Raw genomic sequence first — 72,089 nt, forward strand, 5'->3', positions numbered from 1 at the left:
CATTTGAAGGATGCACTCAGGTCTGCCTCTTCTCCCCCACCGAGGACCATTTGAAAGGTCAGTGTAGGGGGAAGAGGACAACTCCATGCACAACTAGTAGCATTTATTGAAAATGTATGGGTCAGATCCTATGCCAGATGTGGGGCTTTAGACAAAAATAAGACCCATCCCTTTGTCCCCAAGGAGTTTAAATCTGGCATGTGAGATGCACATAGACACAGGCAAAGGGGATTACAAATAGTTATGGAATAAAGACAAGTGGTATGATGGACCATTGTTTTCATCCTCCACACACCCCTTTGGGAAGCTGCCTTTCCCCTACTCCATCACTGGCAAGGTGCCAATCACAGTAGTCCCTGTTTCTGGCCCACCAAGTGGTGATGTGACCCTTGCCAGGCCAATCACTGCACCTTATTCTCCTGGTCTCAGTGACGGATCTGGGATGGCACATGGTCCAAACCTGACCAATCAGAATCATTCCTTAGGATTGTAGGCAGATGCTCTCATTCACGCAGGGCCACTAAATTGGGATGGCGGGAGCCTGCAACTGCCCATGACCATATTCTCTTTTTGCCCCCCACTGCATGGAGGTACTACATCTGTAGTAGGAAAGATTGAGGGCTGCCCTAGAGAAATGAAGCATTGAGTGATGAAAGGCATAAGAGTCCTGATATTCATTTCTGGGACTTTCTCCAAGCTTGGACTTGCCAGATACATGAGGCAATTAATTCCCCCTTAAGATGCTAGTAAGAGCTGAGTTTCTGCTGGGTTTTTTTTTTTTTTCTTTTTATCAAAGGTGTCATTGACTAATGCAAGAAACAAAGGAGCTCAAGGAGGGAGATGTCTCTTCCAGCTAGAATGGTCAGAGAAGGTATCTTGCAGGATGATAAGCTTGAACTTGACTTGGGAGGATGTAAACCCTCTAGGTAGGAGGTGATAGAGCATTGCAGACAAAGGGGATAGGGTGAGCAAAGACATAGGATTGGAAAAGTATAACAGTTGATAAGAGAACAGGGGAGTAACTGGGAAGACAGGTTTGGACCATTCTGTGGGATGGCCTTGAATACCAGGGTGAAAGGTTTAAATGTTATCTGGTTGGCAATGGGGAGCCACTGAAGGTGTTTGAACATACGTGGTGGAGATAGAGAAGGGATGATATGGTCCCTTTGGTGTTTGGGGAAGACCTCTGTGACAGCAGGTGACAGGTGGCGCGTGGGCAGGTAGAGGGAGGATGGACCACTGAATGACTTGGAGCACAGAGCTGCCACCAAGTGGAACAGAGAAATGAGCAGGAGACGCTGATGTGGGGGTAGGAGGGCAGATTGGATTAGGCCACACTGAGGTTGAAACTTGCTATGGACTGCCTTGTGACCCCCTCACCCTAATAATTCATATATATTGGAGACAACTTCCAGCCCGTGTGGCTGTATTTGTAGTAAGGAAGTAATTAAGGCTAAATGAGGTCATAATGGTGGAGCCCTGATCCGATAGGATTAGTGTCTTTACAGGAGGAGATACCAGAGAGTTATCACTCTCTCTCTCTCTCTCTCTCCCCCATGTGAAGATACAGTGAAAAGGTCTGCAAGCCAAAAAGACAGCTCTCATCAGGAATCAAACTGACCAGCCCCTTGATCTTGGACTTCTCAGCCTCCAGAACTGTGAGAAATATGCGTCTGTTGTTTAAGCCACCCAGGCTGTGGTGCTCTGTTATGGCAGCCTGAGCTGACTGAGACACATGGGACAACAGACTGGGGACATCCCGGGCGCAGGTGGAGACAGGTGAGTTTGAGTGAAGCTCCACCTGGAGGCACTCTTCTTGGGGATGCAGATCTGCCTGGACCTGCAGCCAGGTATCTAGAGGATCAGGTATAACCATCACCACTATCTGTTTCCAAATCTTTTTCACCATCTTGAACAAAAACTCTGGACCCATTAAATAATAAATCCCCCTTCTCACCTCTCGCCAGTCCCTGGTAACACCTAGTCTACTTTCTGTCTCTATAAGTTTGCCTATTCTTGGTACTTCATGTAAGTGGAATGATACAATATTTGCCCTTCTATATCTGGCTTATTTCACTTATTGTAATGTTTCTATGGTTCACCTATGTTGTAGCAAGTGTCATAGTTTCATTCCTTTTTATGGCTGAAAAATATTCCATTGTGTTTACATGCCACATTTTGTTTATCCATTCATCTATTTTTAACGGGCACTTGGCTTGTTTCCACCTTTCGGCTATTGTGAACAATGTTGCGATGAAGGTGTCTTTTTATTTCCTGAATCAGTAAAAAACACTTTTGTCTACAAAATAGATTAAAGGGGAGTCACTGTGTTTTAATGGAGATTTGATTCCACCCACAATCTCCCCACACCCTGCAGCAGCTCCATAGACCTGAGCCACCTTCCCAAACACCTCATGAAAACCTGAGTCCAGCCCAAACCCCTCGACGTCCAGCTTCCTGTGGAAGGTGGCACTCTCTTGACGCCTACCCCTACCCCATAACCTGTTCTTTCCCCCAGCAGCAAACGGACACTGTCACCCAGCCATCAGGTCAAGCGCCAACTCTTAATCCTCTACTTTCTATCACCGCTTATATCTATTGCATCAGCAGCTCCCATCAGCTCAACCTCCCAAAGTACTGTAGAGCCTCATTCTGTCCACTGCTCTCCCTCACTAGTCTGGGCCATCGTCCTCTCTGGCTGCAACTGAAACAGACCTGCTAGGTCTCCCTGCTTCCTTCCACTGCCCCTCTACAGTCCACTTTCCTCCCAGGGCTAGAGCGGGCTTTGACAACAGCCAGATCACGCCACACCTCTGTTTACAGCTCTCTACTGGCTTCCCATTTCCCTTAGAATTGAGTCCAGGTTCCCTCCTCTGACTTATAAGGCTCCGCATCTACACGCCCCAGTCACTGCTCTTCCACCAAGTCCATCTGTGCCACTTGCCCTGCTCACACTCCATTCCAGCCACTCTGCCCTTCCCTGCTTTCTCCTTCCCTGGATGGGGCTTCTGCAGTTTGATTTTTTTTCTGCTCGAAACCCTCCTCCCACGGATCTTTGCACAGTTAGCTGCTTCTCACCTCCAAGGGATCCACTCGGATGTCACCTCCTCCGAGAAGCCTCCCTGACCACCAGACTGAAGCAGCTCCTCGGTGCCCCCAGGCCTGGACATCTCCCTCTCCTAGCCACACCTAGGGTCTTTGCACCATTCATCGCTACCCGAAAGAATCGGCAGGCTTTATTTCCTGTTCACTGTCCCTCTTCTCTCTTGTAGACGTTAACTCCGCTAGAACAGGGGCTGGTCTTGTTTGCCATTCCACCCGTCCCCCACCTCCCTGTTCCTAGAACAAGGCCTGGCACAAAGGCACTCAACTGCTATTTAAAATTAACGCAATTAAACGCATAAGTGTTTGTGATCAGGGGTAGAGCTGAAGTCTGCACGGGCTTTCTGTGGTTCGTAGTGGGATCCAGGCTCTGCCAACACTTTCCATGGAGGGTCTCCCATAAACAATAAAAGTGTGGACCATCTTCTGCTGGGTGGTCGCAGGAGTGTCACTTTCTCATCAGGGACATCAGCGGCTGGGAGGATATCTTTCAGAACATGGACAAGCACAGATATGGACCCTTTCTGTGAGGGTGCCCACCCCATGCCCAGGACTCTGGGACTCCGCAAGGGAAACTGGTCCACTGGGGATCAGCCTCTGCTCCTAGCAGTTCCAGGAAACCTCGTGGCCTCCCAACATGTGGTCTTTTCTGCTCCAGGGAGGAAGGCGATGTTTCAGAGACAGCGCCTCCCTCTTTTGTGGTTGGCCTATTCTTGTGTCTCAGAATGCTCTTCTCGGTGCTGACATCTGCCACCTCTCCTTCTGGTGCCAGGCCTCTGGAGCCTCGCTCGCTGGGTGGCAAGGGCTTCCTCAGCCCGCACACCCACCTGGGCCCTGGCAGGCACTGTAGGAGGAGCTCAGAGCGTGTGGCATCCGGGAGCTCCTCTCCGGCGCCCCCTTGGCTCTTCCTCCCCCTGCCAGACAAAAGGTTCCTGCTCAGGCAGGGACAAGAGCCCGTCTGTAATTGTGCAACAATCAGCACACCAAGCCTTTTCCAGCAGGGAGAGCAGCAGGGCCGCCTGGGGCCTAGGCCTGATTTGCTTGCTTCTTCCCAGGCTCGGAGCAGTACAGGAGGCCGTGGTGGAAACATCCACCTTCTGGCAGAGTCAGAGGACTGTGCATCTGGTCTGGGGCTGGGCCCATTCTCTCTACCACCACTTTCTGCTGGCTGTGCTCCCTTGCAGCTGGCCTCCTCCCTCACTCCCTCCTCTCTGGTCTCTGGATTGATGGTCATTGCCTGTTGCTGCCATATGCTTTTCCTCTGACACCCAGTTCATCATGACTGGACCCTTCCAGAAGCTGATATTAGTCCCCTTTTCCTCCCGCATTGTTCCCTCAGTGAGCAAGCATGAAATCATCCTCACTATCATCACCATACTCATCTGTCATCACGCTTACCACTTACTACATTTAGCGTCATCCCCATAGTTAACCACCTACCATCATCTTCATGGTTGCTGTGTGTCTGGCACCAGGCTAAGCACCCTGCATATCTCATTTATTCCTGGTGAAATCGTTTTGTTTGTTTGTTTGTTTGTTTTGTGGTATGCGGGCCTCTCACTGCTGTGACCTCTCCCGTTGTGGAGCACAGGCTCTGGACGCGCAGGCTCAGCAGCCATGGCTCATGGGCCCAGCCGCTCCGCGGCATGTGGGATCTTCCCGGACCGGGGCACGAACCCGTGTCCCCTGCATCGGCAGGCGGACTCTCAACCACTGCGCCACCAGGGAAGCCCTGAAATCGTTTTTATTCTTCTCTTCATTTCACGGACCAGGAAACTGAACTCAGAGAGGTTGATTCATTTGTCTAGGGTCACACAGCTGGTGAGTGGCGAACTGGGATGCTAACCTGATGCCCGAGGTCTGCTCAGCCCCCAGGCCATGTGGCTTCCTGTGGCAGAGGGTGCAGGACGTGAATTCCGAAAGCAGACTGCTGGAGCTATTCAAATCCCAGTCCTAGTCCTGCCCTTTGCTAGCTTTGTGACTTTAGTCGTTATTTGACTTCTCTATGCCTCAGTATGCTCATCTGTGACACGCGGATAACGACAGTACCTGCCTCCAAGTCCTGTAAGGACTAAACGAGTTCATACATGGAAAATACGTACAGTGTACATGGTAAGTGCTCCCTGACCGTTGCAGAAGGTGCAATAAGACACAGCCTCTGCCCTCGTGAGCTTCTAGTTGAATGGGAAAGATCACCACATCTTGGGATGATCTAGGCCACAACAGGGAAAAGAACAGGGCACACAGGCATATGTGGCAGGGATACCAACTGGCCATGAGGGCTTCCACTCCTGGCCATGCCTGGGCCAAGTTAGTTGTTTCTTTTTTTTTTTTTTTTTTTAACAAACTTTTTATTTAGGGATAATTTTAGATTTGTAGAAAAGTTGCAAAGGTCCTACAGAGAGTTCCCATATATGCTTCCCACAGCTTCCCCTAATGTTAACATCTTATATAACCACGCTACATTTGTCAAAATGAAGAGATGAACATTGGTCCAATCCTATTAACTAAACTACAGTCTTTGTTGGGATTTCAGCAGTTTTTGCAATCCAGCATCCAATCCAGGATACCATGTGGCATTTAGTCAGCTTAGTTTTGAAGGATGAATAGGAGTTCACCGGGGCACAGTTCTAGGCGTTGGAGCTTCTGAGCATGACAGATAGGAGGACCACCTGGACTTTATAACATATGCCTGAAGACCATGCTATTTTCCTGGAAATAAGATAGAGGAAGTGAGACCACAAAAGACGTTCATCATGTCAGCCGTTCCCAGGCACACTCCCTTCAACCATGAGCCCATGAAAGGGATACAGGAAGAGGTAACTACGGATTCAGGCCAAGGCTGCCTCCTCAGGCCTGCCTCCTACGCGGAGGGCCTGAATGAGGGATTTTACAAGCAAGCTCAAACAGGAAACACAGCACAGCCTTTCAGGCTAGGATGGAGCCCTCTGGCTTCTGCGCTGTTGGAGTGAGGTGGATGTGGGACTGACCACCTGATGGAGGCCACTGGGGCTGATTTCTGGGCCTTGGGAGGCATAAGTGACCTTCAGGAAGAAGATGGCAGGATTTGCAAGGGCAGCAGTGAAGGAGGGTCTCCCTGGGGGAGGCCTCTTATAAGGGACAGACTCCTGCTCTTCTCTTTTGCTCACTTGTTCTATCTTGGCTGTTCCTCACCGTGGGAGTGGTAAGCCACTGAGGGCATGGATTTGGCAGCAAAGGGTAACGGGGCTGGCTCAATCAGCTCTGGGTCCAGGTCTGCCCCAACCTCCGTGTGTGTGACCCACTTGGGCTTCCGGGGCCTCCTCCTTGGTCTTGGGGCCAAGGCCACAGCTATGATCTCCTATGACTGGCCTCATCTCTCCCCAGGGCAGGGATCATGGTATCTGCGTTCATTTGTCCTTTTGTGTGACACAGATATACTGAACAGCCGCCCTGAGCCAGGCACTGAGATAGGCCCTGGGGGTACAATGGGGATGCTTCTCACAGAGCTCCATCCTGTCAATAGCCTATCTTCAACAAAAATTACAAATGGTGTAAACCTTTTTATAGCTCCGGGGAGTTTCCTACTGCTACCATAACAAATTACCACAAACTTAGTGTCTTAAAGCAACATAAATCTGTTATCTTACAGCTTTAGAGTTCAGAAGTCCCAGATCAGTCTCACCAGGCCAGAATCAAGGTGTTGGAAGGGCGGCTTCCTTCTGGGGAGGGATCTGTTGCCTCGGCTTTGCCAGTTTCCAGAGGCTACCTACATTCCCGAGCTCATGGCCCCTTCCTCAACCCTCAGACCAGCAGTGTAGCGGCGTCTCTCCTCTCTGACTTCCGCTCTGTCCTTACATCTTTCTCCCTTACAGGACTCTTGTAATTACAATAGGCCCACTCAGATAATCCAGGATAATCTCCTCATCTCAAGATCCTTAACCTAATTACAATCAACATCTTTTTTTTTTTTTAATGGTACACGGGCCTCTCACTGCTGTGGCCTCTCCCATTGCGGAGCACAGGCTCCGGACGTGCAGGCTCAACAGCCATGGCTCACGGGCCCAGCTGCTCCGCAGCATGTGGGATCTTCCCGGACCGGGACACGAACCCATGTCCTCTGCATCGGCAGGCGGACTCTCAGCCACTGCGCCACCAGGGAAGCCCCAACCAACATCTTTGTAGGCCATTGTTCAGCCTACCACAGGCTCTTTCTCGAAGTGTTTGACGGCCCAGGCTCTCGGACCTGGGTTTGAATCCATGTCCTGCCGTTTCCTACTGTGTGACCTTGTGTTAGTGAACCACTCCGTGCCTCAGTTTCCTCACCTGTAAAATGAGGTTAATCAGTGCATCTATCTCAAGGGTTGTTGTAAGAATTAAAGAAGCCACTACGTGAGTTCTAGCCAGAGAACCTTAATTAAAAACAACAGGAGTCGCCTTTGTGCTGCTTGAAGCAGAAAAGTCATCAGGAGGGCTGGAAATCTCGGGTCAGAAAATCCCAGAACTGGCAGCCAGAACCACAGCCCAAACCAGGCTACGCCCAGTGAAGCTTTCTGTGTACCACCCCCAGCTCTGTGCACCCGACGGCTGCTGCCTGTGGCCTCGCCACCCCAGGACACTGGCGGGTATGGGGTCAGACTCTCCCCTGCCCCTGGGCTGAATTAAGCGAGAGGCAGGAGCGTCGGATTGGCTGGCTCTGGTCACATGCCCACTTCCTGGTTGCAAGGGTCCCTGGGAAAGCGAGGATCTGGTTTTCTTGGGTTCTTGGTGGAAGGCTGGCTGTCCTCCCCCAACATGGCTCATGCGATGGGGAACTCCCCAAGCACAAAAAGAGATTCAGCCCCCAAATCAAGCACTCATCCGATGCCACTCGTGGTTAGCATCAGTCCAGGCTTTCTACTGATGGCTGTGGTAAAATTGCACCCATTCCCCAGAACTGGAGAGGGAGGCAGAGCTACTGGTCCCTGTCAAAACTCACTGGGACGTGGCCCGAGGTCACAGGCGCTCTCACCCAGGTGCCAGCCAAACACCAAGAATGTCAGCCGTTCCTGGGTGGCCATCCAGTCAACAAGACCCCGCTTGGGCTGGAGAGCCCGCATTGCTGGCTAACTTCATCAGCTTTTGTTGGATGGAGAAAAAGAGAAACCGGGAGAGTGAGAACGAGTGTGCAGCAAGGGGAAGGCGTCTGAAAGATGTTTTCAATGTGCATCAGATTATGCAGCCAAGCCAGGGGCCTCTGTCCAGCTTCCTGGCACGTTCCTGCCTGAAGACAGCTTGATAATGTGAAGGGAGTCGCGGTCAGATTGTATACCTGTCAACTGCCTCTCGGCGCTTGCTGGGGTGCGGGCTCTAATGAGGCCTGACACCTCAGGAATCCAGCAGGATGCGAAACAGCCGCAGAGGGCAGGAGGGGAGGCAGGCGGGGCCTGCTCCGGCCACTTGGGCCTGCCTGGAATGTGCCAGAGGAGTATGGGAGGGAGCCCAGTGGGCCCGGCTCCAAGTTCTTCCTTGGCCACTTGCTGGTGGAATAATGAAAGTCACATTCCCTCTTTGAACCTCAGTTTCCTCATCTATAAAATGGGTTTTAATATTCCCTCAAAGATTTATTGGGAGAATTCAAGATAGCTTATACAAAGTGTCTCGCACACAGCAACACCTGATAAATGATACCAATAAATCTTATCAACATTGTCTACACCCTCATCAACCTGGTTAATCTTGTCTGCTTCAAGTGTCTGTTGAGGTGCTTAGAATTCCACCACTGAGGCATTTATCTGCCATTATTTTTCTTGAGATATGATTGACATATAACATTGTATAAGTTCAAGGTGGACATTGTGTTGATTTGATACACTCACATATTGCAAAATGATGACCCCTATAGCCTTAGCCAACACCTCCATCCTATCACACAATTGCCATTTCTTTTCTGTAGTGAGACATTTACAGTCTAGTCTCTTAGCAACTTTCAAGTATATAACACAGTATTATTAATTATATATCTGTCATTATGCATTGGTTTCCCTCCATGAGAGACTGAGGGAGAATTGTTAGGTTGAGGGAGATGTTAAGGATGATTTTGGCCAAACTCCATCTTCCTGTGGAGGAAATCAATGCTCAGATGGGGGTCGTAACTTACCCAAGGTCTAACTACTTGGTGGCAGAGGAGTTTTGACACCAAGGAGGAGAAACAGAACATGAAGGCCCCTGGCTACCTGGAGCGGAGGGGTGGACTCGATCTTATGCTTATAGCTACTCCCAGGACACCATTCCCAGGCATGTTAGATACAGGCAGAGAATAGAAATAGCCAGAGTCCTGAGGCCATCAACCATCATTCTGGAAAACACACGTTGAGCATGTTGCAATCCCCAGGGAGGGCACAGAGGTATATGGACAAGGGCCAGGCATCCCAGTCTCTGTGGCCAGCAGAGAAAACTTAAACAACTCATCCCAGGCACATACTGAGAACAGCATATTGCAGGCCCAGAGTGGGAGAGATTAATCCTTCTTGGGGGAGGGATGTTTTCACAGGAGCTTGTATTGAAGCTGAAGTTCGCGAGATTCAGGGGGGAACGTGGAAAGAATCACGTCCAGTTCAGGGTAAAGAGGAACTTCAAGAAGGAGATGGGATTTGCCTGATGCTGTGAAGAAGGAATCGTATTTTAGAAGGTAGGTTGGGATCAGACCGTGGGTATCATCAAATGCCAGGTCAAAGAAATTATACTTAATTCCAAGGGAAGAGGGAGCCATTGAAGGTTGCAGAGCAGGAGTGTGGCACGCTTGGGGCTGAGGTGTTTGAGGAACTGGAGCAGGGAGAAGCAAGGCAGGGTAGGCTCTTGCCACCACAAAACTGACCACTGCACAGGCTGCTGATGCTACTAATAATTGACATTGAATAGCTCAAAACTCAGTGAGACCATCTTACTTCATTTAAGGTGCCATGTCTTGTGCCTTTTTGGTAAGCCTGGCTTTCCCAAGAGGAATTCTGCCTTGAATGCTTCTTGGTAAGTGGTGGGAAGGGGTGGGGAGCTACTTGCTACGTCCGCTGAAGCTGAGTACCAAGGAGTGATGTAAGCGTTTCTCTAGTTCAGTACTTTGCCTTAACAATACCTGAGGTGGTTCTTATAACTCAAGGGCTTTGCTTAAACCACAGCAAATAAGGGGAAAGGAGAGTGTCTGGGGAGTGCCTGGAATGTACCAGGCACATTGACATACCTTTGCTTCATTTAATTCACATTAGATCTGTGATCTCATTTAATCCCACAACAACCTCATGGGGGAGATGTTATTATTCCCATTTCATAAATTAAAACACTGAGGTTCAGAGGGCTTAAGTAACTTGCTCAAGGTCTCTGAGCTAGAAAGGGGCAGATCCAGGACTCAGACTCAAATCTGTGTTTGTCTCTAAACTCTGATTCTGCCTCCCATACCACACTCTGTCTGGGGAACGGAATTTTCCCGGCCAAATGACGTGAAGGATTCTCAACAGCCTCCTTGAGAGTAAAGAACTGCACAGCCGAGGTTAGTCCCAATCCCTCCTCACTGGGGGTATGGGAACAGTTAGCCATGGCAGCCAGAAACCCATGCGGTCCTGCTCAGGCCCTGCTGGCCCCCGTCCTGTATCTCACATCATTCATCGTTTCTGAGAACTGGAGTCCCACCTGCCAGGAGATCTCTGACTGCAGTTCCTCAGAACCCAAACTTAAGGGAAGGGGGCTCGGGCCCCAGGACACATCCTCCACCGGTGGCGTTCCCCACACTTGGCCTAATGGCAGTTTGCTCCGGCTTGGTTCCAGGTTGGGCAGCTATGACGCTGGGCTGCACTCTGCTCTGAGCTTCTCTGGAATGTTCTCAGCTCTTCCCTTCCCTGTACAGAGATGTCCTCGACAGCTGCTGCAGGACTGTCCCAGTGACCACTCCTGGCTGGGCAGTAGAAACACTCCTTCCGGGCTGAGTTTTGCCTGGAAGACCCCCCTTCCATCAGATGTCCTTTCTTCCTGGGGGGTGGGGTATTTCTCCCTCCCCCAGACAAGCATTCTTGCAGGAGCTGCAGCTGGACTTAAGCTGTCCATTTGCTTCTGTGCTGGGGTTTCAAATTCCTTTGTACCTACTTCCTCCTTAGCAAATTTCTACCATGCACACTGCCCCCACCAAGCCCCTCCCAGCCAGCAGGTGACTACCATCCTCACTGGCACTGGACCCTCCTCAGTCCAACCAACTTACCCATCAACACCTCCCAGGACACCCAAGCTCCAGGTCTCTTTTGATTGCAAGTGACAGAAATCCAGTTGAATGTACTGAAAGCAAAACAGAATGGAATAGAATAGAATAGAATAGAAGAATAGAATAGAATAGAATCATTGGCTAATATAACTGGGAGCTGTGGGAATGGGGACAGGACTGAATCCAGAGTTCAAAAATGCTAATAATGGTTTTCTCCCTCCCCACCCCCGACTCTGTGTGACTCCTTCTTGCCTCCTGCAGATAAAGAAAATCTCCAAATCTACAGCTTCCCAACCTCTCAGCTCCAGTGGGAATGAAGCCAGGTCCTGATCCTACTGACTTTACCTGTGGGGGGCACATGGCCCCCCCTGACCCAATCACTAGGGCCAGGAGGATGCTGGGACGATTGGTCCAGTCAGAGTCTGCCTGTGCCCACCTCTGAGGCTAGGGGGAAGGGCACTTGTTACCAGAAGAATGGAGATGGGGAGCAAACTCTGTGTCCAGTAGAAAGAATAGTTCCATATACCAGCCAAGGAGCAGGGAGCTGTGGGCATCCGGGTACCCTTGAGTTAGTCCAAGAGAGGTTGAACAAGGTGGGGCTGCCCGACCCTCTGGGGCCATCCCAGGAGCTGGAGGGAGAAACACAAGGAGCCAGTGGGGGGTGGGATGGAGCAGTGGTCTCCGTAGCAAAGGAGGAGCTGGAGGCCCCCTGCTGGGATCTTCCCAGCTTCCTCAGCAGGGAGGTGCCAAGGCTCAGGAACCAAAGGGAGAAGATGAGAGAGAGGAATCTGAGGAATGCAGAGGCTGCTGGGTGGCTCTGTAGAGAGGCTAGGCGGAGGGCAGGGACCCCCTGTTGCACAGCAGGTCAGCCCCTTGTCAGCCCCCCACCTCCTGGCGGGGGGGCGGGGGAAGGGGGGCGGGCGGTGGGAAGAGCCCTGACTGGTCAAGAGGTGGAGGGTCACATCCTGCTTGCACCATTAACTCACCATGTGACCTGGGCACAGAGTCACCAGCCTCAGTTTCCCTGCCAGTGAAATGAGGACGTTGGCAGGAAAGAGGCTCAGCCTCCCTTCTCTTCCTCCGGAGCCAACCCCAGCTCGTCCCATCACCCCCAGGAGTGAGGGTGCCCCAGAAGGCCCTAGGAGCCCAGGAATGCGCCCCAGACCTCGCCTTCCCTCAGCTCTCCCCGAGGAAGCTGGGGGAGCAGTGGGCAGGGTAGCTGAAGGTCCCCTCACCCCCCTCTCCTCCCCGAACCGGCTCTGCTTCCCCCTTTCTTTCCTCTCCTGGCTGCAAAGCACATACAGATGTGGGGCTGTCGGCCACAATCAGGGGGCTCAGGTGAGGAATGGGGCCTGGCAGCCCTTGGCTTGTACTCGTTTGCCGGAGTGCAATTTCCCCGTAATTACACTTCCTAACTTTTCAGCATCTGTGAAAGATCATCTTCTGACACAGCGGAGTCAGGCTCACGCCGGCCAGGAGGCAAGCCCCTTCGCTCAGAATCATTTTCAACAGGCAGAGAAAACACATTCGTTCTTTTCTTTCCGGCATGGACAATGTCCCCAAGAGACAAGCCCAGGGGCCTGACTGGTGGCTCCAAGCAGCCCGGAGTCTCGGCGCCTGCCAGCCCGCCACCCTCTCACACCCTCTGACGCGCCCCCACCCGTCCCCAGCCCCCGTTCCCAGCTGCTCCCTCGTCTCCCATCACGTGTCGCTGACACCATCACCCACGTGCAAGGTCATCCACTCAGATTCCCATGGGTCAGCTCTGTCAATCACTCATGGTGACATTTGTAGGGCCACCTACACTGTCACCCCTCCCATCTCACCCATAACCATGGCAGTTCCATTTCTTCCTGCCATCACCCACCCATATTCTCCATCAGTCTCCTCGTCACCCACAGTGGCACTCACAGATGTCACTTTAACTGCTTTTTCCTGTCCTCCAGAGTGGTGCCTGAACCCTCCCACACTTGCCCCACAGCCAGCAAACGCATCTCTCCTTCCACTCTGAGGCCCTGGGGTCAGCAGAGGTTGTGTTCAGGGCACCACCAAGCTGGAGATCTCATGCCACCTCTCCCGGGATCTCAGATGAAGACTTGCTCTGACAAGCTGGGGGGGCCAGGAGAAGAGGCAGAGAGAACCGAGGGCCTCAGAAACTCTGGGGAGGAAGGAACCACGAGGGATCTTGTAAGCACATTAGAAAGGTGGCAGGCCACAGCTACAGCTCAAGGAACAGTAATGTAGGCAGGCTGTGCAAAGGACAGGCTGGGGAGGGGGCCCCCATGTAGTCTAATCTCCCCCACCTGGAACCTGCTGGCCACAGGGCCTGGGGACCAACCCCCCCCCCCCCCCCCGCCTCAGGGTAAATAGACTGTGAGCCAGGGAAGACACTCCCATTCTGATGGAAGCCAAATCCCCCTGGGGCGAATCCTGCCCCATCCTCACTCAGGGCCTCTCTGCCTGCAGTTCTGTAGGAAACATTCTTGCTTCCAAAAAGCTAAGAATCTGGAAGGAGCCTGGTGTGGGGCGTGGTTTCAGGTGAGCTTTTCCTTTTGTCAAGAGAGCTCTGAGACATTTGGATCCCATCCTGAGTCCATGGCAGGCATCACTAATCATTCATGGCACAGAGAGGATAAGTAATTTGGCAAAAGTCACACAGCTGATAAATGAGAGGAGCCAACTCTTGAACTTGGGCAGCCTAGATTCAAGCCTCAATCTTAACCACCATGCTATATTGTCCTGTACAAGCACTGGCCCCTAGCCTTGGAGGTGGGCACATGCAGCCTGGACATCTCTCCAGCAGATAAGAGATGAAGACAAATACCCTTGAGAAAAGGAAGCAGCAGAAAGTAGGAGATGAATGTGAGGTTTGGCATCAATACGAATTCAAAGTCAGGCTCTGCCACTTATTGGCTGTGGGATTTGAAGCGGGTGACATAAACTTTGGGAGCTCCTGTTTCCTTCATTGTTAAATGAAGACAGTAATAGTCTCTTAGAAAAGGACATAAAGTACCTGGTTCTAAAGGCATAATTGGCACAGTCTTATTTATCTAGAAAGCAAAGTCCTAGAGCATTATTCACAATAGTCAAAAGGTGGAAGCAAGTGAACCCGTGTCCACTGACAGATGAATAGATGAACAAAGTGGGGTATATACGTACAGTGGAATATTATTCAGCCTCAAAAAGGGAAGACATTCTGACACATGCTACAACGTGGATGAACCTTGAGGACACTACGTGAATGAAATAAACCAGTCACAAAAAGATAAATACTGGATGATTCCGTTTATGTGAGGTATCTAGAATAGTCAAGTTCAAGAGATAGAAAGTAGAATGATGGTTGCCAGGGTCTGGTGGGAGGGGGAAATGAAGAGTTGTTTTTTAGTGGGTATAGGGTTTCAGATTTGCAAAATGACAAAGTTCTGGAGATCCGTTTCACAACATTCTGCATATACTTAACACTACTGAACTGTATATGTTAAGATGGTATAAAATGGTAAATGTTACATATATAACATATATACAGTGTATGTAGTATATATGTAAATGTTTATATATATTTACCATGATAAAATAAAAGACAAGTCCTACAGTGGCCCAATGAGTTAGGCCATGTGGGTGTTTTTTGTTTTTTTTTTTTCTTTTTTTTTGGCCGCACGGCATGTGGGACCTTAGTTCTCTGACCAGGGATCGAACCCATACCCCTGCACTTGAAGCACAGAGTCTTAACTAGTAGACTGCCAGGGAAGTCTCTATGTGGGTGTTGAACAGCAGAGGTGGTGGCCTCTGCTGGGGAAGTTGGAGGTGACACCTGAAAGGAGCAGGCATCTGAGATGAGGTCTTGATAAGGCCACGTGGGCTGGGGAAGCTCAGGGGCAAGGATGAGCCAACCACCACCTGCCCAAGATACAGTCTCTTGGCTGGGTCCCCCATTCCCATCCTACCTACCTCTGACCCCCACTGGGCTCAAAGGGGGAACATCTTAGTAGGGGAATGGAAGGGCCATGCTGGAGGGGGGAGGGGGCGTAAAGCAGGCCAGCAGGAGGCCAGGGCAGCAGGGAGGGAGGACGGTCTTCCGGGCAGCAATGAGATTTCGGCAAGCCCCTGTGCCGGCCTTCTGGGCACCCTTTACCCCACAGAGCAGGTACCGATCCCACCACAGGCAGCAAGTATTCTGTGTCACCTACTATGTGTCAAACCAGGCAGAACATTGTGGGGTATGGAGGCCAGAGACAAAAGACCAATGCCAGCCTCCAACTAGACAAGGCTTAGTGACACAGTGGACTGGGAGAATCCCAGAATCCCTTGTGGCAGCTGCCTGGCATGAGGAGTTCAGGAATCAACAGCATGCTCACTTCCTCTTTGCCAGTATTCCACCCTAGAGGATCCCATCAGCCTGAAGAAATCTTATCTTTCCTCAGGGGCCAAGAAAGATCTGGTTTCTCCCACTCATTTAGCAAAAGCCCCCAAGGGCCCCTCTGAGCCCCACCCCAGGGAGGGGGTCCCTGCCCAGCTACTCCTGTTCACCAGGGCTTGTCCTGGGTGCAAATCCTGGCTCTGCCGCCTACTAGTTCTGTGGCCTCTTTGTGCCTCAGCTTCCTTATCTATAAAATGGGTATTTAATAGTACCTGATTCATGGGATTGGAAAACGCTGACAACCATGCCTGGCACAGAGTAAGCACTCCATACGTCTGAGTTGTTTTTAGTTTTGTCATCATTTCGTCCTCTTCTGAACTCCTTTTCCTCTTCTTGTCCATACTCTTCATCTGACTCTGAGTCAAAATCCATGTATTTACTTTTGTTTGTGCATAAGATATGCCCACTCAGAGCAGGGGGCTGAAATGGATGTGTTCGTTCAGTGGGGTCATTGCTAAATTGGAACACCATCCCTATGAGAGGCAGCGTGTTTTGATTCTCAAGGAAGCTTTGCTTTCATAATCACATCTATCACACCATCCTTGGCAGGGAAGAAGCTGCTATGTGCCATCTAAAGTTGCAGAAACTTTAGTGACATGCTCATAACAGATCCGGGCCCAGAACCCAGGTCTCCTGACCTCAGGCCACACACTCTCCCGCTCACATGCAAGGAAGAGATGGAAGGGGCTACTGTCCCCTGCCCTCTCTGTCCTACACGGTACTCTCTGGGTGCAGGGGCCACAGGTGGAGGAGAAGGAAATAGAGGGGTGAGGGCTTCACCGAGGCAGTGGGTGAGCAGGTGGCATGAGAGAGATGTCACTGTCTCACCGTGTCCATTTGCTGCCCTCCTGGGGCATCTGGCCTTCTGTGACCCAGAGCTTGGGCACAGGCACCTAGCTCATCTAAGGGCTTGGGGACAGGCACCCTCAGCTGAAGGTGTCGTATTCCCCCACAAAAGACCGAGTGAAGACAGTGGGGGGCATCTGGATTGGACTCTGGAAGGACTTCCTGGCACCAACAGCTGTGAAGTCCAGGGTTGCTCTCCCTCCCAGCGCTGGGCATCCCCCAGTCCCCCTGTGGTGCTTGCTGGGAGCACAGACATCTTGGCGCCCCTGCAGACATCCTGCATCAGGACAAATGGGGCTGGGCATCTGTGTTTTTAACACATTTCCCCTTCGGGAGCTGCCTGCTTAGAGGAGGTCCAGGTACTTGTTGGGCCTGGGTGGAGCTGCTCAGTCAATTGGCTGACATAACCATCCTGGTTTTAGGAGTTAGTCTCATCATCTGGGACATGCCTGTCTCGACACATACTACCTGGGTAACCTTGGGCAAGTCCCTCTTCCTCCCTGGGCCTCAGTTTGCACGTCTGTAAAATTGGGTGATTTGGCATTAAGACTCTGCAAGTTTCCTTCCTGCTGGGACATTCTTAAAGACTAATGCCCACTTCTTGCCAAAGAGACAGATGGACCCCAATTCACAAGCAAGCATGCAACCCAAGGTCCCAGCTCTTGCTGAGTGTGTATTCCAGTTGGAGAAGGGAGCAGAAAAAAGAAAAGGAGTGACAAACTTCAGACAGTTGAAAGCAGTAGGAATAAATAAAACAGAGTGTTGAAATAGAAAGCCCGGAACACCCCTGGTATTTGTGGGCCCAGCATAAGTACTAATGAAGATCCCAGCCCAAGCCTCCGTCTCCCCTACCCTGTCTCTGCTCCGAATCCTAAGGGCCCTCACATGCGTGTGTGTGGACACATAAAAACTCTGTCCATCTCCTCCTGCATCCACACTGTACACACAACCCGGCCACCCTTGGGCCACCCCTCGGGCCTGGACGTTCTCACACAAGCAGCACAGTTGGCCTCTGAAGGACAGACCAGGGAAGAGGTCCTCACGCCTAGAAGCAGGCTCAGAGTGTTTCGACAGGGAATTCCAGAGATCTCAGAACCCTGAGAGTCGTCTAGACGGGAGGGTGTGTTCTCCAGGTGGGCACACCACCTCAGCCCATGGACCCCTCACCCCATGGGTCAGGCCAGAGTGGGGGCCTCTGAATCGGGTTCCAGGGCTGCTCCTCTAGGCAGCCCCAGGGGTGGGTGCTGATTCAGTTTAGAGGATGAGGAAAGGCCTCCGAGAGGAGGAGGCCTTTGAGCTGAGACCTGGTTCAGAAGCAGGCGGCCCTGACAGCTCTGGAAACAGGCATCCCGGGCAGGGGGAGCAGTTCATCCAGCACCCAGGCCTGCTGCCCCTGCCTCCTGGCCCACCCCCTGCCCCAGCCAGGCTGGGAGGGGCCCCGAGAGGCACCTGGAAGCAATCTTCCCCAGCTTGCTCCCTGCAAGTGAAAGCTACTCGCTTTGATAGTCTCCAAATTGCCCTTCTTTCTCCCTTCCTTCCAGGGAGGGAGGCTGCTGGAGTCTGGGAGGGGAATGTGGGAGGAATCTTAGCCAAAAGCAACGGGCCTTTGGTTCTCCAGCTTTGGATGAGCAGCCCTAGAGACCTATGGGCTGGGTTCTGCTCCCACCACCCAACTTTCCTTTGCACTGAACACAGAATCTCTAGAGACCGAGGAAAGGGTTCTGCTTCTCCAGCCTGGATGCCCCCACCTGACTTTGACTTGTCACTTTCCCTCTCTGAGTCTCTGTCCTTTAGTTCCTAAAGAGGAGAAATTCAAAACTCCAGCTTCCTAACAATGTTGGAAGTTTCCATCCTGTCCCTGTCTCCACCAAGCACCATTTCATAGACTTCTTTGGCAAACACCCAAATAATACTCAATTATAACTCAAGTGACCCCACATTCTCTAACCTTTTATTTTGTTTTATTTTAAATTTATTGTTTATTTTATTTTATTTATTTTTGGCTGCATTGGGTTTTTGTTGCTGCGCACGGGCTTTCTCTAGTTGCGGTGAGTGGGAGGCTATTCTTCGTTGTGGTACGCGGGCTTCTCATTGGGTGGCTTCTCTTGTTGTGGAGCACGGGCTCCAGGTGCGCGGGCTTCAGTAGCTGTGGCTCGCGGGCTCAGTAGTTGTGGCTCGGGGGCTCTAGAGCGCAAGCTCAGTAGTGCGGCTCACGGGCTTAGTTGCTCCATGGCATATGGGATCTTCCCGGACCAGGGCTTGAACCTGTGTCCCCTGCATCGGCAGGCGGATTCTTAACCACTGTGCCACCAGGGAAGCCCACATTCTCTAACCTTTTAAAAAGTGTCTTCAAATTCTTCAACAATTTTCCCATTAAGAGGTGGAGTCTATGGCTCCTCCCCTTGCATCTGGCCAATCTTAGAGACTGGTTGACCACTAGAGTATGGTGGAAGTAACACTTCATGACACTTTTCTGACCCGGGGTAGGTCATAAAGGTGGTGCTGCTTCTGCTGTGTTCACCAAGCAGGCTCAAGCTGAAGCCCTGAGTTCCATGCCAGACTTTCTACCACAATGAGGCTGCCATGCTATGGGGAAGCCCAAACTAGCTCCCATGGAGAGACCACACAGAGAGGCCAGAGATTTCTAGGAGAAACAGAGATACCTGCTCCCACCTAGCTCCTCCAGCCCTTCGCCACCCCAGCTGGAGCCACCATCTGTCTGTAACTGTGAGAAGCCCCGAGCTGGAATCACCCTACAAAGCCCTTCCTGGATTCCTGACCCACAAAAACTGTGAAAGATACTAATCTAATGGCGGTTGTTTCTAGCCAGAGTTTTGGGCAGATTTGTTATGTGGCTGTGGGTCACAGGAACAGCCCTGGTCCCCTCCACCACCTGGGCTGGACATCCTCTGCTTACCCCTCCAGACCCCCTCTCCACCCTTCTCCTCCCTGTCTGCTCCCCACGAGGCTGACTCACCCGTGACCCCATGTCCCGTGTGAATGGCATCATCAGGCTCCCCTGGCCTCTGGCTGCTGGTTGGCCTCAGCCACAGGTGGCTCTGTGAGGAGAATGGGAGAAAGAAGAGGAGGGCGAGGCTGGGCATTTATTCCCCAGCTCCCATCCTGACATGTCACCAGGGAACAGCAGAACCCCTCAACCAAAGCCACAGCTCCTGTCGGGCTACCCTTGCTATGTGGTTCCAGTAAATGCACTCACCCTGCCTTGCTCCTCGTGGCCTGTGTTTCTGTCCCTTTTCCATGCCTTTAACACTGACTGTGTCTTTGTAAACAGCCCTTTGGTAAACTGGCCTCAATTAACCTGTCGAAGTTTGTCCCCTGTTTCCCACTGGGACGCCGACTGATGACTGACGCCAACCCAAATAATAGCTCTGCTTAATCACATCCCCCCACCTTCTGTTCTAGACTGTCGCATTTGGAAGCAGCATGCCCATGTCTCCATATTCATTTATTCAACGAGCTTTTCTTTACCACCTGCAGGTGACTGGCCTTATCTAGGGGTCGGGGATACAGCAGTAAACAGGACAGGCGCAGTCCTGCTCCTCATGGAGCCATGTGCTTGGGGTGGCAGTACACAGTAAATGTATAAGATAATGTTGGATAGCAATGAGTCTCTAAAGAAGACAAAGCAGGGCCGTGGATGGAGGGAGCCACATGGCCCCAGGCACCTTGCATAGAAGGCCCATATCTGGGGTGCAGTCCATATGGCATATCTTCCAATGTTGAAAGATGGTTGCCTTTTGCAAACCTCATGGCGCACTTTTGGGTGCACAACAGCCTTTCACAGCCACTTACAGATTGGTAAAAGAACAAAGCAAGGAATAAAGCTCGCCATTATTTGCATTTGTGAACTTCCTGAAAGATTTTCATAGGTTGAATCCATGCTGGTGTTACAAGGTCTCCAGCTGGATTGAGCTCCAATACAGATGAAACCAAAATAACGGAAGTCACCTATAACACTCCTCTAGAATCCAGATCTGACCCCCCTCCCCGTGCCCCCTGCATAGTCAGCTCTGACTCTCAGGGGTCTGCTTGCCTTGGGAAGATGATGGAGAAGGTCGGAGAGGGCTCTGGGGAAGTGGCCCAAAGTCTGTCAGCCAAGAACAGAGGCGCCAGGCAAGGCCTCTGAGGCCACATCTTGCCTCTCTCCTCAGAAGCAGAGGGGCCGTTCCCATGACACCCGCCCTGGCCCACACCCCAGCTGGGCATACACAATACAGCTGCTTGTTTGAGACCCCAGCGAGGCCATAGGCCTTCCTTGCCCTGGGATGGACTGGAAGGAACAAAGGGCTGGGTCACTTTCCCCAACTTTGGGGAGCTGCTCCTCCCGGCACCACTGGCCATGGGTCCTCCCTGCTCACAGCTGTCTTAGTCCTACCAGAAGTGCCCCCACACTTCTTCCCACCTGGAATTCCCACCTGCTCTTCTTTGGTGCTTCCACCCCTAGGATATTATGGTCAGTAAAGATGCCGACCCAGTCAGCACGCTCATCTTACAGATGAGGAAGTTGAGGCCCAAGGAGCAAGCTGGGTTGCCCAGGCTCACAGGGTTGGTATAAGAACCCTTAAGTAGAGCACAGGCCTCCTGGGCCCCTGTGGTCCTCTTTCCACTAGACTTGTCCTCATTTCGTGCCCACCTCTGGCTCTTCTGCCCTGACCCGAGGCTCCTTGGCTGTCTCCCCACTCTCATCCCTGAGAGCCCTGGCTGGGCTGTCTTCAGCCTGGCAATTGAGTGTGTCCATCTTCTTCCACGGCTGTTCTTGTACATGAGTGCAGTCTCCCCAGTGAAAGTGGGACCTCCTTTTTTTCTTCTCTCGTCTCCATCAAAATTCCCAGCAGAGGCCCAGTTACCCACAGCTCTTTGGTAAATGCTTCTGGCTTGGTTAATTCACTAATCAGTAGCATCTTTGATTTTCCCCCACTGGACTACCTCCCCCGACCAAAGAGGAAGTAGAGAATTTTAAACCAAAGAGCTGCCGCAAACACAGAAAACCTTAGATATTCCAGACCCTGTCTAGTTCATCTCTGGACTCCCAGTAATTTGAGTGAGAGAGTGGGTAGGTGGGTGTCACAATGTCCTGAGTGGTCAGAGGGGCTGCTCCAGGGGTCCCAGCTCTTGAAGAAGAGCCTTTGTGGGGAGCCCTTGGAGGAGGGCTCGAGGGATGGACGTGGGGAGATCCCAAGGCTCTGGGGGAGCCCAATGTCCCTGCTTATAGGATACTTGTGATCCATACTGGACCCTCCTCTTTTTGGCCAGAGCAGTGACTAAGCCTCCACCTCTCCCCTAGACGCTGTCACTGACCAGAGGGAAAGACGAAGGCACAAGAAACCAGGATCCTAGTCCACAATTAACTCCTGAGCACCCCTGTTTCTCACAGGACTTTTCTCCTGTGATTTTCTCCTTCTTTAGCTTCTTTCTGGTTGTGTTTGCAAATGGTCAACACAGTGATGTCAGCCCAGATCGTCCCAGCAGAGCCCCCTCCCTGGTCTTGGCCCCTCTGCCTGCTCCCCTGGGTAACCCGTTGCCCAGCTGGCTGCTGCCTGGGGGTGGAGAGACAAAGGCCCCCTCTTTGGATCAGGCCATGACCTGTGCTCACTGGAGCTTTTACGCATCTCTGTCATTCCTGCCTTTATCAGATTAGCTTTAATTAGACAAATGAAAATCACATGGAGCAGAACGGGAGGCAGCCTGAGCTTGCAGGAGCGCCTTTCAAAGAAAGGACGAGGGCAGGACGGCCATCAGGAAAGGGGAGGGGCAGATGGTGGCCATACCAGTGTGTGTGCACGCAGGCGTGCGTGCGTGCGTGAGTGTGTGTGTGTGTGTGTGTGTCTGCCTTCACACAAGGGCCTTTCACAAGGAAAGGTCCAGGAAGCTACCCAGAAAAGCACAATGTGCCATCATTAACTTAGAAGGAACCTTGGAATCTTCTATCAAGAAGGGCTGGAGCATTTTGTGAGTCACAGACCAGACCCCTTTGGGGATCTGCTGAAGGCTCTAGAGCAGTGCTGTCCGGTGGAAATGTAATGCGAGCTATGGATGCGATTTTGAAGTAGCGACATTTAAAAAAGTAAAATCTATTTTAATAATTTTAATTTTAGTAACATTTTATTTAACTGAATATATCCAAAATGTTATCATTTCAACATATAATCAATTAAAAATTACTGAGATATTTTACATTCTTTTTTTCACACTAAGTCTTCAACATCTGCAGTGTGTTTTACATTTACAGCCCATCTAATTTGGACTAGCCACATTTCAAGTGCTCCGTAGTCACACGTGGCTACTGGCTGCCATGTTTATGGTGACCCAACTGTCCCAGTTTGCCCAGGACTGTCCTGATCTTAGTACTGATGGTCCCATGTCCTGGAAAACCCCTGGGTCCTAGGCAAACTTGGATGATTGGTTGCCTTAGATTGGATAGCATAGCTCTAGACCATCTCCTTGGAACAATGCACAGAAAACAGTTGCTCTGTAATCTTTGGTGCCCTCTCATGATTCTTAGTTGGGGAACCCCAGATCCCATTGAACAGATAAAAAAAGAGTGATCCAGAAAAGGGAAAGGACTGGCCCAAGGCCACATAGTAACTTTTCAGTTAGAACTGCAACTAAGACCCAGGCATCCTGATCTCAAGAGGCTCTGTACTAGCTCATGGGAGGTGCCTGGCAAGGGCATGGCCCATGTCTGTGGGTTCCTGAATGTGAAGATCACTGACTGGGTGGGACTGGTGCCCGCAGCTCTGTAATACTCTATAAGCAGGCACTCTCTCAGCCACGTAGCAGGGCTATGAGCTGTCTATCCCACACAGGGCAGCAGAGGCAAAACCAGGGATGGTGTTGCCCAAAGTAGACACACACACCACTCATGGCATGTAAGACGGTGTAGTGTTTAGTGATTTTGGCTCCCACAGTGAGAAAGTTTGGTTCTTTTCAGGATGCCTGTCTAATCTTCTGATTAGTCAAGGACAAAGGCTTGGATGGGGTTAGGATGTCTGACACCAACACTCACCGGTCCCTCTTTAAAAGGAGAGAGAGCCAGCCTCAGGTAGAAGAAGGCATCCATAGGTGCTTACGGTTTTGGGTTTTTTTTTTTTTTACTTTTTATTATTTATTTATTTATTTATTTATTTTGTGGTACGCGGGCCTCTCACTGTTGTGGCCTCTCCCGTTGCGGAGCACAGGCTCCAGACGCGCAGGCTCAGCAGCCATGGCTCACGGGCCTAGCCGCTCCGCGGCATGTGGGATCTTCCCAGACCGGGGCACGAACCCGTGTCCCCTGCATCAGCAGGCAGACTCTCAACCACTGCGCCACCAGGGAAGCCCTACTTTTTATTTTTAAATAAGTATAGATTCACAGGAAGTTGCAAAGATGGTTGAGAGAGGTCTTGTGTACCTTTCACCCAGTTCCCCCCAATGATTACATCTTACATAACTAAAGTACAATATCAAAACCAGGAAATCGACATTGGTACAATGTGTATGTATAGTTCTATGTCATGTTATCAGGTGTAGATTCTTGGAACTACCACCACACTCCAGATCTGCCTAGGTTTTTATTACCTTGCTTTGTTTTCCTTGCGTTAATTTTTATTGCTCTATGCTCTTCATGCAATTGATTCTATTTTTCCGTTTACAGTAATGATATAACATTTCCCTTTTCAATAAATTTCCTTAAGTAAAAAAGAAAAAAAGATCAATGGATTCCAGGAAATGTATTAAGTAAATAATGATACAGACAGTACTCAGGTATGACGTATCATTTGGCAACCTGTTAAAACCCAAGTCTGACCAAACAGAACCCAGTCTAGGACCCAACAAGCAATGCTGCCGTTTAGGGGACCTCAAGATTATGATCAAGTCAGGGGTCCATGTAAGGCCTTAGAGACCCCCAGTGCTTGCCCTCCTAAGCTCCGTGTGGACAGAGGGAGGCGCTGCCATGCTCATCTGCCCTGGCTTTGAGGGCACAGCTCACACCCTTCGGGAGAGTGGGCAGGTGGAAAAGGGACATGAAAGGCCCTTGGCCTGGAGCCCCAGGTCCAGGGTATCCCCGGGATCTACCCTCAGTCCCCTAATAGCCCAGATGCTAACTGATAGCAAGCACATCCTGGTTAATTATTTACACCCCGATTGAAACATCTAACAGTGTTAGAGCTGAAAGGGACCGCAAACACTCCTCCCATTTGATGGAGGACGCTACAGTGGCCAGAGAGGGGAGGGAAGGGTCCAAGGTCACTGTGCAGGTGAGGGTGGAGGCCAGCCCTATCCCCATGGAGGCAAAGGGAAGCCACACCTGTCTAAGATCAGGGCCAGATTTGGACAAATGTTTGTTGAGTGAGTAAATGGATAATCTAAGTATCTGATCTACCTTGCACTTCCCTGCCGTTATTCTCTACCTCTTCCTAAAATAGTGGATGTGAAATGTCAGCTGCATCAAGAGCTCTTATTAAATGCATGTTCCTTGGGCCACCTTCAGAGATTCTAAATCAGGAGGTTTGGACAGGAGCCTGGAAACTGGAATTTAGGCAACGCCTCCCCTCTTCCTGGCCCACCCGAGCCCCTGGAGGGACGCAAAGATGTTGCTAATGCAGGTGTCCAGGTGTTTTGACCCATTGTTGACCTCTATAACTTCCTCTCCAGCCCGGGCTGCACAGCGCCCCCTGGCCGAGGATCCTGGCAATGTTCAGAAACCTGTTGACCCTGCTCCTCTCTTGAGATGATTGATCCACCAAGGGGGTTGGTAGATGGCAGGCCTGGCTCCCCTCAGCCCCTCACCCCCAGGGCCTACCACGCTTAGCCTGGGAGATCTGATGAATGTCCGTTACCACAGCAGACCCCATAAAAAGGATTATGGGGTGTTGCTGAGTTTACAAGCCTGTTCTTGTAAATCTGCCAGACTTGGGGTGGTCACAGCCACTAGAGAAGAATGACAAAGTGATTTACCCTCTGCCCAGTGCCACACACTCAGTCACTTCCATGGTGGCCAGGTTGCAAGAGCACTGGTGGATCAGAAGACCCAGAACCAGTGGAGAGACTATAGTTCACAGCTAAGCTACCACTGGCCCAGCCAGTGGGCCTCTCTGGGCCTCTACTTTTCCATCTGTGAAGTGGACCTTTCACTCACCTCCCAAAGGTGGTTGTGAGGATGACTGGAGCTCAGCCTTTGACGTTGCAAAACTGTGGTGAGGGTGTCTCTCTTTGGCAAAGCTGGGGGAAGAGAGTTGTGCTCATGGCCTCTGCTCCCATCACTGCTCTGGCCCTTGTGGGTGAAGGGTATGGCCTCACAGGCAGAGGGCCGGCTGGCAGCAGGGGTGGAGAGAGACCCGGGGCAGCCCCAGAGACCCCCCTCCCCCAGGCCTCCTTGGCACCTGACCAGGCTGGTTTCCTGGTCCCTTCACCCATTTCCAGACTTGGTTTGTGTCTGTCGAGATGTCCCAGGCCAGTGTGAGCTGCTGGCCTGCTCCACGGGCCTGGCTGGGCCCCAGGAGCGCCTCGCCTGGTGCTTGATCTTCTGCACTCTTTCCCCTGTCAGCCTCCGAACCTGGATTGTCTGTGTCAGACCCTTTTGAAGTGATCAAACACAGAGCCCGGAGTCCGTGGAGAGCTGGGGAAATGTGAGCACTTATTCCGTCAATACCAGGCAGCCCCAGAGCAGGGGAAGGGAGGCCGCTGGCCCCCTAGAATTTCATTCACAGTATCAATGAATGCACCCAGATGGGGCTTTGAATCTTGTTGTCAAAAGACCAGAGAAGCAGTCTGCTAGTGGTGCCAGCGAGGGGGCGGTGACAGGGACCAGAGCCTCGGGGCAGGGGTGAAGCCAGACCACGGTGACTAATGCCCAGGTCATCTGGATCCTAAAACTACTGATGACAACAAGTAGCGATGGACAGCCATCTGCAATCACTGTGCTGAGTGAGCCCTTTGCTCTCTCTCTCATCACCACCCTCACTGCCCAGTATCATGCTCTCCCCTTTCTACAGATGAGGAAACTGAGGCTCGGACAGGCACATTGACCTGCCTGAGGGTATATAGCTGGGAAGTGGGGGACCTCAAACCTAGCACCGATCGAGGTCTCTTAAGAACCGCTCCCACTTCTCCAGTAGGGAAGCATGTCCCAAGTGGGCAGCAGGCAGAGGGAGAAACACCGAAATGCCTTCCTTGTTTTTTGCCCACATGCCAATTTCTGTTCCTGGTATGTCTGCCCATCCTCATAGCTGCTCCCTGTCCCCGATCCAGGACTCTACCACCAGCCAAGATTTCCGTGGACACAACCTGGGCGAGATCAATTGCCCGCGAACAAACAAAAAAAGAGGACTAAATATTTTTAGGAAATATAACTAAAATAATTGCTTTCAGTAACAGGCTTCAGCTTGTAACATAGTCTTTGTGTGCCCTTGGGCAAGTGACTTCCTCACTCTGAGAGCCTGGGGTTGTCCCTCTGCAAAAATGGGGATAAGAGTGGCTGCTCCCGCATAGGGTCCCATTGTGGTAGCCCAATGCCTGGCACTTAGTAAAGACTCAATAAAAGCGAGTTGTTCTTTGAGCAGTAAGCAGGCAAGGTGTGGTGTGGGCAGACTGGGGTACCAGAAGCATCCGTGGAGCCCAGCATCAAGAGGTTTCCCACAGGGCTTCCCTGGTGGCACAGTGGTTGAGGGTCCGCCTGCCGATGCAGGGGACACGGGTTCGTGCCCCGGTCCGGGAGGATCCCACGTGCCGCCGAGCGGCTGGGCCCGTGAGCCATGGCCACTGAGCCTGCGCGTCCGGAGCCTGTGCTCTGCAACGGGAGAGGCCACAGCAGTGAGAGGCCCGCGTACCGAAAAAAAAAGAGGTTTCCCACAGCGATAAAGCTGTGGAATCGCGCTCCTGTGGGAACTATCCACGTCTAAGTGGCTGGGATAGTGCAAGACTCAGGTCGGACACCCTTCTGCAGGGGAGGGGGCTCGCAGAAGGAGCCAGACCCCACGAAGGAGGCTGGAGTCAGGCAGGGCCCCACCTTAGCAGGAGTCTGGGGGAGGAGCAGGCTGCCCAGGCCGAGGGGTGTCAGGGCTGGAGCCCAAGTCGTGGCAACTCCGGCTTCTTCCCCCTCCCCCATCCCCACTGGAGTCCAGATCTCACCCAGGGGCAGCCCCTCTCGCCTCCCAGAAGGACAGGAGCTGTTCAGGTTGTTCAGAGGCTGGAGAGGAGGTTGTGACGGGCCTGGCCCAGGTTCCCTGTCCTTGGTGATGTGCAGGAGCCACATCAACCCATACAAACCTGTTTCAGTTCACGAGACTCACTGGTATGTTTTCAGGACTTACGTGAGCCGTTATTAAAAATTAAACAATAGAAACCTACAGTTAAATAAATTATATTAAAAACAAAGGTAATAAATAATCAAAGCTCATTATTTCCTAAGCACTTTAGTACCTTTCTTAGTAGTACCATTATCAACGGCCACGAGGTTATTTACATCTATGCTCTGTGCACGGCGGAAGCCCTATACGGTGGTGCCCTGTCTGCACCCCTCTTCCCAGCTCTGCGATCTGAGATACCACCCAGGGTGCTTGAAATTGGCCTTGGAGGGAATATTTACACCATGGAAATCAGCAAACGCCACAAAGCGGAGCTGCCCCCTCCAGAACTGGTTGTTAGATGCTTGTAAGCACACCACTGCCCTGCACGACACTGGCAAGCTGCTGGGGGCTCAGAGGACCAGAGCCCACTCCCAAGAGAAGAATGTGAGCCTTTTCCTCCCTAGTGGGATTTACTTCCACCCCCAACCTCCAGGCCTTATTTAGAACAACCGTGGTGTCTCCTAAATTGACGGGACCCATTGTTCCCCGAGTCTAGCCGGTGGGCTCCACCCCCCATTGTCCACGGCCCCTCCCAGCTCCTCCGAGGCTCCTCCGAAGGAGGGGGCGGGGCGCGGTGGGGGGAACCTCGCGGTCAGAGCCTTGGATGACAGCCCTGTGTGCTGGTGACTTCTATTGTGAGTGCCCGAGGATCTCGGGGTTTCCTTGTCCACGGGCCTCAGAACCCACTGGGGAGCTGCCTGTTTACGGTAAATGATGCCTGTTTGCTCTGATTCCTAGCTCAGACCCCAGGGCCACGATTGTGGCCCCGTAAATTAAAAGCTGCTTGTATTTGGGGGGGGGCATTAAGCAATACTGTGAAGCTCTGGGAACGATGGGGACTTCAGAGAGAGCAGCCAGCTGGGCCTCCCAGATGCAGCCATGGGGGGTGTCCATGTCCCACCTAGGCGGGACCTTCTGGATGGCATCGCTGGAATCAGGGACTAGGGTGACACTGTGTCTGCTCTAGACCCACATACTGTTTAGAAAGAAAAAAATACAAACTTCCATCGCTGTGGGCTTTCCCCTTTCCCACTTCTCGTCTTTGCTTAAGGTGTCCCTGCTGCCTGAGAGGTGCCCCTTCCCCATCGTATATACCCCGAGCTGAGGGATGGTCCCAATTTTATCTCTCAGGGTCCAAGCCAGGAGTAAATATAACAATGTCCAAGATATGCCTAGTCTTATAGTTTACAAACCACTTCCTATGCTTGATTTTTTAAAAATTGTGTTAGAATACACATAACATAAAATTTACCTTCTTAACCTTTTTTTTTCTTTTTTTTGCGGTACGCGGGCCTCTCACTGTTGTGGCCTCTCCTGTTGTGGAGCACAGGCTCCGGACGCGCAGGCTCAGCGGCCATGGCTCACGGGCCCCGCCGCTCCGCGGCATGTGGGATCCTCCAGGACCGGGGCACGAACCCGTGTTCCCTGCATCGGCAGGCGGACTCTCAACCACTGCGCCACCAGGGAAGCCCCCGGGAAGCCCCCGGGAAGCCCCCTTCTTAACCATTTTTAAGTGTACAGTTCAGTGATTTTAAATACATCGTTAGGCAGCCATCACCACCATCCACCCCCATAACTCTTTTCATCTTGTAAATCTGAAACTCTGCGTCAATTAAATACTCATTCCCGTTCGCTCCTCCCCGCCAGTCCCTGGCAACCACCATTATACTTTCTGTCTCTGATTCTGACTACTCTAAGTCCTGTAAGTGGAATCATACAGTATTTGCGTTTTTGTGACTGACATTTCACTTAGCATAATGTCCTCCATATTCATCCATGCTGTGGCGTGTGTCAGAATTTCTGTCCTTTTTAAGGCTGAATGATGTATGTATAGAGCACATTTTGGTAATCCATTCATCGGTTGATGGTCACTGGGGTTGCTTCCACATCTTAGCTGTTGTGAATAATGGTGCTATGAACATGGGTGTACAGACATCTCTTTAAGACCCTGCATTCAACTCTTCTGAGAATATGCCGAGAAAAAGAGTTGCAGGGTCATATGGCAGTTCTATTCTTAATGTTTTGAGGAATCTCCACACTGTTTTCCACAAGACTGCACCACTTTACATTCTCGCCAACAGTGCACGAGGGTTCCGATTTCCCCACATCCTCACTGACATTTGTTTTCTGTTTGTTTCTTATATAGTAATGGGTGTGAGGTGGTCTCTCATTGTGGTTTTGATTTTCATTTCCCTAATGATTAGTGAGGTTGACCATCTTTTCACGTATGTTTGTTGGCCATTGGTATATTTTCTGTGGAGAAGCATCTATTCAGATCCTCTGCCCATTTTGAATCAGGTTGTTTGTTTTGCTGTTGTTGAATTTTAAGAGTTCTCTATATACTCTGGATATTAATCCCTTATCAAACATACTACTTGCAAATATTTTCTCACACTCTGTGGGTTACCTTTTTTGCTCTGTGGATGGTTTCTTTTGATGCACAAAATTTTTAAATTTTCATGAAGTCAAATTTGTCTATCTTTTGTTGCCTATGCCTTTGGGGTCAAATCCAGGAAATCATTGCCAAATCCGATGTCATGAAGATTTTGTCCTGTGATTTCTTCCAAGAGTTTTACGTTTAACATTTAGGTCCTTAATCCATTTTGAGTCAATTTTTGTATATGGTATTAAGTAAGGGTTCAACTTCATCTTTTGCATGTGAATATTCAGTTTTCCCAGCACACTTGTTGAAAAGACTGTCCTTTTCCCATTGAATGGCCTTGCACCCTTGTCAAAAATAATTTGACAGTATCTTTGAGCATTGATTTCTGGGCTCTTTATTCTATTCCATTGGTCTATATGTCTGTCTTTAAGCCAACCCTACACTGTTTTGATTACCATAGCTTTGTAGTAGATTTTGAAATCAGGAAGAGTGAGTCTTCCAATTTTGTTCTTCTTTTTCAAGATTGTCTTGGCTCTTTGGGGAACCCATCCCATGCTTGATTTTATTGCACATGTTAATTCAAAAAATATATATTGGGTCTCCACTCTTCAGTGTGTTCTAGGCCTTGGGGATTGGAGGTGAATGGCACTAAGCCTGGTGTGATGGAGCCTATATATACTCTGGGGAGCTAGGCAGGGCCCAAAGCACAGCATCTCCATTTTACAGATCAGTTAACAGAGGCTCTTTGGTCTCATTTGGATCAGACCTTTGTGGACAGAACCCAATCCCTGGCCCCTGGGGACTGTCCCCTGAGCCCCCTCCTGAGGCCACAGTCCAAGAGAGTAGCTTGAGGCCCCTCTGCCAGGACAGCACAGCCCCACACAGCTCCCCCTCTCCCCTGCTCAGAAGGGCCTCATCTTCCCTGTTTCCCATCAGCACTTCAGTGTCCACGAAGTATTAGGAAAATAGGGCTGAGTATTAGGTAATGGCCGTCCAATTTATTCTGACAGCAAGAACCAGAGGGAGGAAATTGACAGTGGTGATTTTACTTAGGCTCTGATGACTTTAATTAATATTCACTCCTTTCCAGGGAGCGGGAGCCTCCACCGGTGACACAGGGCTCAGGGGGAGGCCTGGCATGTGCTGACCACCCTCAGCTGTGTGGACGAGGCTGCCCACCCAGGAGCCCTGAAGATCCATCGTGGCTCACAGTCAAACCAGGAGCTCACCCTGGGTACCCCCAGGCACGATCTTTAGCCTCCACATCCTCAGCTTCCCCCAGGAAGGCAGAGGAAGCCAAGGAGCCTCTACCCACTTCTCAGAGGGGAACAGTGAGGCCAAGAGAGGGGCCTCATTTCACCCAAGCCCCACTGTGAATCGGCCCCACCATCCTCTAGCAACTTGGAGGGCACCGCACCTCAGCAGCAAGGACGGCCGTGTCCAGAGAGTGTCTTTCAATGGACCCACCAAGGAGAGGGCCACACAGCTTGGATCATTTGAATCCCAGGCCCCAAAACACCACCGCTTAGAGGGCGGCAGTCCATCCAGATTCTGCCAGGCCAAAGGGACTCAGGCCCAGAGAGGAAAGGAGTCACGTCCGCCAGCATCCCCATCCCAGCCGCCTCCCCTGGAAGCCCCCCCACCCCATCCCTTGATCACCCAACAAAAGCTTCCCTGAAAGAGGCCCACAGACAGCCCCTTGCGAGGGACTGGTGTCTCCACAGGGGACACTCCGAAGACCAGAAATCCTTCAGGTCCCTAAATAAGAACAGATGCTGGTGAAAATCGACCTTCAGGGCCCCCCACGTGGACTTGCGTACCTCGCTGACTAATCAAAGCAGTCCTGGGCACCACCCTTCTGTGTGTGGCTTTGAGCTGGCAGAAGGTTCTGGAAATTAAACCAAGGGTGATAATAATAACGGTAACAGCCAACACATATTGAGTGTTTCCATGTACTAAGCTCTTTACTATCATATAGGGTCCTCTGACACCCCTGTGCAGGGTGTACCTTGATTGCTTCTTTACTCAGAAGCAGCAGCTGAGATTCAGTGAGGGGACGTCAGCTGGCCAAGGTCTCTGAGCCCGTAAGTGGCAGGACTGGAATTCAAGGCCAGTTCTGTCTGTCTCCCCAGCCCGATGTTCCACCACGTGGTCTCAGGGCACTGGCCTGGCCTGAGTCTCAGCTGATCCATCCCTGCCCGGACAAACAGAACCCTGGGGATCCCAGGGCAGGTGGCACCAAGATGGCCGCCCTTCCTCACCTCCTCTGAGCCGCTCCAGCCACTTTGCTTCCCAGCTCCTTGCACTCGGGCCTGGACTCCATCAAGCCCCCGGGAGGATGGTCAGTAAGGTCCTGTGGGCAATTAGGGGAGTCCCCAGGGGTGTGCGACTCATACCCCAGCTATGTGGGGAGCCTGCAGGGAGGCCGAGGGGCAGAGCCCCTCCTGCCCGGCCACTCTAATTTCGGGTGGTATTCTCCAAAGCCACCATGGTTCCCAGGCTTGGCATGGCTCCAGGGGAAGAAGAGTGAGCTGGACATCTCACCATCAGTGGGAGGCCTGCTGTCCATTCCCTTTCCTCATTGGGTTTCTTCTCTGGTCTTATAAGCCTCAGCCTCCCCGCCATGAGATGAGGATATTTGTAGCTACCACCCAGGGATGGCCAGAGGCTCCAAGGACAGGGCGATGAGGATGCTGTCTGCTCCAGTTGTTTGTGATCAGCTTCACTAACAACATGCAAACTGTATTTCCATTAACAACATGAAGCAGAGTGGTTTCTGAGGTAGAGAAAAGAACACAGGCTTTGGAGGCCTACAGCCCCGGTTTACATCCAGGCTGTGCCCCTCACCTTCTGGGTGTTTTTTAGGCCCCAGCCTCAGTTTCCTCATCTGTAAAATGGACTTAATAATCCCTGCCTCTCAGGATTGTTCTGATTCAATGAAATAATAATATATGCAACCTGTATCAATAAAATAATATATTTTAATGAAATAGTAGCCCCTGTAAATGCCTGGAACATTGCCGCCATCGGTCACCAGCACTACTTTTTCCCACTGGTTGGCTTCATTTCTGACTCATCCTTGTTTTACAGATGAGAAAACGAAAGTCCAGAAGGTTAAATGGCTTGTCCCAGGTCACACAGCTGGTGAAGAGAAGAGATTTGAACCCCGGATACAGGCTGCTGTCCCAGTCGTAGGTGAGGCAGATGCCATGGGGCTGGAAATAGAAAGAAGTCGGGGATTGAGCTTTTTCCTCGTGGCCTGGGCCTGGGTCACCCTGGTATGCCAGTCAGGCCTCCTCCTGTCCTACCCTCTGCCTCCCCACCCAGGCAGGGCCCCGACGTCCCGCAAACGGGACCAGCGTCAGCCCTGGAGCCACATGAAAGGTCCCACTCTGCTCTGGGAGCTGGCTTCTCACTCGAGGACGCCTTCCCACAGAAATGTGTCAAAAAGTCAGTTTGACCCCATCAGCTCTGTGTGTTCCCACAGCCGGTTCCCGCCTCCAGCCCTGTGGGCTGCTGTCTGCTGGCCCCCCGCCGCCTGAGGTCTGCGGTGTCCCAGTGGCTCCAAAGGCGGGAATGCCACTCCCAGATTTTCCATGGGTTCATTTCCAGAGGCAGAGGGCTCACTCCCCACCTCACATGGCCGCATCCGAGACACCTCACCCACACTGGGGAGGGGCAGTCACAGGGCACCTCTTTTCACCTTTCAAATAGGCCTGAGGGAGAGAGTCACCAGGCAGGGAGCCAAGGTTGGGAAAATTATAGCACTTCCTCCTCCACAGTATCACACCATCCTCTCCACCTGACCACGGCTACTCCCCGGTGGAACCCTGCTGCTCAGACGCCCTAGGCAGCAAACATCACCAGGTGTTAAGGACCACCAGCACCCAACAGAGACTTTCTTCCCCATATAATCAGAATAATTGAAGGATGGAAGCTAGAGAGAAAGATCTGGAAGCCACCCTGGGTCTTTTCTACTGGGAAGATACACTGGAGTGTTTTACTCAGGAAGATCTCAAGAACAAGGCTCCAAAGTGGGGACAGTTGTTCCCGGCAGAAACAAGGGAGCCCTCAGGACTTTCACACAAGGTAAACATCCCAAGGACACCCAGAGAGGGAAAGAAACAGAACTAATCACCACAGTTGCTATTTATTGAGCCACCATGATGCCCAGCTCTTTCCACACGTCGTCTTGTTTAAGTGCTCCACACACTGATTTTACAGATGAGGAAACTGAAGTTTGGTCGCACAAGCCCAGGAGCATTACTCCCCAGTTATGGAGGCATGCAGTTGCCTCTGCTTCCCAGGTTCCCTTGACATGGAATTTGATGTGACTGGACCCCTCTGGTCTCCTACAGCTACATGGTCGTGTTAGGATCTGAACCCGATGCCTGGCTCAGACTCAGGAAGTTTAACCTCCACCCTCCACTGATATCAGCCAGGTGGTCCACAGTGAAGTATAAACCAGTGCTTGCCATTGGCGAGTAGCTATTTGCAAGTCCTTATTACGTGGTTCCCACCCCTCCTACCTGTACCAGGGCCAGGAGAGATGGGGACTGCAGGAAGGAAGCCAGCCCCACTCAGGAGATGGGGAGGCCCTGCCAGATTCTGATGGCTGCTGGACATTGACAGCGTGACCAGGGTCACTTTCCCTGGAATTCTTTTTTTTTTTTTTTTTTTTATTTATTTATTTTTGGCTGCATTTGGTCTTCATTGTTGCACACGGGCTTTCTTTAGTTGCAGTGAGTGGGGGCTACTCTTCATTGTGGTGCATGGGCTTCTCATTGCAATAGCTTCTCTTGTTGCGGAGCACAGGCTCTAGGCATGCAGGCTTCAGTAGTTGTGGCCCATGGGCTCAGTAGTTGTGGCTCGCGGGCTCTAGATCACAGGCTCAGTAGTTGTGGCGCATGGGCTTAGTTGCTCCACGGCATGTGGGATCTTCCCGGACCAGGGCTCGAACCCGTGTCTCCTGCAGTAGCAGGCGGATTCGTAACCTCTGTGCCACCAGGGAAGCCCTCTGGAATTCTTGATTTCTTCGGAGATGGCGAGTTCTGGAGCCTACACAGAGAGCGTCAGCGGGCCAAGGTGTCAGGCATCCTGGGGAGATCAGAACGGCCTGATCCATGCCTTTTCCAGCAGGGGCAGAGTTGGACTCTATGGGGACAGAACTTTACTGAGGACCTGCTCATGTCATTAACCCTTCCAACAATGGGGAATTCCTAGTATCTCCTTTTTGAAGAGACTGAGGCTCAGAGAGGTCTCACTTGTTGTTCAAAAGCACGTGATAATTAAACGGCAGAGTTGGGACCTCTACTTGACCGCATTTGACTACAGCTCACAATTTTTTCAACTCTCTACAGGGCCTCCTGAAGGGCAGGGGATGAAGTGGGGCCTCCCACCACCACGGGGGCACTCGAGGACATCCCTTGGAGAGGAAAGCACCCCTGGATATTGTGGCACCCTGTGAGACACTAAATCTTCAGAGAGTTAGGAAATACATCGGTAACATTAACCGTAATATTATTAAAATAACAATATTAGCAGTTATCACTTACTGAGTGCCTGCTATGTGCTAGGCCCTATTCTAAGCACTTTATTCTATGAACTAATCTAATCCTCAAACAACCTAATGAGCAAGATACTATTATCCCCATGTTCTAGATGAAGCAACAGACGATGATGAGGAGGTCTCATTGCCTGCCCCCGCCCCCTTCTGATCATTCAGTCATTGAACAAACATTTACTGAACGACTACTATGGACCAGGCACCTTTCCAGCCACTGGGGATACAAGACCAAAAGGGTTCCTGTGCTCACGGACCTGACATTTTGGTGGAGAAGGCAGTCTATAAACAAAACAACAGCAACAAAATGGAGAGGAGGGTTTCAATGGGTAATAACCACGAAAATAAAGCAGGCTGGGGTCAGCGGCGTTTCTTTAAATTGATGGTTCAGTGAGGGCCTCTCCAGAGAGGGGCATTTGAGCTGGCACCTGGATGACCAGAAGGAACCAGACAGGTGAATGGGGAAGAAGGTTCCATGCAGAGGGAACAGCAAGTGGCAAAGGAGCCTGGAGATTTGAGGAGCAGTGAGAACGTGGAGTGGGGGAAGAGGGAGAGGCAGTGGCGTGGAGGGGAAGGCAGGGGCCAGGTTTTATTACCTGGTAGGTCTGCTGAGGAGTTTGAGCTGTATCCAAGTGAGACGACAAGCAATGGAAGGCTTAGCCGAGCAGAGATGGGATCTGATTTATATCTTAGGACGATTATTCTGGCTGCTGCATGGAGAACTGATCTGAGGATGGAGAAAGTGGAAGGGGGGTGACCAGTGGCAACTGCACCAGGAAAGGAGCAAGATTACAGTGAACTCAGGTGAGAGCATTGGAGAAGAGAAATGTACTGATACAGGATGAATTTTGGGGGGGGGGCGTGCCCTTCTGTTGTCCTCCCCCTAGCTATTTGGAAAGGCAACTATCAAGAAATGTATTTCTGGGGCTTCCCTAGTGGCGCAGTGGTTGAGAGTCCGCCTGCCGATGCAGGGGACGTGGGTTCGTGCCCCTGTCCGGGAGGATCCCACATGCCGCGGAGCGGCTGGGCCCGTGAGCCATGGCCGCTGAGCCTGCGCGTCCGGAGCCTGTGCTCCGCAACGGGAGAGGCCACAACAGTGAGAGGCCTGCGTACCGCAAAAAAGAAAAAAAAAAAGAAAAGAAATGTATTTCCTGCAGAGGCAAAATTTGAATCTAGGTCTTTTGGCCTCAAAGTTCAAGGATCATGCTTCCCTAACACGGGGAATACCCCCATTAGAGAGTCCTTTCCCTTAAGCCTCACTTGCTCTCTGCAGAGATGTGTGACAGCCCGAACTCCTCAGTGTGCACCCTCTCTTGGGTGAATTATGACTCTCACAACAGGACAGAATTTTGCTACCATCCTCACTTTACCTGTGGTGGGTCTGGAAGGAGGTACTCAAGTAGGAGATGAAGAAAATTTAAAGGGGTGACAGGTCTTGGTAAAATGTCATGATCCCTTGCTGGGCTGAAACCAAGGTTTTTTTCCCCTTGTTTTCCAAATTAACTGAACATTCCAAATGAATCCAGAGAGACTTAGTTGGGGGGCCCTTTCATGTGGATTGAAACTCATAAATTGCAGTTTGCTGAGTTGCAGGAAGGCGGAGAATTGAGCCCCACCTCCTCCCACTTGGCACCCCCCTGGAGGGTCTGGGAGGGAGAGAAAACTTGGGACCGCTCCCGATTGGTCTTTAGGCCTCCTGCGTGAGACTCAGTGAAGGACTATAGACAGGAGCAACAGAATTTGGAAGCAGGGAAAATGGCCGGAGGTGGCTGCAGCTGATGCCATGGGAAAGAAAGCTAAGCCCTAAAATAGCAGGACTGAGGGACTGGGGAGCCCTTTAGACTCAAGGAGCTAAGAGTATGGGGAGGACCCTCCGCACCATACTTCACTGAGGAGCTCTCTGATAGTAGAGCTTGGAGAAAGGGAGTCTTTCTGACAAAGAGAAAAGACTTTGTGGCTGGATCTGAGGAGACCCTCTTTATAGATGGAACCATTCTTGCCAAGAAGGTATAGACAAAGTGTGCAGAGAACTAAGGGCCAGATTTAAGAAAGAAACAGTCTGAGATCTAAGGGGTTGGGTCCTATAGGTTTAATATTGCTATAGTTGTCAGTTGGCTCTGCTGGACACATTTGTGCAAGCAAGCTAGGGAGCAATGTGTGGCACAGACCCTAAATCAAGGCATCACTTCCTTGGGAGATACCTCATGGGGTACCTTGGAATTCCTTTGATCATGACCATTCTTTTTTTTTTTTTTTTTTTTTTTGCGGTACATGGGCCTCTCACTGTTGTGGCCTCTCCCGTTGCGGAGCACAGGCTCCGGACACGCAGGCTCAGCAGCCATGGCTCACGGGCCCAGCCGCTCCGCGGCATGTGGGATCTTCCCGGACCGGGGCACGAACCCGTGTCCCCTGCATTGGCAGACGGACTCTTAACCACTGCGCCACCAGGGAAGCCCATCATGACCATTCTTGAATCTAGAATGATATGGAAGAACCTTCAGGTAAACAGCATTAGGAGACAGGAGGGGTTTGTACACTATGGGGTTGCCAGTGGGTTGAATATATCATCTGGAGAAAGGAACATGAAGGTCTGCCCTGCTGGGGACTGCTCATACATGGCAGTTATAAACAAGCCCACTGAGTGCATGGGGCAGATGTGGTGGAGAGGAAATTGCACACCACTAGCTCATTCTTTAGTCCTCCTGATTTTTTCCCCTACCAAGTGCTATGGTCTGAATTGTGCACCTTGCCACCACAACAATTCATATGTTGAAGCCCTAACCCCCAGTGTGACTGTATTTAGAGCTAGGGCCTTTAAAAAGGTAATTAAGGTTAAATGAAGTCAAAAGGTTGGTCCCTAATTCAATGTGACTGATGTCCTTATAAAATGAAAAAGAGATGTGTGCACACAGAGGAAAGGCCACCTTATAAGATGAAGAAGAGATGTGCGCACACAGAGGAAAGGCCATGTGAGGACACAGCAAGAAGATGGCCACCTACAAGCCAAGGAGAGAGGTCTCCTTGATCTTGGACTTCCAGCCTCCAGAACTCTGAGAAAATTAATTTATGTTGTTTGAGCCCCAGTCTGTGGTATTTTGTTACAGCAGCCCTTGCAAATTAATACAACAGCCGGTTTGGCTCTCTAGACGTGAACCTCTCCTTCCTTCTGTCACTTATTCCAACAAAGAGTAGCAGGCTTTCCTTACCCTCAGATACTTGAAATGACTCCCAGTTTTCCAAAGTCTTCCTCTCTCCACTCTTGGGACAAGTTAGTAGTCAAGGAGCTGTTACATCCGTTGATGCTTAAACTAGTATGTGAAAGTTTCAGGATTAATAGGATATTTTCATACTCTCAAAGTATCTTTCCACAATCACTTACTTATTACAAAAAGAAAAATAGTAACTTGATGTTGAAGAAAATTGGCAGGTATGCCCTTATTCAAGAAGATAAATTGACCATCCACAGCAATGGGACACACAGGTATCATGTGCCTCCTGATATGATTGATGTACTGAGAAGGACACAACATCACTTCAGTGATATTCCTGTCAAACATGCGCAGCTCAAATCTACATGTAAAGAAACACGAGGCAAACCTATATTGAGGGGCACTCTACAAATAAATGATCTGCTCTAAGAAAATGTCAATGAAAGGCCAAGGAGCTACTCAGATTAGGGTCCAGAGAGACATTACAACTAAATGTAATGTGTGAGTCTGGATTGGAATCTGGATGAGGAATGACGTCTGCAATTTATTCTCGAATGGTTTGGAAAACTAATAGTCATATGTGTAGAGAGAAAGACCGATAAAGCAAATGAGGCAGATGTTAACAAGGGTGAATCTGAGTGAAGGGCATATGGGGGTTCTTTCTTCTATTCTTGGAAATTTTCTATAACTTTGAAATTATTTCACAATAAAATATTTTATAAAAAGTCATGCACTGCACAGTATTCCTTATAAATAATCCATAGAAAACCTTCATTTTCTTGGGGGAAGTCAGATTTTTCCTTGGTGCTAAATGCCAGCATGCTTTCTTTCAACCAATAATGAAAAGTGTGTAACCCATTGCTTTCCATTTTTGCCTTGACCGCTAGGAAGCCATCCCATGCTACAGGGATGTATCAACTTGGACAAGTTACTTAACCCCTCTAAATCTCAAGTTTTCTTCATTTGTGAAACAGGTAAAATAATAGTCCCTACTGCTGAGGGTGGTTGTAAAGGCATAAAGCGCTCAACACAATAGGTGACATGTAGTAAGCACCCACTTTAGTTGCCTTCCTTTATTATTGTTATTTTTATACTCACTCAACCCTCCCTACTAAAATGAGCTTGCGGCAGACTCATCTGAAATCAGGAAAACTTAGAGCTTGCAAGGGAGGTGACTTTTCCCACGTGTACATTATCAGTATATCAGAAGTTCTGAGATCTCACCATCAGACAGCCCTCAAAACATGGTGGCAGGAACTATGGGGATAGTAGGAAAAACAATAGCTTTAGAGTCACACAGACTGAGATTGAAATCCCAGCTCTGCCAACTCACTGGCTTTGGAACTGTTTGCTTCAGGAAGGGCTGCTGGGCTATGCTGCAGTAACAAGCATCCCCGAGACTCAGGGGCTTACAACGAGGCCCATCTCTTGCTCACGCTACAAGTCCACTCCAAGCTGGTGGGAGGCTCTGCTCCCTGATATCCTCCCTCCAGAGCCAAGACTGATGGAGTCACCACCACCTGAAATGCCACCACTTGCCTGGGCAATGGGAGAGGATGAGGCACTCACATTTCATTGGCTTAAGCAAATCCCAAAGGAAGTACAATCCTACCTCGTGCCATGGAGCTCAACTAAAAATATTTGGTGAACCTCACTCATGATCCACACAATCCTCTTGGACAAGTCTTGATCCTCCCTGAGAGTCAATTTCCTTTCTGTAGAAGGAAGAATAATCATATCAGACATCTCAGCACATGTGTGAAGATTGAATGAGATAAATGGGAAGAAGCACTAACTTGGGTCAGAAACATAATAGCTATTCATTGTAATAAATTATACTGTTTGCCCTCATCACTCAGGTGTCCCAAAGGAGAAATACCATCTTCCTTGTGAGTCTAGATAGATAGATAGATAGCTAGACAGACAGATATCCAGTGCTTACTTTTTAGGAAAAGTAGAAGCCAAGAAGACCACAATGAAAAAAAGAGAGAATTTGTCTCAGGGGCAGAGAGTAAATACTCTTCAAGTTTTTTTTTCTTTAGATCCCATTGGGTTTCAGGAATAATCTGGTCTGGTCTCCAGACAGGATTGCACTGACACAAAACTTTTCTTTACTCAGAATCCACTGTGTGCCAAGCTGTATGCAAAGAACTGCAAAGCTCAGACCCTGTGAGAGCTTCAGGGGCTTGGAGGAGGATGGTATACATGTACTGATAAAAAACTCACGTACAAGTGTTGACAAAAGTTGAAGGTGGCCTCATCAAGTAAGGGCAAAGGAAGGAGCTTGCACCAGCTTCTGGGGTCTACACTGAACACCTGGGGCAGGGGATGGGGAAATGGGATCATGACCGCATTGTCTGTAGCATTGAACCTGGCATCCCCCAACCACTGGGCAGGCTGGTACCATGGAGTCAAAGGTCTCAGCATCAGCCTGAGGCCAGGTTCTAAGTGTAGCTTCAAGGAACCTTCACCAGGGAAATTCTATCTTTGGGCCCAGGTTCAGCTTGGGCCCCTGCCAGGCTAACACACCAACTGTACACAGTACCTCCCTCAGGGGTGGAGGAGGATTTTAACTTTTCTTTCCTGGCTTATCTCAATCGTCAAATTTTTCTCCAGTTAATATGTAATTACTCTTCCTCATAATTTTTTGAAGTTTTTAAGAAAACCTCGGTAGACCATGGATTCACTTACAACAATGTTTCACAAACTCCAGTCATCTCTAAACCACATTCACAGTTTTTATCGTGTATACTATTTAATTCGTATTTAAACTTCATCCCCCACAAAATAATCCTTTGAATTTTTAAAACTCACTTACCTCTTTTGGCTTCATTTCATGCAATAGCATTTATAAAATAACAGGTTTACTGTGCTGATTATATTTTTAGTACTACACACTGATGTAAATATATAATAAGGTTAAAATTTTTTTAAGTCATCCCCAATGGAGTGGGTACCAAGCATCAAAAAAAAAAAAAAAAAAAAAACACTGCCTGGGCCACATATAATGAGCAGGCTTCTCTAGGGTAAACGAGCAGATGAAGCTCTACAATAAATGAGTTTTGCAACCTTGGAAAAATTATAGAACCTCTCTGAGCTTTGGTTTCCTCCTCTGCAAAGGGATTAAACAACTGTCTGCAGCTTTTAAGGTGGTGTGAGGATGAAATGAAATGTTGCACCTAAAGCACCAATCACAGAGACTGGCTGTTGTTATATGTCTCTCACTGATTCATTCCATAAACAGCAGTTAAGCCCTGTGCTCATAGCTGTGGAGGATTCAGAAGTGAATGAGACACAATCAACACCATCCCAGTAATTTGCAACCCAGTGTTCCTGTAGACACATATATAGAACACAGAGAAGGACGCCTTAAATGTCTCTTGAGCAGCCCAGGCAAAATGCAATGAGAGTTTGAAGGAGGGAAAGGCAACTTCCAGCTGGGAGATGTAGGAAGGCTTCATGGAGGAGGTACCATTTGAGTGGGGCAGTGACAGATGGGAAAGGTGTGAGTGTGCAGAGCTGCGGGGAAGGAGGAAGGGAAGAGCTTCAGCAAAAGCTCAGAGGCAGGAAAAGGCAAAGCACCCTCATCCTCTGGACCTCCTTCCCACTTGGAAACAGCCTTTCTTTTCTGCCAACCTCGGTGAATGACTTCCATTGAGGTGTTCCAGTCTGGGCCACCAACATTCCCTTGCATCTTTAAGATATCCCGTGGATCCACTCCTGCTCACCAGTGTCACTCTACCCTGCCTGTCATTTTCCTCTTCTGGTCATTCTTGGCCCCCTTGGGGGCCCCGAGTGCAGGAATCAGGGTAGCTGAGACTGGAAAAGGAGGGCTTATAGAAACATGATCACCGTCTTTCCACATCTGTCTGGGGGAGCAGAGATTGGGCTCTGTCTGTGAGGCCCTTTGAGGGCAGAAGTAGAATGAGTGAGGGGGGTTTACAGAGGGGCCAAGCTCTCCCACTGTGCTCTGTGCTGCCCCCTAGGGGTGTCAGTTGCTCCCGGGAAAGATGAGAAGAGCATTCGGTCTCCAAATTTTTGAGGGACTTCCTGTGTTGGAGAGGAATTGGGACGACTGAATACTCAGAGTCATTTTGCCTCTAAGACTCTATTTGTTCCTGAAAATTCACTTAGAAAAGCAACAGAAAATCTTCTATCCCTGCCACCTGGTTTCCTGTGAGCCCCTGACTAAATCAGCTCGAGTGTCTATTTTGAGCCTGTCTTGGCTGTTTCTAGCACATCAGAGCCAGAAAGGGCTTCCAACACCATCTTCTCCAAATTCATGGAGGTCCAGGACAAGGGTTTTTTGGGTTTTTGTCCACAGACCCCAGCACAGATCTGGGAACCTGGTGCACTCTAAGCCCACATCTGCTGAACTGCAGACAGACCTGACGTCCACAGGCAAGCAAGACTCAGCAAGAGCCAGTGACCTGCCTCTGTCACACTACACAGAAGAGCCAGAGCCAGGACGGGGTCCCAGGCTCAGCCCCCAGACCACTGCCCTGTCCCCCATCCCTCTGCCTGCTCTCTTCCAGGAAATGACCCCATCCACACATTCCACATGCGTGAAGGCAGCAAAAAATACATGCCAAGCTCAGAAATTAGCAAGGCCTTATAGGGGACAGCCTCTCTTCCTGGGTCCAGCCGACAGCCACCCAAGTCTAGGCTGGGCAGATGAAGGGGACCGCCGTCGTTTCTCTGGTCAGAAAATTATATGGGTCCCCAACATTGGGTAGGAGGCACCAGAAAGAAGCCCCAAACAAAGAACACACATCAAATGCCACGCACACGTGTTCCAAGGGGAGAAGATTCTTGGTATTTCATTTGAGGGGCCTGGAGCTGAGAAGGGAATTTTCAGCCCCGGCGTCTTCTGAGGGTCACAATGTCTGTCTTTTTATTTTTGATCTAAAAAAGAAAAGAAGAAAGGAAGGCAGAGGAAGAGGGGGGAAGGAAAGGAGAAAGCCTCCTCACCATAATTGAATTACTGAGCTGGCCTCTGGGGCTGACGCTGGAATCCAAGACGCCTTTGTGCAGTGTCTGAAGGGACCCGGGACAGCGGCAGGGATTTCAAAGGGGAAGAGGAAGAGCTGGGGTGGCCAGGAAGCTAATCGGGATGGAATGGGCCAAAGAAAGGAAGGGGGAGAGGCAGAAATTGAAAGCTGAAGGCCCGCCTTGCTCCAGGCCCTGCCCTGACCCAGGGTGGCTGCCCTGTACCAGAAACCTGGGTAGAGGCTGGGGCAGAAGGTAGGCTGCACAAGCAGAAAGGTCCCAGCAGGGACCAAGACCTCCACAGGGGCCGCGCCTGACCGGGGCAAGGATGGAAGGAATTAACACCCAGGACACTGCCTATGTGCCAGGCTCTGTGCTAGGACCTGGGAGCATTCAAGTAGCACAGGCTAAGCACTCATCAGGTGCCAGGCGCTGGCTTGGGCTCTTTTAGGTGCGTTGTCACGGTTAATCCTTAATTCTCAGAACAACACGCTGAGGCAGGTACTTTGATGTCTCCCGATTTACAAATGAGGAGACCAGAAAGGTTCAGAAAGTTAGGCGATTTTTCCTGAAGTCACACAGTGAGTGGCGGAGCTGGGACTCACACCCAGGTCACTTGGACACCACAGCCAGGATCTTAACCAACAATCTCATCATCTCATTTCTTTTTTTTTTTTTTTTTTTTTTTTTTTTGCGTTACGCGGGCCTCTCACTGTTGTGGCTTCTCCCTTGCGGAGCACAGGCTCCGGACGCGCAGGCTCAGCGGCCATGGCTCACGGACCCAGCCGCTCCACGGCATGTGGGATCTTCCCAGACCGGAGCACGAACCCGTGTCTCCTGCATCAGCAGGCGGACTCTCAACCACTGCGCCACCAGGGAAACCCTCATTTCATTTTAAAACAGCCCAGCCAGTGAGGCGTGGGTCCTAGCGGGGGAAACTGAGGCACAGAGAGCTTAAGAACCTTGCCGGTGGGGCTTTCCTGGTGGCGCAGTGGTTGAGAGTCTGCCTGCCGATGCAGGGGACACGGGTTCGTGCTCCGGTCCGGGAAGATCCCACATGCCGCGGAGCGGCTGGGCCCGTGAGCCATGGCCGCTGGGCCTGCGCGTCCGGAGCCTGTGCTCCGCAACGGGAGAGGCCACAACAGTGAGAGGCCCGCGTACCGCAAAAAAAAAGCATCTTGAGAACTTTGCCGGACCTCACACAGTCAGGAAAGGCTGAACTGGGATTCGAACCTCTACAGTCTGGCTTCCGAGCCCTGCATCTCACTACCTGGGGTGGAGTCGTCCTGACCACATGAGCGTCCTCTCCTGGCCCCCTGCCCAGCCAGAAAGCAGGCAGCAGAAAGGACATGGCAGGAGCCACCTGCTGACATGAGGAAAGGGTTAATCGTGGCCAGCCGGGCCCCTTGGGTGTCATGTTGAAGGCCTTGAAGGCCCCTGGAATTCTCATAGACACACACCCCCGCCTCAGGACACTTGCCATCACCTTGGTGCTCAGGTTAGGTTGAGGTCTGTATTGTTGGAACAAAAAGGTAGAGGTTTATCTTGTAAATGGAGATTCTAGTCGCTACTACGTCCTCTGAAAATAACAATTTTCGAGACTTTTGTACATCACACTAACAGAACCCCATCTGGAGCAGGTTTCTCAGCCTTGGAACTATTGACATTTGGGGCTGGATAAGGCTTCATGAAGGGGACTGTCCTGTGCCCTCGAGGGTGTTTAGTAGCATCTTTTGACTTTATCTACTAGATGCCAGTAGTACTCTCCCCACTCTCACCCCACCCCGTTATGAAAATCAAAAATGCCTCCAGACATTCCCCAAAGTCCCCAGGACAGGCAGGAAGAGGACAACATTGCCCCACCCGAGAACCAGTGGCCTAGAGGATGAAGCCCAAACTCCAGTGCTGCTCATTCTCCTGCCTCTTCCCGTCAACCACTGAGCCCAACACACCTTGCTCTGGGGGTGCCTTGGGGTCTTTACACATGCCATACACATGCCTGGAATGCCTAAGCGTCCATAAAGACCCAGTTCTGAGTTGCCTGCCCTGTGAAGCCTTCCCAGCCTTCACTTCATCCCCACATAACCCCTCCTCCATAACAGGTTGTGACCCCTTCCACTGTGATCCCATAACACCTAGAACATTTCTCCAGTGTTGTGCTTTTCCAATTGACCCTTTCCAGGTCAGTCTGGATCCCTGGACTCCCAGCCCTCTCTGAGGGTCAGGAACAAGAATTCCACATTCCTGATATACAGTAGGTGTTCAACCAATGTTTGTTGAATGAATACATGTAATGTGTTCATTACAAACAGCCTTACTCAGTAACAAAAGCAGATCTAGTAGATCATAATGTGGTCAGTCCCTGTATTTATTTAATGAATACTTTCCAGATATCAACCAGGTGAACAAGACAGACCCGGGTCCCTACTCTTCTGGAGCCCAGGGTCTAGTGTGGATGACCATTACACAGTCGATGAACTGACTGACTGATGAACTCACACAGTTGATTGACTGACAGAGTTTTTGTGATGAAGGCCATGACCATGTCACAGAGGGCATGGTGGCCGTGTCTAACAGAGGGGCCCTGAGGTGCCTGAGTGGTCAGGGATGCCCTCCATGAGGAAGTGACATTTAAGAGGGGACCTGAAAGTTCAGTACACAAGGGCCGGCTAAAGAGAAGGAGGGGGGTTCCAGGCAGAGGGAACTGTACTTGCAAAGGCCATGACGCAGCAAGGAGTGAGATCAGTAGATGGATTTGGAAAGTCAGTGTGGCAGAAGTATGTGAGGGGACTGGGGGTCCTCACCAGTAAAGTTTGGCGGTGATTCCAGGTGCAGGGTTTCTGCCCCAAGTTTCTCCCAGCAGCCCCATCCCCGTTTTCCCAGGCAGAACCTCCCTAAATTTCTCCAGCAGCCCCCCCTCCACTTCACACACACACAGAGTCTGATTGGCGAAGATCCAGCTGGGCTCCAGGAAAAAGAGACTGTGAGGGAATGGGGGCACCGGGCAGGTGAGTGTGTTTCTTAGGCAAAGGGTTTGCTTCTCACTCAGACTTGGCCTGAGTGACAGTGGCAGGTGGAGGCAGAAGGGCCCCAGAGGCAAAGCTGGGTCACACTCTCCACTCAGACGTAGGAAACTGATCAACTTGACCCATGTAGACTGGGCACCAGGTGCTAAGACCTTACCCGCATACTGTTCTTGATGACGTGGATTAACTCCTCTGATTGTATAGATCAGAAAACAGGGATCAGAGAAGGTCGGTCTTTGCCCAGGATCACACAGCCAAAAATGGCAGGTATGGGGAAGGAACTCAGGCCAGTGACAATCCACAGTGTGTGCTCTGAACCACTTCAGCATGCACCTCTTCTTTTTTTTTTTTTTTTTTTTTGTGGTACACGGGCCTCTCACTGTTGTGGCCTCTCCCGTTGCGGAGCACAGGCTCCGGACGTGCAGGCTCAGCGGCCATGGCTCACGGACCCAGCCGCTCCGCGGCATGAGGGATCTTCCCGGACCGGGGCACGAACCCGTGTCCCCTGCATTGGCAGGCGGACTCTCAACCACTGCGCCACCAGGGAAGGCCCCAGCATGCACCTCTTGAAGTTCAGAGAGGGCAAGGAACATGCCCACAGTCCCACAGCCAAGAATCCCAGTGGCTCCCATTTGCTAGGTAACCACTACCCACCTCTGTGTCCCATCCTCTGCTCGTCACAATACCTCAGTGAGACAAATCCTATCCTATCAGCCCCTTTTTCAAAAGAGAAAACCAAGGTCAGAAAGCTCGGAAGGGGCCAAATTTGAACCGAGGCAGTTGGACTCCAAAACCTGTTTTCTTAATAGTTACACCTCCCTCAGGGAGCGCTGGGACTAAACTCTCCCCCTTTCCCTCTGATGCTCAAGATGAATTTACAGAGGCTGTTTATCTTTCCCTGATGAGAATGGAGACTTCCACAAATAACCTCGCAAGGTGACACACTGCCTGAAATTCATACTACAGTGTCAATTGCTCTGGGATCCTTCCCTCAGAGGAAGTTTTATCAGGATGTTATCAGGGGTCGGGGGAGGCCAGGGAGGCATTTGTGGAACAAAGACGTTTGTTGGAAGCAGGTCTCAGGCCGGTAGGCCCATGGGGATGGTGATACTGGTGACCTTCTGAGAAACCTAGTGGCATCTTTAGAAGATGGTTTCCCATCTCATCTGTCTCTCCATTGAGCTCCTACCACCGGCCAAGCACTGCTCAAGGCACTGGAAATACAGCAGTGAACAGAACACTGATATTCTAGTGAGAAAAACAGATAAAAATCAAACAAGTAGGAAGAAGTGTTGGAGAGACAGTGGTGGGCCCAGGATCGGAGTCGAGCTGAGCGGCCCCCTCGGCCAGTCCGTGGCTTATCCCAGAGGAGCTTATCCCAGGCCTGGGGACACGCCAGCCAGCCAGACCCGTCTCCGCCCTCCGTGAGCTCACGGTCGCTCGTGGTCCAGTGAGGGACAGACGTGTGTCCCTCCCAGGCCCAGCTGTGCTCCCCACAGAAACAAAGCAGCCTCAGACCCTTCCTTCAGGCTCGCTGCTGGTGGCTATTTTAAGCCCTCGTAATCACTTGAAGTGACTAACACTGATTAAGTCTTTAAGAGAAATGAGGAAATTCCTCCCCAGTCTTGGAGCCACTTTGTTAACTCACCCAGCCTGGAACCAGGCTTGTCTGGCACGATGTGGATTTATTTTTCCATTGGGTCTTGGCCCCATGCTGGCTTCTTTCTAATAACTAGCCCGTCAGCTTCACTATCACAGGCAAGCCCATCCCTGGGAGCCCGCTCCTTCTGCCGAGCTGGGATGGCTGAGATCTTCTCAGCTTTGAGGAATGAGGGCCGCCTGGGTCTCCAGGTGTGCACAGCTTTCCAGATGTCCTTGTTTGTCACGTACACACACTAGTCCATCCAACGTAAGTGACTAGGCCCCCCCACCGCTACCTCTTACCAAGGCACACACTTCCCTCCATATCAGTGCCTCCCATCCCCCCAGCCCGCCAGCACATGCTTCATGTACGTGCTTCATGCACAAACTCATCAGTATTCCTTAAAGATGGATTGGTGTGCCAGGCTCTGCAGACCACTGAGGAATCAGGCACAAGACAGCAGTGGGGCTACAGACCCTATAATCCTGTTACAAGGTAAAATGACCTGAGTGATAAAGAAAGACGTGAGCAATGGCGTGTAAAATGCGTGCTCTGGTGTATAAAATGAGGAACTTCGTTCAGTGATGAAATCACAGAAGGCTCCGGGTTGGAGGTGGCTCTGAGCTGAGGATGAAGGACGGGGAAGGCATCTCACAGGTGGAGATGATGGTCACTGTTTATTAAGCACTTGCCGTGTGTCAGGCCTTGTGCTAAGCACTTTGATGCATCCTCTCATCTTGTTCTTATAATGATCGTATGAAGGGGATATTATCCCTGTCCCCATTTTAGATTAGGGAAAACTGAGGCTTAGGGAGCTTAAGTAGCTTGCCCAAAGTCACACAGACCCAAGGGGGAAACTGGGAAGGCAGCGCCCTTACTTTGGACACTGTCCTGCCTCAGATGGAGAAAAGGGAAGGGCTTCTGAGAACCCATTCTTGTCATCTCTTCTCAATGCTACTTTCAATGGTATCAGGTTGGCAGCTGGAAATTGGCCTTGGTGGGAACATTTGCACCACAGAAATTGGCAAATGCTACAAATCAGGGCTTTTTACTTTATTTTTTCCAGAGAGCTGGTTGACCAGCACTCCACTTGCATATGAAGTGGCAGGAGAGAAGGCATGGGTACCGATGGTAACAAGCTGGAACATAGGGTTCTACAGAAAAAATGTAGGAGGAGACTCAAAAGACAACATGGGGCAAAGCAAAGAAGCTTGGAGTTTATCCTAAAGGCACTGGGGAGCCACCGAAAGTTGTTGAGCAGGGGAGGGATGTGGCCAGATTTATGCTTTAGAAGGACCTCTCTGTGGATGGATGAAAGGGGTGGGCTGTTGAGACAGAAAGCTGGTTAGGAGGCATATCCATTTCCTAAGGCATTAAGGCTTCTGTAACTCCTCTCCCTGACAGGAAAGGTTGCCAGCTCAGGGGAGAAGCCCGTAGCATCACATCAAATCTGGAAGGTCCTTAGACGTCTCCCCTTGACTGTCTGAAGCAAGTTCCTGCCTTTCCAATTCCAGTACCTCCTGGGGAGCCTGAGCCCAACGTAGAGCGCCCCCAGCCTCATATCATCATTATCACCATCTCCACCAACCCCTTCCCTGTGCTTTCTCTTCTCTTCATGCTGCCTGATATATCACAACAACCAGGGCCTGTCAGGGCAGGCCACCCATTGTCCATCCTTGTAACACCTAGAACACAGTAATGACTGTAAAGATGGATGGATGGACGAATGGATAGATGGATGGGTGAGTGGATGGGTGAGTGGATGGATGGATGGATGGATGGATAGGTGGATGAGTGGATAGATGGATGGGTGAGTGGATGGGTGAGTGGATGGATGGATGGATGGATGGATGGATGAAAAAAGGAAAAAATAAATGAATGAGGGGATGAACTTCCTGTCCCACTAAAGCTCCTGGGAAGGACAGGAGGGATGCCGAGGAAGGGCAGGAGGTCACAGAGGAGCCTGAGAACCTTGGCAAAGGCAGCAGATTTTTTTTTTTTTTTTTTGCGGTACGCGGCCCTCTCACTGTTGTGGCCTCTCCCGTTGCGGAGAACAGACTCCGGACGCGCAGGCTCAGCGGCCATGGCTCACGGGCCCAGCCGCTCTGCGGTATGTGGGATCTTCCCGGACCGGGGCACGAACCCGTGTCCCCTGCATTGGCAGGCGGACTCTCAACCACTGCGCCACCAGGGAAGCCCAAGGCAGCAGATTAATGGCCATGAGATAAGTGGAGAAAAAGAATGTGAAAAGAGAGACTGACAAACACAGCCTTCCAAGGGACCGAGAGGAGTGGGTTAATGAGCCCGTGTCTCTTCTCTTGTCAGCTCGTAACCCGCTTCGTTTCCTGTCTTGAGGCAGGAGAATCCCAGGGAGAGGAATGTCCCTGTCATACTGTGGGGGTGTGTGTGGCTGCTTTTCTGGTGGGCAAGTGGCTTGGCACTGGGGTGTGCCTGACGTGGCTTGGTTAACCACAAGGGTGTCTCCCCTTTGGGGTAGTCTCCCTCATTCATGCACCCCTCCCCCAACATGCACAAACAGGGAATGGGAAGAGGTTTTCCTGGGCTCTTGGGCTAAGAGGTCAAACCCTCCTGAATTGTGAGTACTTAGCAAATTCCTCAGCTTCTCTGGGACTCAGTCTCCCAGCTGTGGAATGGAGAGAGTACCTTACCCCCTCCCTCCTCCTCCTCCCTTAGAGAGCAGTTCTGATCAAGTGGGAGAAAGCCCTGTACAAACTGTAAAGTGCTGCTCTAGTGTATCAAGACAATTGCTGTTATTCTACCTCTTCCTGGACTCTGAGGGCTTTGTGGGGGAAGAAGAGGGCTGAAGGAGAATGACAGGGACACAAAGGCAATCAGGGACCATCCAACCACTGGCCACAAAAATCACTGCTTTTCTCCATGGGGCACCCAGCCCTCTCCCAACAGCAGCAAGGGCAACAATTTGATAATAGAAACCATCGAAGGCTTCCCCTTATCTCAAACTAAAGCTCCATTTCCTTAATCCAGCTTGTCAGGTCTGTGGTGATCTGCTACCATTGACCTTGAACCTTCCTTACTCACCACCTCCCTGACCTTGAATCCTATAAAAACCACAACCACCATTGACTTTCTATGTGCCAGGCAAGAGATAGATAGATATCTTATCTAAACTCTCCTTTCCCCCCACACCAACTTTGAATTACTGAATTTCTTTCTTTTTGAGACTTGGCTTAAATGGCCCCTTCTCAGAGATGCCATCCAGCCTAGCCAAAGTAAGGCCCACTTGCTATCGCTCCAGCAACACCCTGTTTGTTTCCCATTTAGTCTGTGTTGCCATCTGTAATTACGTTATTGTTTACTTGTGCACTTATGATCTCTTTCCCCAAGTAGAGCACAAGCTTCAGTGAGCTCTGTCTTTCTCAGCACATAGCCTGGGGCCTAACACTAAGGAGGAACTCAACACCTGTTTGTTGAATGAGCGAACGGCATCTTTCTGATATAATACCATCATCATCCTCAATTTTCAGATCAAAAAAGAACTGGGGGGCTTCCCTGGTGGTGCAGTGGTTGAGAGTCCACCTGCCGATGCAGGGGACACGGGTTCGTGCCCTGGTCTGGGAAGATCCCACATGCTGCGGAGCAGCTGGGCCCGTGAGCCATGGCCGCTGAGCCTGCATGTCCAGAGCCTGTGCTCCGCAACGGGAGAGGCCACAACAGTGAGAGGCCCGCGTACCGCAAAAAAAAAAAAAAAAATAGAACTGGGACTCAAAATTCAGGTCCTTTGCTGAAGGCCACACAGCTAATAAGTAGTAGATATTCTACATGACATCTCCTCATGGTGGTTTGTCCTCAGGAGAGGATGGATGGCATTTCATACAGAGATGAACTCTGTCATCACATAGATACAATCTAAACTCCCTTCAGTGGCTAGAAGGCTCTGCCAACCTCTCCCCTCTCTTTCCTCACCAGTTTCTCTTTCCTCTGCTCCAGCCACACTGCATCCTTGCTCTTCCTCAAATGCACCAAGCACACTTTCACTTCAGGGCCTTTGTACATGCTGTTTCCTCTCCCCGGAATGCTTGCCCCAGGCACCCACAGAGTTGTAATCAGCTGCTGTTTTATCAAAGGCCTCCCAGACCACCTGTGATATAAAGCAGCAGCCTTGCTCTCAAAACCCTTATCCTGCTTTATCTTCTTCACTGAACTTGACAATTTATCACACATTTATTTGTTCATATGCCTACTGCTCCAGGAAGGCAGGGACTTTGTTTTCCCATTTTGTTCACTGATAGGTATTCCTTGTACATAGTCCCTGCCTGACTCATCATAAGTATTTAGTAAATGCGTAATGAATGAATCCATGAATGAATGAGCTGACTCAGGAGCAGGTAGCCAGACAAGACCAGGCCGATGGACGATGCAGGGAGAGGCTAAGGGGAGGGTTAGAGTGGTGGTGGGGGCAGTGTGCAGGACGGGAGGGCAGAGCTGCAGAAGCAGGCAGGACTCAGAGACAGAAAATCCAGCAGAATTACAGCCAACAGAATGAGGGAGTTAAAAATTCGCCCAATTCTTCTAGTGCTTCCGCCCCTTCTACTTAGCAGCTCTCTAGTGAGCAGCTTAAAAGGCTGGGGATGCACTCGGGTGCCCGGTTATGGAGACTGCCTAGGCCTAGACACTTGCGGTCATCCTCTTGGTCCCAGCCAACCTCTGAAACTGCAGAGAAAGTCTTCGGGGGAGGGAGTGGAGTACGTCACCAATCAGAGATTTGCAAAACAGGCTCAGCATCACAGAATTCAGGCAAGGAACTGTAGCCCCTTATTCATATGGCCATTAGAACCAAGCTCAATGAGGCCTGAATGGCATGCTGGTTGGACTCTTGACACACATGGGTGTCTTGAAAGTCATCAAAGCTATCCCTCTGCTCCTGCAAAACTCCACCAAGAAGCACTTGAGGAATAATCCTTGTGGCAAACATGCCCTAAAGTGACTCCCCCATGAGTCATGTCCTTTTGTAATGCCCTCCCCTTGAGTGTGGGAAAGGACCTGTGACTTATTTCTAACCAATAGAATGTGGCAAAGGCAATGGGATATCACTCCCATGGTTACGATTTTTTATAAAAGACTCCATCTTAGCAGACTACAGAAAGAGACGCCTTTGCTGCTTTGAAGAAGTAAATTGCCATGTTGTTGTGCAAGGGCCATGTAGAAGGAACTGTGGTGGCTTCTAGAAGCTGCCAGCACTCGCCAGCTGACAGCCAGCAAGAAGATGGGCACTTCAGTCCTACAACCACGAGGAGATGAATTCTGCCAACATCCTGAGTGCATTTGCAAGTGGATCTTCCCCCAGTCAAGCTTCTGATAAGACTTCAACCCCAGCCACCATCTGGATTAAAGCCTGAGCAGAGGAGTTAGCTAAGCTGTGCCTGGACTCCTGACCCACAGAAAACATGAGATGATAAATGTGTGTGTGTTTTTTAAGCTACTAACTGTGTGATCAATTGTTATGCAGGAATAGAAACCCAATAGAATCCTATTTTAACAGATCTCTAAGGAAGGCAGCCCGATGCAATGCCCTTTCATCCTCATACCTTCACAACATTCCATTCTGTACTCAATTCCATGAGTATTCATTTCTACCATGGTGCAAGATGTCACCATATTTTCACCTATAACGATGTCAAAAGTAAAGAATTCAGTGCTTCCCTGGTGGCTCAGTGGTTGAGAGTCCGCCTGCCGATGCAGGGGACGCGGGTTCGTGCCCCAGTCCGGGAAGATCCCACATGTCGCGGAGCGGCTGGGCCCGTGAGCCATGGCCATTGAGCCTGCGTGTCCGGAGCCTGTGCTCCGCAACGGGAGAGGCCACAACAGTGAGAGGCCCATGTACCGCAAAAAAAAAAAAAAGTAAAGATTTCAGACTTTCACCTGGACAACTTTAATTTAATTTAGAGAGAAAGAAAGAGAGAGAGAGAGAGAGGGGGGGAGGAAGAGAGAGAGAGAGATGTCCAGGTAGAAAACCTAAAATATATACATATGTATATATATATATATATGTATGCTAGTGTCTTCTTGAAAAGTTTTTCTCTCCCTGATAAAAGCCATGTTAGCAAGAGGAAGGATTCTTGCATCCTTGCTTCTGAATGGAATCATGATGCAAAAGTCACTACAGCCATCTTGCCACCATAAGGCAACAAGCTCAAAGACAAAACTCCAGCACAGTAATACCAGAAGAATGATAAAAATCTGGTCTTTGATGATATTGTTTAGCTGTTACACCAAACTTAGAAATTTCCACTTCCAGATTTTTTTCCTTATGGGATATAATTAAATGTCTTTATTGTTGAAGTTCCTGTTAGGTGTGCATTCTATTACTCGCAGGTGAAAGCATTCCTAACAGAGACACAATGTCATATGCGAGCCACTATGAAGGGCAGGGGAAAGTTTGGGAATGGAAATCTCTGCTAGAATCACATGGAACAGAGGGGGAGAGATCCCCCAGAGGAAAAGAAAAGTGTGTCACCAGCAAAAGGGGAAATAAAAAGATGCTGAGCCAACAAGTCAGTAGCTGTCCATCTCCCACCCTGCCACCTGCCCATCCCCCCACTGCACCTCCCCAAAGAGGCTTCTTGGGGTACATGTTACTTACAGAGGGTCTAGAAAGAAGAGCAAGTCTGCATTCCCAGGTTATCACCTGGAAAGGAGACATGGTCCCTCCAGCTGGCCCCTTGCCCCTTACTCTCAACCCCTGGGGGTGCCTCTGTGACCACAGCCAGGGCCTTCCCTGTTGGAGGTACTTGCGATATCTCATGGTGCTCACCTGGACAGCAATGGCCAGGAAAGCAGGAGATCTGAGGTTTAAGTCTTGACTTTGCTGTTTGCCAGGTGTGATCTTGGACAAATAGCAGGGCTCAGTTTTTCTGCCTATAAAATGGGGCTACCCATAATGAACAGGTTAAGTCGTAGTAAATAAGTAGGTTAAGCAACAGGACGTACCTCATAGGGTTACTTTGAGGGTTACAGAGAATATTTGTAAGGCACTAGATGGGGCTGGCCTCGTCATGTTCTGGAAGGGAGTGCTATTATTATCCATTTCCAAGAGCTTGTGCAGTTCTGCACGTCAGAGACCTTGAGATTTCAAGTGAAGACCTGGGCTCCAGGGCCACCCCAGGGCTCCCTTTTACAGCAGAGCAGATGGGCTCCCTCTGCCATCTTGGATTAGGGGCCCAGCTCATGCCGCTGGATGATGCCTTAGCCCATGGATTTATTTTTCCAGCTGTGAGAGCTGCTCTGTTTAATAGCTCCCATCCAGCTTCCCTCCGTGATTGAACTTGAAAGAGTATGTTTGCTTAACACCCACAATGTTCCAGCTCCCATAAAACACAGAAAGAGCATGAGGCCTGCTTTGAGGGCTCTTGCTCACTTCTGAAATTGAGCTGGACAATCATAATTTTGGTTTAACCGAAAGAACCGCAGGTTTCTCTCTCTCCATCCAACACCTTCTGAGGCCTCGCATCTCTGCATTGCCTTCCAGTCCCTCACCCCAGGCAGCTCTCTGGGGTGTGCTGGGGTTTGCTTCTCAGCTACTGTCTTTGAGCGATCAGAACTGCAATTACAGGAAGATGTGGCCCAATCCCAGATAGGCTGCCTGGGCAGCCTCCACTCCTACCCCGTTTAGGTTCTCCATCCTTCTGGCTTTCTCTCCTCTATCTTTCTTTTTCTTCTTCTCTTATTCTGCCTCTGTTTCTCTGATATTTCCCCCCTACTCCTTTCTCTCTCCCTGACTCATTCTCTCTCACTCGCTATCTCTCTGTATAACCATTTGTCTCTGTCTTTCTCTTTATATCTCTGTCTGTTTCTATCTCTCCTCTATCTCTATTTCCCTCTTTTTCTCTCTCCAAGGCAGGGCCCACAACTTCTGGCTTACACATGAGGTCCCATCCTCCTCCAGGAGGCTGTAGTCCACGACCACAGGAAGACCTGTGGTCTTCCCCAATAGCCACATTCAACTAATGAAAAGTAAGGACAAGAACTCATCCTCAGGACACAGCTTTATCACCTGCTATGGAGAGGCACTTTCTGAAAAATTGCCCTGGGACCTGGGAGCTGTGCTGCCAAAGCAAGGATGCTGAGTACCTCTTCATGGTCCACCCTGCCCTAACCAGACGAAAATTACATCAAAGTTCATGTGATTCATACCAAGAACCAGAAACACTTAGCTCAGCCTTGCCATTTTGCAGATGAAAATAAAACAGAAGTTCAGAGAGATGAGCCTTTGTGACCCAGGTCACACAGAGGAGTGATGTCAGCTGTGTGACTGGAGAAGTGACAGGGTACAGAGTCTCTGTTTCTTCATCTGTAAAATGAGGACAGCTATTGTGAAGATGAAATGAAACAATGCCCCTGTGCCAGGCACAGACCTGGCACACAGTGAGCTCTCGGTATGAGCTATATTAATCATTGTGATTGTTATTATATCTATCAGGGAGGGCGGAGCACAAGGTCCTGGTTCTTTCTCTGGCAGGTGTTTTGCAAACCAGAGCCCCTTCTTCACCTGACCTGGCAGAGAACTTTCCTTTGGGTCCTCACCATCAGCTCCTGCCTTCAGTTCACACCCCCAGACACATCTCAGAGCTCCCCCACACCACTCCATTATGGCTGCCGCTTCTCCTGGACAAGAGTCCAGTTCAAAAGGTTTCCCCATTCCTCCCACCATGGGCACAGTAGCCCAGTCCCCCTGGACCCTGAGCTGGCAGAAGAAAGCACAGGCAGGAGATCAAACGTGGGCTGAATGGAAGACAGAGGAGACAGAATGAGGGGCGAGATGGGGCAAAAAGAATAATGACTTCCATCCAAGTCTCTTCCCATAAACCCACAGCTCTTTGAAGCCAGCTTTCCTTTAATTAAATGCATTGTTATTAATGACCCTTTCATTAGAAGTGGAAGAAATGGAAGCTTTCTGGGCAGGACAATGCCCGGCTCTCCGAGGCCTCCATGGGGCCTCATGCATGGGAAAGCACTCCATGGCCTGGCAGATACCTCCATGTGCCACATGCCAGTGGGCATGTCAAAGGGGTTTGAGAGTGGGTGGTGACTGCACAGACACCCGTGGGTGCCCCCTGTATTTGGAGCTGCCTCTGTTGTCTCGCTAACAAGGCTCTTAGGCTGGGCCTGGGGTCAGCAGAGTCTGTACTGCTGCAGTCCAGTTGGTTCCTTTATTCCACAAATATTTATTGAGCACCTACTATGTGCCCGGCCCTGTGCAGAGTCTAAAGGGCAATTCAGACACAAATCCTGCCTTTGTAGAACACAAATCACAAAGCTTGTAGTCAGAACAGAAGAGACCGTATATAAGACAGGAGCCCGGGTGTTGAGAGGTATAGGGTCCCACATTCTAGACTTTATCTGACACTGTATATTCCCCTGGGAAGCTCCACAACTTTTCCTGGCCACCTCGTATCACGACGACGGTCTCCCTCACTGAACTCTCTCACACGGTAGTCCAAACTCAAAGTCACTGATTATTGGTCACTTGCTGCAGCAGACCCTTGGCCATGCTCCCTTCTGCCCTCTCCCATCCACCCCCAACTAAAGGGATTGTCAAGTCACTATCTCTCTGCCGTCTCTGTGGCCAGCTGACTGGGGCAAGTGACTCCCCCAGAGAGTAAGAGAATGTTTTTTTTTGGAAAGAAACAAATTTTTTGCATTCTAATCCTGGAGGGAACTATGAACTAGTGCCCATTCAGTGCAACAAATCAGAAGATGGAGGCCCCAGGCCACACAGCCTGCCTCTGACACACTGAACCTAAATGTGAGAACTTTTCTGATGGCTTGGAGGTGCTCAGCCCTGAGGGGACAGACACAGTGTCATGTGGGACTCATATTTGAGCCAAGGGAAGACTCACCACACTCCTCCCATGTTGCAGCCTTAAGTAAAAACACTTCCCTTCACTTAAGCTCTACTGACCCCTGTGTGAGGGGGAAATGCTAGACCAGCCAGTGTGTGGTTACCACCTGCCATGCGGTGGGGCACTCGACAAGCAACCTTGCTTAGTACAAGCACAGACATGGGCCATGAGCCTTGTTTCTCCCCAATTACAGATGAGGAAACTGAGGTCCGGAGAGCTCAGGTATCTTGACAAGATCACACAGCACGTGAATGGCAGGCCCAGGACCACTGTTGTACAGGATTCCCAGCACTGGGGTGAGAAGGAAGATCAAGATTCTGGCCACCATTTCCTGGGAACTTGGGCTGGCCCCTGATCCTCCCTAGGCATCTCCTTCACCTTCTGTCAAAAGAGAGAATTGGACAATGAGGGGTCCATGGAAAGATTCTAGGGGGTTGGAATTCCTCTAAATCATATTAGGAGCTTTGAGGGTGTGTGGGTAGGAGTATGGACTGGAGAAAAGGACCAGAAACTTCATCAGATTCTCCTAAAAGTGCCTGACTCGAGAGAGCTCAAGAACACAGAACTGGGTGATCTCCACGGGGCCTTTGTGTGTGCTGTTCTGTGATTCTGAGTCCAAGGGTCGTTTTGTTCCTTCATTCACGCAAAACTTTATCAAGCTCTTACTTTGTGTCAGGCCCAGAGGGGCCCTTCTTATTCCCACATTCCCAGGATGGCCCTAGGAGTGGAAAAAGAAGGTAAATATGAGCTCCCCATACATTTCTTCTGGTGAGAGCCCTCCAACTGGCCCACACCAGGTCCCATCCCACGTCAATCACTTCTTCTAGGACCTCCCCCTAATGGCGGCCTGTCCCTCCAGAGAAACCCCTCCCCTCACACCTGTGCCCGGCTCCCTGACTTCCTCCTCTAAGATGTGCTTTCTGAATGATGAGCCGCAGGATGGCAGGAGAAGAGCTGGTGTCTGTCCCAGCCCCACCAGCCTGGTCACAAGGGACTTTTGGAAATAATTAGTAACAAGCCAGAGACACCTCCCCAGCTCATTCATCCCATGGGGGTAGGGCTGGGGGGGGTTGGGGGGGGTCTGCAGAACAAAGGGGTGAAGTGAGAAGGGAGAGAATGGAGCAACGAGGCCCCAGAAGGCCCTGCCCTGGCCCTTGATGTCCCGGTGGAGCATTTGAGCTTCAAGCTGTGGTCAAGGGGCAGATGCCAGCCTGGTACAACCAGCATTGGTGCGACAGCCAGGAGCTGCCGGCCAACTTTCCATGACATCAGAGGCCAACCTGGGCCAAGCCTGCAGGGGCAGAGGGGTAGCTCTGCACTCCTCTTCCCTCCTGTCTACAGGGGGCCCCTGTGCCACGGTTGGATGGATTGTCAGAGTGGAGGAGTGTCCCGCGGAAAGCTGCCAGGAGCATGAAGAGCAGCCACTGGCTGCCCCCAGATGGAAACAGCCCAAACCTCCAACAATGGAGAGATGACTCATTATACTTCCATCCACACGGTGGAGTACTACACAGTCCTTCAAAATGATGTCTACAAGCCCTTTTTAGAGAAGCTGGGCCCCAGGCTAAATGGAAGAAGAACAGGGCACAGAATGGTGGACACGTGTGATCTCTTTTTAGACATGATTGCCTATAATTTATATTCAGTCTGCATGGGAATTGCATTAAAAATCTTCAGGGACACTGACAGGGCCCCTCCAGCCCCATCTCACACCATTCCTCTGTCCCCGTGCTCAGCTGCGTTTAGCCACAAAGGCTGGCTGTCAGCACCTCAACACACCCAAACCTCCTTCTAGCCGTGCCCCTCCACTCTCTGCCTGACACCCCTCCCCCACCCCTGCATTGCATCTTATTCATTGTCTTTCAGGTCTGGCTGAAATGTAACTTTCTCCTATTCTTTATGTTTATAAATCTCCTGGTAACACATGATTATAAATTCAGTAGCATGTTATTTGGACCGTGTGTGCCTCCACCCTCACCCCAAAGAGGCTGTAAGTTCCCCCAGGGAAGGTAACATACTTGTTTTGTTCACCGCTGTACGCCTAGCTCCCCAGACAGTGCTTGGCACACAGTAAATGCTCAATAAATGTTAAATGAATGACTGAATGGGTTTGACACAATAGTGGCTAACATTTATTCAGCAGTTACCCTGGGCCAGGTGCTTTATATGTAATAGGTCATGACATCCTTACAACCATTCTAAGAGGCAGGCACTATGGATGGGCTAATGCTCCACTTTACAGATTGGAAAACAGAAGAGTTAGGGAATTTGCCAAAACCATGAAGCTAGCAAGAGGCAGAGTCAGGATTTGAATTATGGCTGTCAGTCTGCAAAACCGATATTCTTAATCCCTCAATTCCCCAGGCTCTCCTAAGTGAACAAGGGAGGAGTAGGAAAGACAGGAAAGAAATATGGCAGCATGGAACCAGTGAGATCTCTGGGCGATGGGAAGGGCTTAATGACTTTATTGTTTTCTTTTCTACAACTGCATGTATTTTATTTACAATCAGAGAGAATCAACAGTACAATAGTATTTTTTAATAAGAGATCAGCAAGCAGCCCTGATGGCACACTGTAAATTCTCCCAGAAGCCCCAGCAGCCCTACAGTCATGAGAAGACAATGTCGGTGCCCATCCCCTCCATGGGGCTGCCCAGGAGACCACCCAACATCAGCGAAGTTCCCACTGGAAGTGGAGGATCCCTAGACCATCTGCGTGGCCTGCCCCCCCTCACTCTCCACCTCCTCACATTTCTCAAACTGAAGAAAAGGTGGCCGACAAGGAGAAGATTGTCCTCTCCCTCACCTCCTCTCTCTCACCCACCCAGCTTGTCCTCCAGCCTTGACTTGTGGCCCCCCAGACTCGGGATGAACAACACAGCCCACCCCAAAGATCTTGCACATGATTCCATTTTGCTTTATGCATCCCAAATGGTCTGTCCTTTACTGGCAGGGTTTGCAGCAAATTATTGCTGGTGAAAACAGGAGGCTGGGGTTTGGAAACCAGATGAAGCTTTTACTTTTACTGGCTATGGGGCCAGGGTGATTCCCAATAGGAAGCATCCTGTACAGACAAGCTCCATCCACTCATTCATTCATTTAACAGACACATGTTGAACATCTGCTCAGTCCCAGGCACTGTGCCCAGCTGTGGAGCGTGAATGGGGAAGAGTGATGCAATCATGGCTCTCATGGAGCTGACACTGTGGTCAGAGAGAAAAGACAAGATGCTAAGATAGAATATGAGGGTGGGGGAAGACTTGGAGAGGGTGACGGAGGAAGCCCACCCTGGGATCTGAAGAGCAAGAGCAAGTGGAAGGGAGAGCTGGAAAGGAGGGGCGTGCCCATGGGGCGACAGCAGTGCCCGTGGGGAGACATTTATGCCTGAGGTCCTAGGGGCAAAGACACTGGTGTGTTCAAAGAACTGAGAGCAATCAAGCCCACTTAGACCCCAATCAAGCCCACTTAGACCCATGCAATTGGCAAACATCAACGAGTCTGACGATATCAAATAAGGAAGGGGTCATAGACCATTCATATTTACAGCGGTAGACTTAGGACTGCTACAGTCATTCTGGAAGGTTTGGCATTATCTCCTAACGTTGAACATTTAAACCTATGATCCGGAATATTCAACTCCTGGTATACACACAAGAGAAACTCTTGCCACTGTATGGCAGGACATACGTATGAGTGGTTTCACAGCAGCACTGGTCATGAGAGCAAAACCTCATAAGCAACCCAAATGCTCAGCTATGGATGAACCAACATAGTGAATTCAAAGAGTGGAATATCATACAGTTGTCAAAATAAGTGAACCAGAGAGGAGCCATCACAGATGGGAGACTAAGGAGACGTGACAACTAAATGCAGTGTGGTGTGCTAAATTAGATTATGGAACAGAAAAGCATTAGAGGAAAAACTGGTGAGATCAGAATAAAGTCTGTAGTTTCATTACTACTGTTGTACCAATGTTAACTTCTTAGTCTTGATAAATGTTCCGTGGTTACGTAAGATGTTACTATCAGGGGAAGCTGGGTGAAGGGTAGATGGAAATTCTGTACACTTTTGCAACTTGTATGTAAGTCTAAAATTATTGCAAAATAAAAAGTTTAAAGTTTAAAAAAATAAGTGAACCAGGGCAACACACAGTAATAGAGATGAATCTTAACAATAGAATATTGCCATGGTCTGAATGTTTGTGTCCCCCTCAAAATTCATATGTTGAAAACCTAATGCCCAAGGTCATGATATTAGGAGGCATGGCCTTTGGAAGGTGATTAGTGCCCTTATAAAAAGAGCTAGCTCACCCCTTCCACAGTGTGCAGACAGAGCAAAAAGTCAGCAGTCTGCAACCAGGAAGAGGGCTCTCAAGAGAACCTGATCATGCTGGCACTCTTATTATCTTGGACTTCCAGCCTCGAGAGCTGTGAGAAACAATTTTCTGTTGTTTATAAGCTACCCAGTCTGTGGTATTTTGTTATAGCAGCCCAAACAGAGTAAGGCAAATATTAAGTGAAAAGAGTAAGTTCCAAAAAATGTTACATTGCAGCATTATAACCATCTTTATAAAGATTAAAAAGAGATATAAGATAAAAATATATACAGGTCTAGTTCTGTGATGAATAAACTGTGTGCACCTGGGCAAGTCTCTCTGTTTCTCAGCTGGAAAGTAGAGCTCACGATCCCAGCTTTGCTTTGTTGGAAGTTATTAACCCGGTAGATTCTCCTTAACAGAGTTCCACTTGCCCGGTTCATGGGATGAGCCAGTGTTATCTCTGCTCTTGTAAACATCTGGGTGATGGGGGTGGTGTGCTGAAGGTAAGTGACTGCGACTAACGTGTCGCTGAATTACCTCCCCATCACTGAGTTCCAGCCTTACCAGGAGGCAGTTGTGTGGTTACCACACCGGTCTGCGTATATCCCTTAAGCTCGATATCATGGACTTGAACTTAATATGAGGAAAATCATGAAATACAAGGATGAAACAAAATAATGTTAATATTTCTATGAATGTGTATTTGAATGTTTTGGAAATATTCAAAAAAAAGGGTGAGTTCCCCCAAATCATGGCTTTCAAATTAGGTATAAAGAAGATGACTCTAAAAGATGGAGGTAGGGGATTATAAAAATCCAGGACTCTGCCATCATATTATTTCCAAATATCTGAAAGTTCTCCCTTCTTTTTAAAGAAATGGAGATGCTGCATCATGGGTGTACTTTATACAAGAAAGAGGAAAAGGATTCCAGTAAGTAAACCTATATGCCAAGAAAACTCTTGGCCTCACATCAACATGGAGGCCCATTTGTAGTTTTAGCCAAGGTAAAACATATATAACTGTTAGGATTCCCCTCTGACCGGCTGCTTTGATTTCCTAAAAGGTTCTGGACAGATGGTTTCAGGCAAGGCTTCTCTTCTAGAAAGAATTCTCTAGACAAAGCACCTACTATGCACCAGGTACTAGGTGATTTACATGCAGCGTTTACCATCTTTCCACTTAGTTACTAGTCATCTCATTTTATAGATGCCAGAACCGAGGCTTAGGATTCATGGTGACAACCCTAGTGCGGACAAAAATCATGGCGTGGGATTACTTCCAGTCTCCCCCCAAGGGCAGTGGACAGAGACCTGGATTATACCACTTGGTCTGCTCTCAACCACCATCTCTACAACCTTAGGTGACTTACCTTCTCTCTGGCCTTCGTGGTCTCCCATGGGAAGTAGAAGGTTTGTACTTGTATTGGTTATCTACTGCTGCATAACGTATGACCCCCCCAAAACATAGTGGCTTAAAACAACAGCACTTACTATCTTAAAGTTGCTGAGAGTCAGGAATGGGTCAAAGTTAATCTGAGTCCTCTGGCTCAGGGTCTCTCATAGGCTGCAGTCAAGCTGTCCTCCAGGGCACAGTCATTCTCAAGGCTCATCTGGGGAAGGGTCTCCTTCCAAGCTCGCTCATGTGGTAGTTGGCAGGGTTCAGTTTCTCCTTGCTGTTGGCTGCTCACCATGTGGGCACCTCCATAGGGCAGCTCACAACATGGCGGCTGGCTTCGTTAATGTGAGCCGGGGAGAGAGAGCAAGAGAATACCCGTAAGATGGAAGTCACAGTCTTTCCTAACCCAGTCACGGAGGGGACATCCCATCATTTCTTGCATATTCTATTCTTTAGCAATAAGTCACTGGGTGTAGCCCCCACTCAGGGGAGGGCATGACACAGGGTATGAATACCAGCAGGTAGGAATCTTTAGAAACCACCACAGTGCTTCATCTCTCAGAGGCCTCCCAAGTTCTTGGATTCTTGGGGAGAAATTTCCCCCAAACTTCTGCTTAGATTGACTTAAGATTTGGGAGGAAATACGGAGAGACGTACATCCCAGGAATGCCTCTTCCTTGGTTCTGGCATCTTCTATGAGCATTAGGCCTTGCTTCTCCCTGCTACCTCTACCCTCTGCCAGGGCTCCTCTTCCCTCTGTGCCAGATGAGACCACCACGTGCAGGTAGAGGTGGGGAGCGCAGGGTGGGGGCAGCGAGGGGCTGTTGCTGCCCTGTCAGTGCCAAAAAGTAGGAAGGCTCTTTACTGAATTATTTTGGCGATGGAAAGAAAAAAAAACCGAAGGCAGATCATTCAAATGTTAAAAATGAGAAAGAAACATGAAGAAAAGAAGAAGCCACGTGAAAATCTGTGAAGATGCACCAATTACAGTGTTGCAGAGTAAGGCAGGTCCCCGAGAGCCAATCCCTCAGTAGCTTAGCCATGCATCACCTGTGACCTCTTCCTTCTGATACTGTGCAGCGCGTACCTCCTGCAACTTGCAGGGAGCTGGCCAATGTGTGTGGGACAGAGGGGCCCCCTCATAGAGCCTGGAGGACCGTCTGCTGCTTCCCCTGACACTCTCAGCTCTTCTAGGAGCCATGTCTATAGGCCCATTTAAAGGAAAGTGCAGGTTAAGGTCTGACAATATTAAAGTAAACTTGCAGATAGCATTGGCCTGAGCGAGTGAGAATGTCCTGCAGTGAAAGTGGGTGCAACCATCAAGAACACCTGTGTGTTTCAGTGTCTTTTTCATACAGGAGAAAATAAACAAGTAAAAATTCACTGCAGGGCTTCCCTGGTGGCGCAGTGGTTGAGAGTCCGCCTGCCGATGCAGGGGACATGGGTTCGTGCCTCGATCCGGGAAGATCCCACGTGCTGCTGAGCGGCTGGGCCTGTGAGCCATGGCCGCTGAGCCTGCGCATCCGGAGCCTGTGCTCCGCAACGGGAGAGGCCGCAGCAGTGAGAGGCCTGCGTACCGCAAAAAAAAGAAAAAAAAAAAGAAAAAAAATCCACTGCAAGTTAGTATTTCTATTTATTTATACGCCCTGTAATTCACAAAAAGTTTTGAAGTGACTATTTCCTAGGAAGCCCTTGGCTCTAGCAGGGCTGGGTAATAAGGATCAGAACTTGAACCTTGTAACTCCAAAGCATGACTCTGTGATAAAGGGCCCATCTCACTTGTCTGCACCCTTCATCCCACCACTATTTCTGGTGCTGTTTGTCACTAGCACATTTCAGAGCAGCACGACTGGCCTGGGCCAGTCAAAGAACTCTCAGCCCAAGTTCAGATGACCCTGGCAGGGCAGTTCTGGGCCCTTCTTGGCTACATGGCTAGGACTAAGCAGGTCAGCAATATCCCTGGGAAATCACTGCACCAAGAAGGCGTGTACAAGGTGATAAAATCCTGAAGAGGGCTTGGCCTCAAACATCCTTGGGACTTGGGTCAGGCTCCGTCTCTGGCCTGAGGGCTTGGTCTAAAGCAGAATTTTCCAGTGTGCCCACTGGTTCCACAGAGTGTCAATTAGAGTGATGGGAACATGTCAGCTCCTTGAGGGCTGGGGCTGTGTCTGCCCTCTTCACTGCTGTATCCCCAGCACCTAGAATTGTGTCTGGCACATAGTAGGCTCTCAATAACTCTTTGTTGAAGGACTCTGAGATAAGGGTTCCATAGTCCAGTAAGTTTGGGAAACATGTGGCAAACCAAGATAAACAAGTTTCTTTCATTCAGGACTTCTTATATATACTTCAATATACTAATGTGTACTCTGGTGCCCCAGGAAGGGGTACAGATGCAGGGCTTTCCAGATTCACTGAGCCATGGACTCTTTTCTTGTAGAGCATGGGTTCTACAGCCTAGAACCACAATTGTCCAGTCTTTCCATCTATATGTCTCTCTTTATCTTCCTCTGAGTTCCTCTGGAGAGAAAGAAGACAGCTATGTGGGTTCATGGCTTCAGTTTCAGGTGGGTTCTCCCCAAGTGATGTCAAAGACACCTGCCAGCCTCTGCAAGTTTACGTTCTACCAGTTTAGCAATCGCAGAGGAAAAAAGGCTGCATAAATCCCAGCCAAGTTTCTCATTGGCCCAGCCTGGATCACATGACCATCCCTGAACCAAGCACTTGGCTAGAGAGTGGAGTGTTCTAGTTGGGCAGGCTGGATCACATGGCCAGTCTTAGAACCCAAACAAAGTCAGGTCTATCTGAGCCTCAGGAGCCCATAGCTCCCCAGAGAAAAATCTCAAGCCTATTACCAGAAAAAAAGGGAGAGGAGAAAGACATGCAGGGCTGGGAAAACAAGGAATGCCCCCAACATCTATATTGGGTGCTGGCATATGGCCGAGTTGGGTGAAGGCTCTGGAATGGTGGTTTAAGGCTCCCTGCCCTACTCTCATGCCCTCCCCCAAATGATGACAGCGTATGGAGAATGATAGTAACAGTCAGGCTTGATTTGGGGCAAAGAGGAAAGAAAATGAAAATGACACATCATATTCACCCTCACAACAGCCCTGAGAATTAGGTACTATGATTATCCCCATTTTACAGATGAGGAAACTGAGGTTAAGAGAGATGAAGTCACTTGCCCAAGGTCATGAAGATAACAAGAGGCATAAAAGTGTAGGTGAGATGTGTGAGCGTGTGTTGGAGGCTGTGGTCAATCAGCAGAGAGAAACTAATGTTTGCAGGCTGTACCTTGGGATTCTGAAACCCAGAGTTTCAGAACTTTCTGGACTGTCCAACTGTTATTCCAGGGAAGAGAACAGAGGTACTTCAAGAGAGGCTGGATCCCAGCCAGAGGGCTGCCCTAGGTTTCGGAGGCCTCAGTTCAGCTCTACAGCGTCACTGCAGTAGTTTGTAATTTGAGCCACCATCACTGGAACCAGCAGAACAAGGAAATCGAACTGCCTCTTTCTCACTGCGGAACCCCTTGCACAGGGGGCTTGAGGGCAGCATAGATGAGAAGGATCTAGAACTCCGGGGGCACCTGTTCTGGGGCACATGGCCACTGGGAGCCTGGAGTCCAAGGGGAGGCAGGAGAGGGAAGATGGGCCCTGACCGGGCAAGCAGACAGCCCTGGGCTCGAGTCAGCTCTGCACCTCCTGTCGGTGTGACCTTGAGGATCTTCCTTAGTGGCTCTATGCCTCAGTGTCTTCACAAAATGAGGATAACAGTAGTACCCATCTCAGAGTTCTTGATTAAATGTGATCTTGAATGTAACGTGCTTCATTTTCCTCCCTGAATCACCTGAAAATATTATGGGGCAGCTTTCAGAAGGTCCAGAACCTTCCATGGTCCTTTGCCGTGATAACTACTTTGGGACAGTTTCCTCAGCTGGCCCCTTGACCCAAAGGTCTCTTGCCCTATGGGCTTGGTAGGTAAAAAGCATGGGCCCCTTTTCGGTGGCAGCAAACATGGGCTTGTGGGTTTGCACTGAACCCTCGCCATGGGCCACACCTCAGGGTCCTCCTACACTTGAGATGGGCTGTGAAGGTAATGAGGAGGGGGTCACTAGGACCTCTCCACACTGCTTGGTTTCTGCCTCTGTTCTGTCCCAGGTGCCCCAGGTACCCCAGGTGCTGAGAGGGCAGCCGCCTGGAGTACAGGGTCATGGCATGACCTGTGTCAGTGACCAGCCCTGCTTAGATGCTCTGTGGAAACACCCGCCCATTGCTCCTTAGATGCTCTATGGAAACGCCCGCCCGTTGCTCCTACTGAAGGTAGGATGTTCGCTAGGGGCCCCATTTTTCCATGGCTCATCCTAATGCGCAGCAACCTGGCAGCTCCCATGCAAGGCTGGGTGGGCAGCAGGGTGTGGGAAGGGGTCCCTGAAGAGTCACCTTGGTCTCCCGCCAGGCCCAGGCATCACAGAATGACAGCTGCTTCTGTTCATTCTGGGGAGAAGGGAGTTCATTTCCCCCTGCTGCTGCTCCTTGCCCGCCTGCGTGTGGTAAACGCTTGTGCACCTTGGCAAGGTGGCCCCAACTAGCGAGGTTCCCATGGTGGGATCTGATGCCTGGAACTGACGAACCCCTGCCAAGAAAGTGAGCTTCTCAGCAGCGCGGCCAAAAGCAGGAGGCTGGGGAGGGGCTGAGCCCCATCCAGGGAGCACCAGCATGGTGGGGAGGGGACTTCCAGACAGTCAAAGCCACAGCCCTCCCCCCCACCTCCATGGGATGGGATTTCAAAGCCAAGACCCTGGAGGGGGTCCAGGGAGGAGACCCACGCCTTCCATCAGGATTGCCTTATTAGCAGTTTTGCATTGTTGGAAATCTCTTCTTTGAGGGCCCAGGATTGCAGCAACATGGGGTTTTAGTCCAGGCTGGGCACAGGGACTTGTGGCCAGGAGCCCCAAAAGGAGGATAATTAATATCTGCAAAGCTGGTCCTTCTGATAGGCTCCATTTCCCCTTATACTCCCCTGAAGCAGGTCTCCTATGACCCTGTCTGAACCACGTGGGCTCATGTTCTGGAAGGCTCGCAGAGACGTTTCTCACAGCTTCTGCCTGTCTCAGCCTCCTTCACACCTGGAATCGTGAGGTCTCCATCACATGCTGAGGAGAAGCAGAATGAAAATTTGCTCACTGGACAGAATCTGGAAAGCATGGCACTCAGTGTGACCTTCGGCCTGTGAGCCCCAGACGGTCTCGTTCCTCACAGAAATCACTGCTCTGGGCCTCAGTTTCCTCAGGTATATATGAGGGGGTTGGAGCTAAGCAGTTGCTTTTCAAGGTTTTTGAGCCATGGATGACTTTACCAGGGAAGTTGGACCTAGGACAGCGGGACCAATGGACGAGACCTGTGCTTCCACTTCCTTGAAATTCTTTCTCCTGGGCCTCAGGCCACCACCCTCACCCAGGTTTCCCCTGACTTCACTGGATGCCCCTCCTTGGTCTCCTTTGCCATTTCTCTTTATCCTAACTGATCCCTGTCCTGCAACTTTTTTCCTCTAAACCTCTCAAAGCAGCCCAACTGATCTTCCAAAAACTGTATATCCAATCGTGAACCTCACCTGCTACTATGGACTGAATTGTGGTTCCAAAATTCATGTATGAAGCCCTAACCCCCAAGGCAATGGTGTTTGGATATGGGGCCTTTGGGAGGTTTAGATGAAGTCATAAGGGTGGGGCCCTCATAATGGGATTAGCACCCTTATAAGAAGAGACATCAGAGTTTCCTCTCTCTCTCTCTCTCTCTCTCTCTCTCTCTCTCTCTCAGCCATATGAGGGCACAGGAAAAAGTGCCCATATGCAAACCAGAAAGAGAGCCCTCATCAGGAATTAAGTCCTCTGGCCCCTGATCTTGTACTTCCCAGCCTCCAGAATGGTGAGAGATAAATGTCTGCTGTTCAAACTACTTGGTCTATGGTATTTTATTATAATAGCCCAAGCCAAAAACCTTCCATGGGCTGAAAAACCTTCCATGGCTACTGCCTAATTCTCCAGGCCTCCACTCACACTCTCCCCCTCACACTCTTGGTTCCAGCTTGGCTGGATATATATACACTCCAGTCAAATAATCCAGTCACACAGTCCAGGTGAAAGGTGCTTCTAAAATGGCTCCCAGTGATCAGGAACAGCTGTCTCCTTGGCACTCATGCCCTTGTGGAATCCCCTCCCCTTGAGAGTGGGCTGGACCCAGGGACTCCCCTCTAACCACTTCTGACCAGCAAAAGTGATGGGTGTCACTTTTTGAGGTCAGGTTATGAAAGACTATGGCTTCTGTCCTGCTCTCACACCTGCTTGCTCTGATGAAGCCTCCCACAGTATTAGAGTTGCTCTGTGGAGAAGCCCAACTGGGCCAACCCCTTGGGAAGAATGGAGGTCCTCAGTCGAACAGCTGAGGGAGAACTGAATCTGGCAAAAATCTAGTTGGTTGAGCTTGGAAGCAGGTCCACTCCCAGTTGAGCCTTAAGGTAACTGCAGCCCCAGCTGAGACCTTGACTGTAGCCTGTGAAAGATCCTGAGCCAGAGGACCCAGCTAAGCCATGTCCTGATTCTGGCCCACAGACACTGTGAGATAATAAATATTGTTTTAAACCACTGACTTTGGGAGTTATTTGTTATGCAGCAATAGCTAACTAATATACCAGGCTTTGCACATGCTCTCCCCTCTGTCCAGGATACACTACTCTCCAGTCAGTTGCTTCCTCAACAGGATAGCTTAGTCTCCTCTGGCGATCAGGTGTCTCCTGAACCATCACTTTTTCGGTCCCCTAGACAGTAGTATCTGTTTTTCTTTTCCTAAATGCTCACCCTACTTGATTGTAACAACTTGTCCTTTAGATTCTAACTCCATGAAGACAGGGGTTACATCTATCTTGTCCACTGCTACATCTCCAAGGTCTTGTATAATGCCAAGCACATAGTAAGTGCTCAGTAAACATGAGGAGTATGAATGAATGAGTGAAACTCGATGAAAGAGATGCTGCTTTAAATGGGAGTGGGGTCTCCTCCTGGCCACTGCACCCCCTGAGTCCCTCACACAGCCCCAGATGTCCTCTCCTGGGCAGGCTTTTTATTCAAGATTTGCCCTGCCCCTTTGGAGACAAAGTCACAAAAAACATGACAAGCTCCGTGCCTTCCTGGAGCCCAGCAAGAAGGCAGCCAAGAACAGAATAAAAAGAACACGCACTTACATACATGAGTTTATCTCCACGCCTTTCTAAAATGTCACTCAAACAGCAAGGGCAATGAGAATGGAAGAGGATAAACCACCAAAGACCAGAGGTAACAAATTTCTGGAAGATGGAAAGTGGAAGAAGGAGTGGGAACTGATTTTCTAGTCTGGAGAAACTGAAATCCAACTGCCAAGGGAAGTGCCTGAACAAGAAAAGCCAACATGAACCACCAAATCCAGGAAAGGCCAGGAATTGGATGCAGCAGATATGACTGAAGATGGGGGGGGGGAACCAGAAAGACCCTGGACTTGGAGAGGCAAGAAGAAGGTTGAAGTGGAAGTCCACAGCCAGAAAGGGGAACTTCCAGCTCCTTTTCCCCACTCAACTCTCAAAACCTAGGGACTCCAATTTTTCCCTCCCCACCAACCAGGTGAAAGATTGGGTGATCCATCTCTTTAGGGATCTTCAGCCAAGGGCAGAGACCCAGAGATACTGATCTGGGGGGGCTCCCAACTAAAGGTCTGGGTCGCTCTCCAATAATCCCACACAAAC

The sequence above is a fragment of the Mesoplodon densirostris genome, chromosome 7, assembly GCF_025265405.1.
Source record: "Mesoplodon densirostris isolate mMesDen1 chromosome 7, mMesDen1 primary haplotype, whole genome shotgun sequence".
Taxonomy (NCBI): domain Eukaryota; kingdom Metazoa; phylum Chordata; class Mammalia; order Artiodactyla; family Ziphiidae; genus Mesoplodon; species Mesoplodon densirostris.